Source organism: Poecile atricapillus, chromosome 17, assembly GCF_030490865.1.
Source record: "Poecile atricapillus isolate bPoeAtr1 chromosome 17, bPoeAtr1.hap1, whole genome shotgun sequence".
NCBI lineage: Eukaryota > Metazoa > Chordata > Aves > Passeriformes > Paridae > Poecile > Poecile atricapillus.
This window is the reverse complement of record NC_081265.1, coordinates 7,479,532-7,545,000: the sequence shown is the minus strand read 5'-3', so window position 1 is coordinate 7,545,000 and position 65,469 is coordinate 7,479,532. Positions and strand designations below refer to the sequence as shown.

Below are 65,469 nucleotides of genomic sequence, written 5' to 3'. Positions count from 1 at the left end.
GCCAGAGTGGTGGTGCCACAGAGGAGTTAATGCTTGTCCTTGACTTTGTTAAGTTAGATAGATCTGTTGATAGTTAAGATTTGAGTTTTAAATATGTTTAAATATGTAAAAATTTACCTTCGGACTTGGTAAGTTGTCCAGAATTGAGCGTGTGGATTCTTCTCCAGCAAGAAGTAAATTGTAGTTAAAATATCTTCAAAGTCTGTGTAGTTTGGGGAGATAAAGCAGTCTGGGTTAGTCTTTGGATTCCAGGTGTGCGGTAAATCTGCCTGGTTCTAGAAAATGGCAATTACAAATCAGTGCAAGCACAGTGTATCTGTAGGAGAGACCCAAGCATGGCATGAAGGGCCTTAGTTATTTACTCCATCTTCTATTTCCACGCTCTCAGCTGCATTTATGACAGCTCTAAACTGGAATTACCCCAGAGTAACAAGGTCAGTAGCGCAATGCTGTCAGTAGCACCTGCTCTATTGACACTGTTCCCAGCACTACTTGGACATGAACTCAAAGATAGCTACGAGCACTAACGTACCTTTGGGGTCAAAAAAGACATCTGAGCCTAAGATGATGTCTATGGGAGCAAGAGAGAGCAGCTCAGATGACACGCGGCCCCAGGTGAGGCCGAGGACGGGTACGTGGGGCAGGCGGTTCATGAGGCAGCTGCTGCGGCACCGCTGCAGGCAGTGGGGCAGCTCCTCGCTGTCCGACAGGATCACCTGGGCGCCGCACCTGGCGGCCACCACGCCGGGGAGACTCACACCGGCACCGATCTGAAACCACAGCGTGTTCATGGAGACCGCGGGTGGAGCTTTACCCGCGGGTCACGAGAGGTACCGGGCGGGGAGCGGGCGGTACCTCCAGCACTCGTTTGCCGGGCAGGCTCCGCCTGTGCGCCCACAGGTATTGGGCCAGGACCACGGCGCAGGGCCACACGTACATGCCGTACTGCGAGTCCAGCACCTGCAAGACACGGGGCGAGGCGCTGTGCCGGGGTCCCGGGATCTCGCTGTTCCCCGTGGCCCGGCTGCCCCCGGTACCTCGGGCACGCGCACAACCAGCGCCTCCGGACCCTCCTCGAAACGGTACCGCCGCGCGCGCTGCCGCCGCGGCTCCGCCATGGGCCAATCGCGGCCGGACACGTATTGGCGCCAGGCCACGCCGGCCAATCGGCGCCTCCTCCCGGCGTGACGTCACGCGGAGTGCCGCCGCGGGCGCTGATGGCGATGAGCTGCTCGCCCAGCCGCGGCCTCCCCCGGGGGTCGCGGTCAAACCGGGCCGCTCCCGCCCGCGCCGCTGCCCCGGCCGGGAGGGTCGGGCGCCTCCGCAGGTCGCTTCCCGGAGAAGGGAGAAAACCGGGTGACACGCGGTCGGCCCGCCTCTGTCAGGGGAGCAGCAAGCACGCAGCGCGGGCCCGCCGCGGGAAGGGCAGCGGCGGCGGTGGCGGCGGTGGGTTCCCGGGGCGGCCGCGGGGCTGCGCGCCCAAGGGCGCCCGGTGCCCGCGCCGCCTCCGTGCTGCCCTTCCTCAACATGGCGGAGCGGGGGCGCCCCTTCCCCAGGCTCGGCCAATCAGCGCCGAGGCGTGGCGGAAGCCGGGGCGCAGCGGACCAATGGGGGCGCGGCGGGGGCGGGGCCGCGGCGACCGCGGCGGCACGGGGTGAAATTTCTGGAAGGTGCGGCCGGAGCGGGGCCGGGATCTGGATCGGGCCGGGGGCGGCGGGCGGTGACGGCCCCCAGCGCCGCTGCCATGAATCACAAGAGCAAGAAGAGGATCCGTGAGGCGAAGCGCAGCGCCCGGCCCGAGCTGAAGGACTCGCTGGACTGGACCCGTCACAATTACTGCGAGACCTTCCCCCTCAGCCCCACCGCCTGCAAGGTGCGTCGGGCGGAGGGGAAAGAGGGGGATGAGGGATGATTGAAAGGGTGGGAATGGGGAATGGAGAGGGGGGAAAATTGGGAATGGAGGGGGGCGCGACTGAACGAGTCCTGCGGGGAACGGGGAAGGGACCTGAGGGGAGCATGGGGGGGGCTGAGGGCAGTGGGGTGGGGACACGACTGGGGCTTGGGGAGCCCTGAGGGGACCGGGGTGGAGGGGAACACCGGGGGGATTGGGAATGCCTGAGGTGAAGGAGGAGCTGCGGGATGTCTGATGGGAAGCTGGAAGGGGCCTTTTCCTGAGGCTGGGATTGCCTCAGAGCTGGCGGGGAGAGGTTTGGTGAAGGAGAGGACTTTCTTCCCTCCACGTGGCGAGGCGTGTGGGAAGGTCAGGGCCCGCCGGGATGGAACGGGCACCCGCATAATTCCCAGGAGCGCTTCCCTGTGTCCCGAGGGAGTGAAACGTAGGAGGGGATGTGTCAGCCGAAAGGACAGGGTGGCCTCTCCGCCCGGGGAGCTGCCTCGGTGCGGAGCAGTGCCAAAGGCTTCAGGCGACGCGTGTCACTGATGTGTACAGGGAGCGGGCCAGGAGAAATGGGGCTGCAGCCTCGGGGAGCTTAAAATAACACAGAGGCAGCTCCATACCCTCGTGGTGTGCAGAGCAAAGGATATGTGTGAAGCTCCCCCCTCCACAGGCAAGCGTAGCCCTAGGACATCAGTCTGTCCTAAAATCTGTCCTGCTTTCCGCCTTGTTTTCACAGGATAACGTGGAGAGGGCAGATGCACTCCATTTAACAGTGGAGGAGTTTGTTGAGCGTTATGAAAAGCCTTACAAGCCCGTGGTGTTGCTGAACGCTCAGGTGGGCTGGTCTGCCCAGGAGAAGTGGACGCTGGAGCGGCTGAAACGCAAGTACAGGAACCAGAAGTTCAAATGTGGGGAGGACAATGACGGTTACTCCGTGAAGATGAAGATGAAATATTACATAGAGTACATGGAAACCACGCGTGATGACAGCCCCCTCTACATCTTTGACAGCAGCTATGGAGAGCATCCCAAGCGAAGGAAACTCCTGGAGGACTACAAGGTCCCCAAATTCTTCACTGATGATCTCTTTCAGTATGCAGGGGAGAAACGAAGGCCACCCTACAGGTAGAGTGACAGCAAGACAAAACTGGGTATTTTCCAGCTCATTGGTTGTTCCTAAATATGTATGATTGTCTCAGATAAAAAGGGGATATCATCTCTGAAATGAGTGTACATCCTGCAGGAGAGAAGGGTAGAGTTATAATTTCTCCTTCTCCTACCAGTCTTGCTACAGGTTTGTGGTGTAGGACTGTTTGGGTTTTTTTTTTCATTCTGTTAAGTCAGTTTACATCACTTATTTGATTTTTCAAAAATTACATAGCTACTGAGAGCTATAAAGATCAGTTTCTTGCTGTGTGTGCCTTCTGGTGTTCAGATTTTAAATACCTCAGGAGCAGCTTCTGGGTTTTGCACCAGTAGCTTATGTACAATGTGGAATTTTGTTTAATTATGAGTCACTCCTTTTAAGGTAAAGATCTTAAGCTAGATTAGGATCTAATGTGGGCACTAGTTCTTATCTCCCTTTCAGACGGTTCTGAGAGAGAACAATATTTCACATCTATTTATGCTTTTCAACTCTTTATTTATGCTTCAGCTTGGAAGAGGATGAAATGACATTTCATTTATAAATTCAAATGCAGCAACCTTGTATTTGGGCTTCTAGATAAAAAAAAAACATTATCTATGTTACTATGACACTTTATAGCAGTATGAGCTTAAGTTGAACCCTCCCAAGTAATTAAAGTCTTTACAGTGACATTATAATTGTCAGACAATGCCTGTTGCCCTTTGAGTGATGTGAAGCTGTGATGTGGTTTATTTAAATAAAATTGAGCAAGCATTCACCTGTAATGACATTTTTCTCTGCACTCTCTCGTGTCTGTAGTCCAGTTGTGCTTTTGCAGGAGTGAGGCAAGAGCCTGATTCCATTTGAGATCACTGAAGGAGGTGTTTTTACAGTGATTTTCATAATTCTCTTCTAGGAGCATACAACACTGTGGTTGAACACAAAACCACACCAGGTGTAGTAGAAACTGAATACACTTAATGAGCTAGAGATGATTTACCCAAGTTAGAGGTAAATGAGAGAATCTGGTTGTGACTCATTTATTTTGCTGTCTGTGTCCCCCACACCCTCCCCACCTACAGGCACATGCTGAGCTCCTTGCTCGTGATCTTGGTATCCAACTTCATGTATTTTGTTCTGGAAAATGTGGGTGTTTTTCAGGCTGTTGAGGTTTTTTGAGAGCTGAGTGATGCTTGAGAGCACTGTAATGTCTCCTGGAGTTAGAGGGTTCATCTAGGTACAGAAATGAGTGTGCAGTACTTTTAGAGCATAATTGAAAATCTGACAGGAAGTGGTACTAATCGTATGAGAAGGTTACAACCTGTACAGGCTGATCTCTGGATTGAGAGGTGTGTGACAGTGTGTAGACCTCAAAGGAAGAATTGGTGCTGTTTAAGACATTTTTATTGGCATTGTTCCTCTTTAAAATAAAGACAGTAATTTTTGGGAACCATTTACTGAAGCAGCTATTTTAATTTGGGGAAGGGGGCCGGGGTTTGCTTTCAGATTGAATTTAGGAGTTGTAAAGTTCTTAATGGTAAATTTGGTGTCTTGGGGCAAACTCTGTTTTTTGTTCATTGTAAGTTAAATATTTGGAGGAAGGTGCTGATAAATGACAGTGTTGCTAAAAAAGGGGTTTAAAACCTCTCTGTGTAGATTGAGGTTATTGTCAGAAAAAAGGTATTGGAAGTGCATCTATCTGTGCCAGACAAACCTTCGTGTGTATAATTTTTTCTGATTTCTTAATGAAAGCCTTGACTGTTCTACCTGGAGTTGAATCAGCTTCCTAAGGTTAATATGAATCTAAAGAGTGAATTGGCACTAGAAATGAAGAACACCTGCTTATTTACAGTTCCTTTGTGAAGCAGGAAGAAAGCAGCTTGATAATCAAACTTTACTGGCCTACAATTGATGGTGGCAAATGATCCTTCAAAATTAGCTTGATTTGCACCTGCACTGGAAAGGGGAGATGGACAACTTGCTGTATTTTCTGAACTTTTGCATTCCTCCTGCTGGGCATCACCTGCCTGTCACAACACCATGGAGGGACTGTGTTGGTGCTTTATCTTCTGCATTCTCTGCTGCCAGTTAAACAATTACTGTCATTTTCTTCTCTTGGTGCCTGGTATGAAGTCACCTCACACTGCTTTTTCTGGTGTGGTTGGTCTTACTGCTCTGTTCCAGGGAAAATGAGCAGTTGAAGGTGCTGCTGCAGTTAAACACGTACAGTAGATAAAGTTCTCCACTGGGAGAAATAAACCTTGTAAATGGGCAGTGGGAATATAAACCTCAAATCCTGAATGGTCACTGGAGAATAAGCTCCATGTAGTTAAGTGTTGGAATGAAAAGCCTCTTGTGACTGAACAGAAGGCGCAGGGGTTGCGTAACTTGCTCTGTTCCTTGTTGCCTTTTGTTCCTCATTGTTCTGCAGTTCTGATCTGTTTGAGCAGCAAATTCTGGAAAACCATAGGAGAATCCCCCTGCCTCGGAACAGGCTGTTGGGACTTAATCATGCTCATAAACTTTGAAATCACCATTTTATTGAAGAATTGTTTAAAACAAAATAGAGTTATGACATATAAAAAGTCATTTTCATTTGCTTATCCCACTTATTCCTGTCCCAGTTCATACTGGTTTTTAGGTTAAACTCCTGTAATACCCTTTTGCTGCAGTGTGAACTTAACAAAATCAAGAATGTAAAGGAAGGAACTGTAGTTTAATTTCTAAGTGAATGTGCAATGAACTGCTGTAATTCTCTGTCTGACATGAAGAAAGGGAGCTACCTGCCTGCTCTATGACTAAAGCACTTCTCTTCCCCTCCCCATGCAGATGGTTTGTGATGGGCCCACCTCGTTCTGGAACAGGAATTCACATTGATCCCTTGGGAACTAGTGCTTGGAATGCCTTAGTCCAGGGACATAAGCGTTGGTGCCTGTTCCCAACCAGCACTCCCAGAGAGCTGATCAAAGTGACACGGGAAGAGGGAGGGAACCAGCAGGATGAGGCCATCACCTGGTTCAATGTCATCTATCCTCGGACACAGCTTCCCACCTGGCCCCCTGAGTTCAAACCCCTGGAAGTCTTACAGAAACCAGGAGAGACAGTCTTTGTGCCAGGTATGTGCAGATCTCTTCAGGAAGGAAATCTGAGAGAAAAAAAGCATATTTGTAACATTCCTGTGTAATAGAGACGAAGAGAACATTTCAGCTTTCTTATATGGCTCATTTTGAGACTATTCAGTTACTTCCTGAATGTCACAAAATGTGTATGACCTGTGGCATAGGATTGTTCTGTGATACAGATGGCAAAACAAGTGGGATTTAAATTGCAGCATCACAGAAGTGTAATCTGAACTAAATTGCAGTAATACAAAGCTGTCAGGACATAAAATAATAGAGGTGTTTGAGCCCCAGTAACTCCTAGACAAAAATGTTTGAGTTTATACATGCTGGAGCAAATTCATGGCTGAATTTTGCATATGAATTTTTCTTAGCTGTGGGAAATGAACTACTTGAAGGCACTGACAACTTCCACCCACCTCTCTGTGGTTATGCTTCATCTTGCATTTGAAATCAAAAGCTAAATAAAGCTCTGCTAAAGATGCCTGTCCCTCTGAGTGCTTGCACACTGTGTGCCCATTGTAAGTGAGGGGTGAGGTGAGTTCAGTACCAGATTCTAACCTCTGAATCTTGCATCATTTATGTGCAGCACAGCCCAGAGTTTCTGTCCACACTGCTTGTCTCTAACATGCAGCTGACTTGGTGTGTGAAGGGTGCCTTGTGATTGTCTTGGCACTTATTAGTGACTCCTGAGTGTACCTTCTGTTAAGAGTTTGTAGCTGTCGGGTTTCATTAAACTGTTCCTCAGTCTTTTCTGAGGCTCTAAGTAGGTTTGAAGAACTCCACTACTTTTATCCTGCGTGGAGAAACAATTTTGCATCTATTTTTAAATGAAAGGTTAGTCTGTAGTCATAAGAACCTTGCAAAATCAGCGTGGAAAGTGCTCTCCAGCTGAACAGCAAGGGCTCTGTGCAGTCTGGGTCACAATGGCTGTTGCTGTTAAATAAACCGTCAGCAGCCAGCGTGGTGCTGTCAGGTCACATCTTCAGTCCTGTGTGTGAGCTGGGTAATTTGGTCAGAGCGTGGAGCTGCCTTCTGTAACAAGAACCTGTCAGGCACTGTGATGAAAGCTGAAATAAGACAAGAAAGATGGTGTGTTGGAAAACTCACCTGGGTTTTAGAGATAAGGTCCAGTTCTACCTGCGCTGTGGGAAAGGTGTTCTTGGCAGTTCTTGAGCTTGCTGTCTGCCATGCAGCCACCAATGGTCACTGGTGTTGTGTTTTAGGTGGCTGGTGGCACGTAGTCCTCAATCTTGACACAACTATTGCCATCACTCAAAACTTTGCCAGCTGTACCAACTTCCCAGTAGTGTGGCACAAGACAGTAAGAGGGAGACCTAAACTGTCACGGAAATGGTACAGGTAAGAGATTTAGTGGCTTTCTTTGTATATTCTCCATTGAAAACAAAACTTCAAAATATTCATTAACATGCAGTGTTACAATTCGAAGGCTAACCCTGAAATTTCAACTGCATTTAGGATCCTAAAGCAGGAACATCCTGAACTGGCAGCCTTGGCTGATTCAGTTGACCTGCAGGAATCTACTGGTATTGCTTCTGACAGTTCTAGTGATTCTTCCAGTTCATCAAGTTCCAGCTCCTCAGACTCTGATTCAGAGGTAATGCTTTTTATTGCAATAGGTGGTCCATGTTCTACACTTACATTGTTTATTCATACCTGATTGGGTGCCTTCATCCTTATATTCATGCCATATGGAATAAATTGATATAAAGCACCTAAACCAATCTATGTGGTGGAGGAGCCTGTGATCTTAGCAGGTTGTGTTTGCTGAAGCCTCTCTTTGCATTGCTAAATGGATTCATTCTGTTTGATCCATGTCTGTATTATATATAAATCTGTCACTCATTTAGCTTGTGGAAAATGGCTGCAAAATGAATGTTCTAAAATTTGGGAGAGGGTAAAAAAATCTAAAACAGGTCAATTATGACACTGGACTCTTCTCAACACCTAAATCCTTCAGCAGCCCGAGTTTTGGAAGATGAGATCCTTCTAGGGACCAAAAGGAATACATTCATTTTCCTGCCTCAAGTCAACTTTAGCCAGTGATGAAATCCAAGAAGGTTTCTGTTCCCGATTTTTAAATGCTTAATTTAAAATTTCCTTGACATGCCTAAAACAGCACGTTCTTTGAGCTCAGGGTTGATGAGTAGCTCTTGTGGTGAATTGCACAGCACAGGCAGCTCATGAGGTTCCTCTGAATTGTGATTTCATCTTTCCATCCTTCAGTGTGACTCTGGCTCCGAGACAGAGGGGATGATGCACCGCAGGAAAAAGCGGAGGACGTGCGGAATGATGGGAAACGGGGACACAACTTCCCAGGACGACTGCGTGAGCAAAGAGCGCAGCTCCTCCAGGTGACCCCAGGGCAGCTGCTGGTTTTAAACAAGCACAGGACAGTACAAGGGAAAACTGGCACACTTCAGATAGGGGATTCCTCAGGAGACAGGGATGGAGAGCAAGAGATTCCTTACAGGACATAAAGCAGTTGAACAGTGGGATCTTCCCTCCTTTAATTATTTTAATTGTTCCAAACAGAAAATTTAAGATTACTGATGTTTTTAAAAAAAATCAGGAGTTTTATTTAATAAACAGTCATCTTACTTTTCCTAGTTGTCTCTTTTAATAGATGAAAAGATTTGATTTTAACTTTGTTTAATGGGAGAGGTGGGAAGTTTTAACTGCTCTTCAGAGAGCACAAATGAATAGTGAACAATTAAAAATGAAGAATGATCAGGCAGCACTCAGGTTTCCATGTCTTGTTCAAACAGAAAACCTTCAAGTAGTGATATGGTTTCTCTTACTGCTGCCTGGACTATTTAAATTTGTTCCACTGCTTTATCTGTTAAAGGCAAAATTCATACTAAATTCCAAATGTCTGTGTTTACATTTTAAATAAATAAATACATAAATATCGAGCAAGTTTCAGTGTGTAAGGAGGTAACATTAATATTGCAAGATCAAGGACGGATATGCTTAGGGTAAAGTTGCTGAGGAAAGCAGCTCTCTGGGCAGGCCAGGTTAAAAACAGTGGAACACTGGGAAGCTGGGAGTATACTGCAGGGAAGAACTTAAACATTCTTTGCTAAATGAAGCATTTTTCTCATATAGCAGAGGCTTGCCAAAATTCTTCAGCAAATTCCTTGCAGCTTGGTTAACCAGTGCTGCTGGATTGGCTGCCTGCCTGCATTAGAGTACTGGCCAGCTCTTGAGCTCTTGGATGCTCCAGGTTTGGCACGGATGCAAGTGCTGTGGTGGCTTAGTGTGTGGCTTGCTGAAGAAGGTGTGCAGCAGTAATTTACCTGTGGAAGTCCATATTCCAGCATGATTCCAGCCTGACTTCCCAGTGTGGGGACTGCCTGAAGACCTGTGTGCTCCTGTAGGTTGCTCTCTTGTTTCCAGCAGTTGCTCGTAACTGAATACAATTGAATTACAAGTACAGAGCATCATTAAAGGTTGGGAGAACTGTACTGACTGCTTATTTTGCCCTGGAGGTTTCCCCAATTTGCTTGTTATGACATTGTCAAATCCCATTTTGGCAGCCAGTGTGACTTCAGGCAGGGAATGAGCAGCAGGAAAGAACAAACCTTAATTCAGACCCTGGTTTAAAAAGAAAGCTGTAAAAATGCAGATCACAATGCAGATCTGTTCTTCTGAAAAACCTGGGCATTTTAAAATTATTTGCCATTCAAATTTTGAAATGAATACCTTAAATATTAAAAATTAGCACCTTGCCTAGAACATCTGCTTTCTAGACTTCACTGTTCTTCCTCCTGTATGTTGATGGCTCCACTCTGTGAGGGTGGGTGGGCGTTCTGTTGCAGCTGTGTGATGGCTTAATTGCTAGAAATGCTTCCAAACATGAAATCTTAACCCTGCTTATACAATGCTGGAGGAAGAATAAACCTGGGATTAATCTGCATGCTGGGATCTTGTGCCCTGATACAAGGGGAATGCTCAAAGGCAGTTGTACCTTTTTTTGACAGGATTAGGGAATCTTGTGGAGGCCGCAGCTACCCCTGAGGGATAACACCACCTGCCCAGAGGCAGCTGCCGATCGAAGCTCCGTTAGCAGCCAGCCAGCTCTGTTCTACCCCCTCCTGCTTCTATTTCTCACACTCCTTAAGTTTTTGTCACTCTTCCTCGATCCAGACATCTTTGTTACGTGCTGTCCAAGGTTGGCTCCTGAATAACCTGTAGGGCAATGCCCCGACTGCGTCCTTTGTGCAATGCTTTGTCCCCTCTGCTCCCCTGGTGAGTGCACTACAACCCAGCTGTGGGTAAGGACATGCTGAGTATTTAATGGGTCATGGAACTGGCAAGGAAGACAATGGTCAGTTTTTAAAGAACTCCTTTTAAAACCAGCAGGTAAATGTAAAAACCTGCCTTGCTTTGACACTGTCATATGTTTACATGTTGTCCTGTACACTTGAGGAAAGGAACACCAGCCCTTTTGGCCTATTGGAACGTCGGGTGGATCTCACACCAGAATTTCAGGAAGAACAAGGAAGAAATGAACTTCTGCAAGAACTGAGCTGTGGAAAATGAGTCCTTGGATCTTACCCTGCTGCAGGAGAACATTGCTGTCAGGGCTGGCGCTTCCAAGTGTGTGTCTCATAAAATCCTGGAAATACGGGCACTTGGAAAGAGCCCGTCAGGATCATCGAGTTCAATTCCTGCCCCGCACAGGAACCAAGAGCCCCACCTTGTGCCCAAGAGCATTGTCCAAACACTTGATGAACTCAGACAGGCACAGTGCTGGGACCATTGCCCTGGGAAGCCTGTTCCAGTGCCCAACCACCTTCTGGGTGAAAAACGTTTCCATGGTATCTAAACCTGCCCTCACTCAGCTCCAGACACTTCCTTGAGCCCTGTCACTGGTCACAAGAGTGAAGAGATTGGTACCTGCCCCTCTGCCGTCCCTTATGAGGATGCTGAAGAGCCAAATGAGGTCTGACCTCAGTCTCCTCCAGGCTGAACAGACCAAGTGACCTCAGCCACTCCTCATACAGCTTCCCCTCCAGAGCCTTCACCATCCTCATGGCCTCCTTTGGACTCTCTCCAATGGCTTAATGTCTGTTAGATGTTGTGCTTCCCAAAACTGCCCCCAGCACTGAAGGAGAGGCTGCCCCAGAGCAGAGCAGGACAGATGCTGGGCCTGATGCCCCAGGACACGGTTTGCCCTCTGGGCTCCAGGGCACAGCTGAGATCCAGCTTGCCACTGACCAGTACTCCAGGTCCCTTTCCACAGCTCTGCTCTCCGGCCTCTCGTTCCCCAGTCTGTCCACACAACCAGGAGTGCCTGGACCCCAGTGCAGAATCCAGCTCTTGTTAAACTCCACACGGTTGGTGATTGCCCATCTCTCTCGTTTGTTGGAGCCTCTCTGCCCCCAAGGGAGTTGACAGCTCCTTCCAATTTAGTGTTGTTGGCAAACTTAATATTCCTTCCAGTCCTGCATCCGAGTCATTAATGGGGATGTTGAAGAGCACAGGGATGAGGATGGAGCCCTGCAGAACCCTGCTAGTGGCCAGTGCCAGCCTGGTGTCACCCCAGTCACTGTCACCCTTTGTGTCCAACCTATGAGCCAGTTGCTCACCCATCATGTAACATGGTTAGCCAGCTGTGGGCTGGACAGTTTGTCCAGAAGGTCACTGGGAGAGACAATACCCAAAGCTTTGCTGAAGTCCAAAAGGTGACATCTACTGGCTTTCCTAGATCAACCAGGTGGGTCACCCTGTCACAGAAGAAGATCAGATTCAACAAGCAGGACTTTCCCTCCATGAAGCTGTGCTGGCTGTGACTGATGCCTGCATTGTCCTCCACATGTTTTTCAGTATTTCCCAGAGTCATCTCTTCCGTGATTTGGCCAGGCACTGAAGTGAGACTGACAGGCCTGTGGTTTCCAGGGTCCTCCTTGTTCTTGAAAATCGGGATATTTGCCAGCTTCCAGTCGGCTGGAACCCCTCCGGATTCCCAAGACTGCTCAAAAATCATTGAGAGGTGTTGCAATGACATCAGCAGCGTCTTGAGGATTCTCAGATTAATTCCATGAGGTCCCATGGATTTGCAGGCATCCATCTGGAGCAGCAGATCCTGCTGCTTTGGGGTCAACTGGGAGTTGAACATTCTCATAGTCACAGTCCTCCAGCTCAGGGCACTGAGACCCCTTGGTCCACCATCTGTGCTGAAGACAGAAGCAAAGAAATATTAAACACCTCTGCCAGGTCCCTGTTTGTGTGGTGACCATCCTCATCCTGGAATGGGCCAGTGTTATTTCTAATTCGCCTTTTGCCATTAATATATTTGAAAAAACTTTTTTATTTCCCCCATGGTTCTGGTCAGTCTTGTCTCAAGTTGAGCTTTGGCCATGTGAATTTTCTCCCTACAGTGGCAGCAGCATTTCTGTATTCTTCCCATGTCACCTGACCTTGCTTCCACTGGGCAAACACCTTCCTTTTTTGTCTTGTGTCCAAGATCCCTGTTCATCCAGGGAAGGGAAGGTGGTGTGAATGCCCCAAGCACTGAAACAACTTCAGCAGAGGTGACCACCAACATGAAGCACCTTTTGTGGTCTGAATCTGTGTGCTCCATGCACACACCTGAGGTGCAACACCTGAAGCAGCAACAGTCCATCTACTGCCACTCTGTCACGGTGACAGGTAACAAAGCTGCACTAGCACCCTGTGATGGGAAGCTCGATGGAGCAGGAGAATCCTGGAGTTTCTTGCACAGCAAAAACTGTGACAGGAAAAAGTCAGCATTTGCCAGTAATTGCAGCCTTTCCAGTGCAGGTGTGATGTTTAGCACAAGGCAACTGCTGACAAAGTCTGACTGGCAGAATCACATTTGCTGGGCTTGAAACACCAAACAGTTCTGGGGCTGTGGGCTTGCTCAGTGCAGGTCACATCCCTAATGGCTTTTCTTTGAGGTTATGCATTCAGACCTTTCTTAAAGTTGCAGTGCCAATTTTAAAGGACTGAGGAGGGGGCACGTTGTTGTTTTATGCTTTTTAAATATGCAGTGTGTTGCTTAAGTCTGTGTAGATGCATTTGTATTATGCCACGTAAAGCTCTCGTCCCCAAGGGACCTTTTGGAGCTGCTGGTTTGTTACATTAGCAGGGGCTTGTGCTTGTGCTGGTGGTGTCTCTGTGTGGCTGAAGGTGCTGCCAGGAAATCTGAACTTCCCATGGGCTGCTTCAGTGGGTGCTCTGAGCCTAGGAATGGGGTACAGAACTCACCTCTGCCCTTCTTTGGGAGAGGAAACTTGACAGCAGAAGTGCTGTGCATGTAGTAAACACACAGCAATGCCCAGGCACTGATGAAAGAGCAAATTGAAGAGAGATTAAAGCCTCAACTGTGACTTTCTTAAAGGTGTTTGGTTTGGTGGAACCTGGAGTGTTGCTTTTCTGGATTCTCTGATCCATTTTTACCCTTTTCCTTATTTAAACACTCCTGGGCCATATCCTTTTGTACAAAGGAATCCTAAATATGTTTGTCAGGGTCTCTGTTTTTAACTCTTTTGTGCCAGTTTGTGTAAGAGCAGTGTGGTGGTGGGGAAATTGAGAGGGAAGGCTTATTGATACATTTTTTAGCTGTCTAGACTCTCAGATTTCCTGTGATAGATAAACAATAAACAAGCACATTTGCTCTGTAGCCACTGCAGATTCTTCCACAAGATTATTTAAAAAAAACCTCCAACTTTTCCAACTCCTGTCACTTCTTGCCAAGGCTGAACAGCCTGGAAGCCTGCACAGTCTATGTGTGTGCTCTCAGAGCAGGCTGCAGCTGCTGCCTTTTGGAAGAATGTGAGGCTTGTGGAGGCAAAGGCTCACAAGACAGCTCTGTCACGGTGAGGGGAGTCCTTGGAGAGCTGTCCTTACCCTCTCTGGTGGCTGGGCAGCACCTCAGTGAGATGCAGCTGCATTTGGCACATGTGCTTCAGTTTGCACAGTCTTAAAATCTAATGTGAAAGCCTGATTGCTGTGCTGGGAAAGCCACACCTCTGCCTCTAGAAGCACAGGGGGAAGATCCAGTGTGCAGAGCATTGTTCCACGCCTGTGAACTCTTCCATGGTGTGGAATAAAGCGATTCCAGGTAAAGCTTGCGTTGGTGTGACACCCCTCACAGAAAAGCAGCGTGTTTACAATGGACTGCAGACATCATGATACCAGCAACCCTCCCCTGACTGCTCCACAGGGCACTTCCTGCTGTGAAACTGTGTCTGTGCAGGCTGCCTGGGAATCAGGACTCTGGGATCTCCAGTTCTTCCACTTCTGGCTTTTGCCTCAGCCACTTTGAGCAGTGGGGAAATCCCTACCTCACAGGGCTCTTGTGAGGCTGAACTGTAATTGCTGTGTGGGATGCTTTCAGTCCATCCATCCACAGAAAGTGTTCCATTCATCCTGAGCAACCTGAGACTTCTGAGCCTCGTGGGAGCTTTTTGTAGCAGAAAACATGGGGGATGTTATTCAACACTCTTGGCCAGGTGGTGTTCTTTGATGGGCCTTCCAGAATTGCTGTGTGGTACAAAAACTGTAGCAGAACAAGACTTCCTGTTTTCACCAGGGTTGAACTGTTGCTGTTCCACAGCCTGCTCTATACAGGGGGTCCTGCTAGAGCAGGATCTGTTTTTAAATAGGACTGGATACAATTCTCTCATCAGGGAGTCAGCTTCACTGGCCTTGCAGCAATGGGGGGAGCTGGTGCTTCCCAGGCCCTCATTTCAGGCTGGGTGAGGAACAGTTAAAAACTCTGCTTCCTTTGTGCCTCACCCCATGCTTGTGGGAAGCTGGCTGGGGAGAGTGGGCTCTGTGCTCTCATTTCTCCAGGCTTAAGCTTCTTGGAACATCCTTGTCTCTTGTTCCAACCCTGCAGCTTTTGTACTCTGGAGGCCCTGGATGCAGCTGGTCCAGCACCCTGTGGGCCCCTCATTTCCTTGAGCCCCAGAGCAGCAGCACAGCTTTGCCTCACCTCTCTGGGCTTTGGGGGCTGCCCTGTTCCCCAGGGATGGGCAGAGAGGCTCAGGCTGGGTGTCATTGTCACAGTCCTGCCTGCTCCAGAGACATGATGGGATTTGGGAGCTCTGGCTGTGCTTTAGAGCCTGGTAGCAGGCACAGGCTGTGAGAATTCAGGAGGAAACGACCCAACACTCCATCAGAACCACAAATGTGAACAAGAGGCACCAGTCCCAGCACCTGTTCCCTGCACAAGTGCTGTGGGAGCAGGTGACACGGATGAGCCTCTGGCAGACCTTCCTCCCCTTTCCAGCTCGTGTGTGCTGGCTCCAGTTTGTCTTCTCAGTTACATCAAACCTCTGCAAATGCTCCAAGGAAAGACAGCAACCTCTTTCATAGTTAACCTCTACTCTCCTCCCTGAGTCCCCAGCCATTGTGGGTTGGGAAATGAGACTGTTGGCTGAATCCAGTCTGAAATGCCTGTGTGGGCACATTGTAACAGGAGGTTTTTGTCATTCCCCCTCACAAAGAGGGGAAGGAAAGTGTCACCCATTCATGTGGCAGTCCCACTGTCAGCTCCAAGCCCTTAGCTGCTTTTATCACCCATCCAGCAGAGCTGGGATACTTGTCTTGTTCGGATGATTGTGGTTTTGCTTTTTATTTTAAATAAAATCAATTATTTTGCATTATCCTGTCACTTTCTTTCATACTGTGATCTGAAAAAACCTTACAGGTGTGCACCTCCATGTCCCAAAGAGAAAATGTGTCAGGAACAGCTCTGGGGTGCTTGAGGGTTTGTCCATCTGTGCTGGGGTGTGGTTTGGAAGCTGCTGGGGTTGCACAGGCTTTGGGAGGTGAATTTTATTGGTAGGTTTGTTACCAGACTGCCCCACCTGCTCTTTGGCCCAGTCCTGGCCTCCCCAGACTGTCACAAGAGGTTTCTGTGTTGTGTTTCTGGTGCCACCTCGCACTGGCAAGAAGGGATTTCATCTTCCAGGTGTCGTGTGCTGCTTTGGGAGGGCCACTGGTAATCAGAGGGATGGAGCACTTGTCCCATGAGGAAAGGCTGAGAGAAATAGGATTGTTCAGCCTGGAGAGGAGAAGCCTCCAGGGTGATCTAATTGTAGCCTTCTGCTCCCTGGAGGGATCCTGCAAGAAAGATGGAAACATTTTACAAAGGCCTGGAGTGACAGGACAAGGGGAATATCCTCAAACTGACAGTGAGTAGGTTTAGCTTGGATATTAGGATGAAATTCCCTGTGAGGATGGTGTGGTCCTAGCACAGGTACCCCAGAGAAGCTGTGGCTGCCCCTGGATCCCTGGAACTGTTCAAAGTCAGGCTGGACAGGGTTTGGAGCAGCCTGGGATCATGGCAGGGGCAGAACAAGGTGAGCTTTAAGGTCCTTTCCAACCCAAGCCATTCTGGTCTGAGTGGCTCCCACCTGTGTGTGATGCCTGGGACTGTGTGTCCTGTCCTTCAGCAGAGGGGCCTGCAACTGGGCTGCCACTGGAACAAATCCGTGCAGCCTGCCCTGGAGCAGCAGCCCTGTCCTGCCTGTCCCAGCCCTGGGCTGCAGGGGAATTCCTGAATTGCTTTTCTGCTGCAGCACTGCTTGTTTAGACCCAAGGCTGTGTCATTTCTCAGCTGTTCCACTGCAGCTGGGGCTGGGGCTGCCAGTGTCCAGGAGCTTTTGGAATATCTGCTTGTATCAGTGTGCTGTCAAGGGCAAGGCCAGTTGTACTGGTTTAAGACTTTGAAGACCCTCAACAGCAACTCAGAGCCTGCCCTGGGTCAGGGATTAGATTGTAAAATGAATTAAGTTGTTGGAAGAGCTGAGCTGTAGGGGTGAGAACAGAGGCCTCCCAAGCAGAGGGGGTAGTGACAGGAGCTTAGGGAAAAGGTCTAGAAACAAATACTTCCAGGAGAGCTCTTGGGTTGGATCATTTATTTTGGTGGAAGAAAGGTACAGCCATCCCCACCCCTGGGCTGAGCTCTGCCATTTGTGGATTGGACCCAAATATCCCTGAGCCAGCACAGCCAGATGTCAAAAGGCAAATGAGAAGCCAGCCAGGTAAGGGAATGACCTCCAAGGCTGAAGAACAGTGAGTACAGGGGCGTTTCTTGGGATAGCTTCTCATTTCTGGCATCAAGACAGAGGGCTGTTTTCTTGGCAAAGAAAAAGTGGTATCCATGACTGGGAGCGTGACTGGCGCTTGCAGAAATAATCTGAGTTTGGACCAGTTATAAGACTGGTCTGTGCTCAAACTTTATGTGAGGGAAAATGGGTTCTGGGAGGATCCGGGAACATAAAATCCCATCTTTACCCCTTGGAAACCAGCATGTATCTGCACACCTCACTGCACACGGGCTCGTGGAGCCACACTTGGGTTCTGGCTGGGATGCAGAGTCGGTGTTGGAGCTCAGTGACCTCCTTGCTTTGGGTGGGAGGGAAGCAGAGGACCCTGGAACAGCACCTGCCTGTACAGCTCAAGGGCAGCCGGACACAGAACGCGTGGTGTGCTAGATCAGATCTTTTTTGTGCCTGTTGAAGGCTCTCCCGACGGTCCCACACCCCATTCCTGCATCCCGGGAGCGCTGCCACCCGCAGTGACTCGGGCAGCAGGAGCCAGCCCGGCTCAGTCCTTCCCACAGATCTGCAGCGCAGCATTTTCCGTGCCGGGGCTGTTTCCCGGGGCTGTTTCCCGGGGCTGTTTCCCGGGGCTGTTTCCCGGGGCAGTTGTCACCGCGGCTCTCCTCAATCCCCCTTTGTTGCCAAAGCTCTTCAGCTGCTGCCGCTCTCGGAGCTGGCGGCCGTGTGAGAGCGGCTTCTGTGGGGGCCGGGGCTCTGGGACCGGACCCAGCCCGGGGCTCTGGGACCGGACCCAGCCCGGGGCTCTGAGACCGGACCCAGCCCGGGGCTCTGGGACCGGACCCAGCTCGGGGCTCTGGGACCGGACCCAGCCCGGGGCTCTGGGACCGGACCCAGCTCGGGGCTCTGGGACCGGACCCAGCTCGGGGCTCTGGGACCGGACCCAGCTCGGGGCTCTGGGACCGGACCCAGCCCGGGGCTCTGGGACCGGACCCAGCCATCCCCTGCTCAGACTGGACTCTGAGGAATCTCTTCCCAGCCATTCCCTGCCTGTCCCGGGACTCCTGGGGACCGTTCCCTGCCCGCCCGCCGCTCTCGGGGGCCGTTCCCGGCCATCCCCTTCCCGTCCCGGGCTCTTGGGGCCTCAACCCTGCTCTGCCGGGGCTCTCGGGGTCTGTCCCCAGCCATCCCCCGCTCTCCCGGGCGCTGCAGGGCGGTTCTCCTCCCGAGAGAGGGCAGCGCACGGCAGCTGCTGCTGCTGCCCCGCTCCGGGCTCTGCCCGAACCCGAGCCTGGGCCGGGGCTGGGGCTGGGGCTGGGGCGCCGTGCCCAGGGGAACCCCTCCCCAGCCCCCCCTGCCAGCAGACTCCGAGCTCCTCTCCCCTGGAGCTGGCGGGCAGCCCCAGGGCGGAGATCCCTGGCTGGGAGCCTGCCTGGCTGAGCCGGTGTGTGAATCCATCCCCTCCCGTCCCGCAGAGTGCAGGATGAAGCCGGAGGCATCGATCGTGCCTTGTAAATTGATATGGGAACCCCAGAGATACCTCTGTGCCTCCCAGCAGGAGCTCTGGCCAGGGACCAGGCCGAGTTTACTCCATCAGTTCCCTCTGGAGAGCCATGGAGGGGACAAGTTGGCATCACATGGGACCTGCTGGGCCCAAATTCTGCTTGGGGGATCATCCCCCTCAGATGACATCCTGCAGGAGCTCTCACCCCAAGTCTGGACATGGGGAGCTGAGCTCTGTTGCTGCTCCTGTCACCTCGTTACTGCAGGAGCTTGGCTCAGTTAGAGAAGCCCTTTTGGCAGACGTGTCCTTGCTGCTCCTGGCTGTTCTCTCAAGACCAGGAGTGTTATTTTTCACAGACATCCAAGCACTGCAGCTCTCACAACTCCTGTGAGTGCCACAGCAACCTGAGAGGGAATCGCTGCAGGTCCAGAGCCAGGAGCTGCTGCTGCTGCTGAGCACCTCTGAAGCTCCTGTCGATTCCCTTGTCAGGGATTCCAGCCTCAGGAGAAGCTGTCAGGACTGGCTTCTCTTATTTGAAGGCAGTGATAAATCCTGCTCTGGAGGGTGCTGGCTGAAGTGCTCTGTCTCCGTGCTGGGTTAATGCAAGCCACATGCTGCTGCATTCCTGAGCGGGCAAACACCCTCCAACACACTTCTAATCAAGAGCCATGGAAAATTTATACTGCCAGGGAGAAAGAGCAGGAGGTGTCCTGGGTGTTGGCAGAAATCGAGGGCACTGTGACAGCTGGAGATGTGTGTAACACCAAAACACCCCGTGTCACCCCATTAGCAGCTCCCAGTGGCCAATTTCTCCCAGTGTCACCCTGAATTCCTCTTTGTGCCTAAAACTGAGTCCACATGAGCACAGGAGCAAGCACCCAGACCCTGGGACTTCCCCACCCTGTTCTGTCTCTGGCCATGAGCGATTTCCAGGGCTCAGAGGAAGCCTCTGAAGGCAAGTGATGCACTGGGCTCGGGATGATGCCTTCATGGCTACCGGGATTAGGGCAAGTAGGGGGAAGAAGGGACCAAATACACATGGAAAAAGCTGCTGAACCAGAGAGTGCTGTGACGCTGCCAATCTCTGGGTGGTTTGGCTGAGCTCTAGAGCAGCTCTGAGATCGGGACCCAGGAAATGCAAAGCTCTGCGGGAGAAGGGAAGATAAGTACCGTGCTTGGTTGTTGCTAAGAATACAATTATCCACACGCTAACGATTGCCTGCCTGATAGGATTACCAATAAAGACAAACGCAGTGAGGATCATGGCTTCACTTCCTTCCTCCCACCCGGGGATTTAATTCCACTTTTGTTTGAGTTTTGCCTTTCATCTGTCAATAAAAAAAACTCTGATCCTGGTGGTATCTCCGGAGCCTTTTCCCTGGAAGAAACTTTCCGGCGTGAATGCCCATGTCTGCTCCCCTCACATGCGTCCTGCTCCGTGCTGGTTTCACCCTGGCAGGAATAGTTTAGACCTTCTAATTTCAGCCTGCTTTCTGAAAGGTTGGCTAATCCTCCCAGCAGTCTTGAGAGGCAGGAAATCCCCAGTGGCAGAGTCTGGAGGGACCTGACAATTCCTTGGCCACTGCTTGCCAGTTTGTGATGGCTTTTGGGCACATCCTGGTTTTTGAGTCTCCTGTTTTTCAGACCTCCCTGCAGCAAAACGTTCGGGAGGAGGCTCTGGCAGCCCAGCTGCTCTCGGCACCAACTTCACCCGGTGGCTGTAGCAGCAGTTTCTGGCACTGATATCCCCTGCAGCTCCCGGGAAAGGTGGAGCGATGCTCTGGAGCTTGGCGTGGATGTGCTGCCAGATGCTGCACACCCAGGGGAGTCAGGACAGCCTTCCTGGCCCTGCCAGCCCCTCCGCTACCCAGCCAAGGGCTAACAAGGTGCAAATGCTGATTAAACACTGTCCGGAGGCCAGCCGACACCCCAGTGTGTGCGAGCTCACCGAGCCCTGGCTGTCTGCACCGGGAGCACCCCGGGAGGCTGACACTTCCCTTGGCTCGAATGGGATCCCTTAACGAGTGACAGGACAAGAGGAAACGTCCTCAAGTTGCGCCAGGGGAGGTTTAGATTGGGTATTAGGAACAATTTCTTCACTGAAAGGGGTAATGGTCTTAAAAGTTTTTTCCAGTGTAGATGATTCTAGGATTTGACGGTGCAAGTCACCGCGAGCAGTTTGGGAATGACTTTGTGGATATAAGGCAGTGCCTAATGAAAGATCCCCTTGTCCCGAGCTGGACTCTCGCATGAAGCAGAGCCGGGCTGCTCGCAGTTCAAGCCTTCCTCTCCCGATCGCCCCCTCCCAGATCCCACCCCTGGGTGCGGGTGGATGCGGGAGCGCATCCCCGGCGGGCGGGGAGTGGGGCCTGGCTCTGGCCCCGGCTCGGAGGGGGAGGTGGGTGCCGGGGCCGGGGGGGCCGTGGCGGTGGGCAGGGCCGGCGGATGACGCCGGGTAAAGCCGGCCGAGAGCCGGCCCAGCCCCGCCGCCGGCCGAGCGCTGCCCGCGCACCCCCCGCGGCCGCGCAGTCGGGTCGGGCGGGCTCCGGCGGCAGGGCAGCATGGACCTGGCCGTGGACTTGTACCTGGCCGTCCCGCTGCTCTTCACCGTCCTGGCCCTCGTCCTCGCCTCCGTCTTCCTGAGGCTGCGGGGAGGCGGCGGCGAGCGGGCGGCGGAGCGGCCCCGGGAACCCGCGGCGGAGCCGGCTCGGGAGGGCGGCCCCGGGGGCGAAGCGGCGGCCGAGGGGCCGGAGGACGAGGGGAGCCGGGTGCCGGTGGAGGAGGTCGGGGTGGGAGACGAGGGGAAGGAGGCGGTCGCCGAGCAGCGGGACGCGGCGGCGGAGCCGGGCCCCGGGGCCGAGCCCAGCCCCGCGGCGGCCGAGAGCATCCCCCGGCAGCCGCCCGTGGAGCCCCGGCAGCCGCCCGCGGAGCCCCGGCAGCCGCCAGAGGAGCCCCGGCAGCCGCCAGAAGAGCCCCGGCAGCCGCCAGAAGAGCCCCGGCAGCCTCCAGAAGAGCCCCGGCAGCCCGGGCACCGGGAGGATGCGGAGAGCAAGGTAAGGCCGGCTGGCCGAGGAGCCTCACCCGGGACCGCCGGGGTCCCTCCAGTCCCCTCGTGGTGTCCCCTCTCCACGCCTCCGTCCCCGCGGATGGCGGGGAAGGAGCAGCGCTCGGGGTTTTCCCCTAAAATAAGAAAGGTCCTGGCAAACTCCGTGTTTTGTCTTCGGGTGGGAACAAGCCCGTTGTCCCCCGGTTTGGGGGGGGGTATTTCTGGCTCCCTCCCTCCCCCGTCCCCTAAGGAATGCTCCTAAAAATAATCAAGAAAGTAAAGATTTAAGGGAAGAGAAGCGTGTGTCAGTGTGAGCCTCTCCTGTGCGCACATCTAACCCCTGGGAGTCTTTTCCTTTCCCCAAGAGCTTATCCAGGTGCTGGGGTATGAACTTGTGTTTATTCTTCCCGTGCTCATCCCTTTTCTGTGCGCTACAGAAACTGTCCCCGTGCCAGCGCGGGTTCCTTGCGCTGTCCCTGCCTGCCCCAGGGAAGGGACCGCCCCGCTCCTTCCCAGCCCCAGCAGGATGCTGGCCCCAAGCTCTGACCCCTGGCTGAACTGGGGGCGGCAGCGATGCCTATAAATGCTCGATAAATCCTCCCTCCTCCCCCGGATCTTCTTTAAAAATAAAGGGGCGACCCACTGTCCATGAGAAGATCTTGTTCTGCTCTTGCCCAGCCTGGGTGGGACTCGGTGACAACCTGAGGCACCTGAACTCCCTGCCTTGGTGGCTTTCTCCCATGTGGCCGCTGTCCAAAAGCCGGGAAGGGAGTACTGGGGTGGCTCGGGGATGCGGGAGCGTCACCGTGTGCCGGCAGAGTGTTTGGGCCGGGGCACGCAGGGCTGGGGCCCAGTCGCCTCCTGGCTATTATTAGCAGCATTTGTAATCCTCAGCAACTGTCTCCAGGCTGTCGGGCAGTGCGTAGACAGCCCTCGCCTTGGAGAGCACCTCCAGTGACTCACCGGCCAGCCCTGGGCAGGTCCCGGGGGCTTGCACACCCTGCTCTGTGCTGTGATGCTCTGCAACACCCAGGGGTGAACTGCTCTCGGCCTGGGACGTGGCTCTGCCTCCCTGTGCTCCTCAGCATCTCCCTTGGTGATTTGTGAGCCTCGGAGCTCTCTCTCTTCCCTTCCTGGTGCCCCTTGCCCATGGATACAGCTCTTGAGCAGCCCCATCCCTTGTCCCAGCGTCCTGGAAACCACATTTGTTTCCCTGTCGTGTGATTTATCGGTGCCTGTGAGTACCAGGATCTCTGGAGAGCTCCTGGGCCACTGTTAGCCAGCTGGGTTCTGGCTGGGCCAGCTCAGCACTGAAGTTGGCCGCTCAGATGGAGTTGCTCTCTGGTCAGGGACAGCACCATCAGGATAGAGGGCAGGATCCAGGGCTGCCAGAGCCCACAGGTTCCTCTGCTGCTAGCTCACATCTTGGGAATGTTTTCCTCCCCTCTGGCTGCTCTTCAGCCCTGATTTCTTTGGACAGGCACTGCTGCAATGCTTGTTGCCTTCAGAGAAGGGCTGAGCTCCTTTACCCCCACCTGGCACAGGTGCAGTAACAGGGTTTTGTGTGCCTGGAATGAGTTCTTACTCAAGAAACGGGGTGTTCTCTGTCCCCCAGAAGTCTGGCCAGGCTTTATGGGCCTGGGGCTCCTCGCTGCCCTCAGCCCCTCTTACAGCAAAGGGAACACTGGAGCAGCAAAGGGTCCTGGCCAGCTTTTCCTCCAGGGAAATTGTTCCCTCAAGGCAGAACAAGAAACCCTGGGCCTGAGCAGCATCCCTTTGGGAAGGACAGGGACCAGGCACGAGTGATCTGGTGGTGGTGGGGAGCAGTGGGAGGGGGAGTGATGTTTCTCGCTGCTGAGTAAGTGTTTGGGAGCTGTGGCCCACACATGGTCCCGTGGCTGGCAGCGCTGCCCGGCCGGCCCCGGGGCGGGGTGGCACGGCCGAGGGACTACGTGCACTTGCAGCAGGCACCAGCCACGTGTGGCAGTGCCCAGTCTGCTGATCCAAGGGCTGGTCCTGTGGGCAGAGTGGGAGAGACCATCCTCTGCAGAATCTCCCTGGATTCCCTGGTTTTGCTCCCTATGAACATCCTCAAAGTTGCTTCATCCTTCCCCTCCTCCAGCACCACTCAGACCCGAGCCCAGCTACAGGCAGGGATGGGACAGGTCCTGGGCAGAGCAGTGAGTGCTTTGCAGGCGGCTGCTGATGGAATCGTTCCCTTTCCAGCCTGTCTTGGCTCGGCCGAGGGCTGCGGTCCCTGATGTGACTCAGCAGACGAGTCCCAGACCCTGTCCGGCTCCTGCAGGCTCAGGGATTCTCAGCACATCAGCAGGCAGAGGGCTGTGCTCCCCACTCGGAGAGCTTTCTTTCCTCATTTATTTTCTTTCGTTATTTTTTTTTCCTTATTTTCTCTCCCTCCTGTTTGCTTAGCACGCAATGTGCCAGCCTGGCTCGGATTGCCCGCAGCCATTAACTCGACCGAAATGCTGATGGATGAAGCCGCCCAGGGAGAGCAGGCTCGGTGTGCTAATGATGGGCTGGAGCCACACATCCCGCTGCCTCCTCCTTCCCTGCTCTCTGCCTGTGCAGACTGGGATCTGCTGGGGCAGCTGCGTGTCTCAGCCTCCCTCCTGCTTCCACCTCCTGCACGGCTGAAGCCTCCCTGGCCCTGTCTGCAGTGACCAGGTCATTGCAGCATTGTGCTCAGGGCTACAAAATGAACCGGTGGCAGAGCAAGGAAAAGAGCCCAGGAGTCCTTGTTTCCCTTAACTGCTGGTAGTGGTTCCCCTTGTCTCTGCTTGCTCCCATCACTGAAAAAAAATTTAATTAGTCTGTCATTGTCTGCTCTCATCCCCATCCCCAGCTCGTTAATGGATGAGGCAGTGCTGTCAAAGCAATCCCCTAATGAAAAGCTGCTGGGTGGGAACGGCAGCGTCGCTGGGGCTGTGGAGCGTGGTTCTTGTGAGAAACAGTCAGAAACTTCAACTCTCTAATGAGCCATTCTGTCCTGGAGTGGCAGGTGGCAGGGACCGGGCAGGGGTTTCAGTGTTGGAGCAGAGCCACTGCTGGGATGCCATCCTGCCCAAAATGTTCTGGAGATGGAGAGTGGGCAGTGCCAGGGCACAGCAGCCTGGCTGCTTTGCCAAGGGTTAATTGCAGCTGAGGGCTTCAAAGGGAGCAGGGGGAAATGGGTGACAGTGGGGAGAGGGGGCACACAAACCCTGTGTGAGCAGGACAGCCTGCAGGGCTGACACCTGGATAGCACAAAGGCTTCATCTGTCTCTTCTGCCAAGCTCCTGGTGCATTTTCCCTGTGCCCCCCACCCCAATCTCTTCCTCCATGGGGGCTCCTGGTGCCTCTGGACACAGCAGGCAGCACAAACCACCCAGCTCCCACCAGGAGCCCTCTTTAAAAAGTCTTAATTTCTCCCTCTAATATCTCCTGCCTGCCCTCCCTGTGCTGGAGGGAAGAGGGTGTCTAATTAAGTCTGGCTGTAATTGGCAGCTGTTCAGGCTGTGTCTGCACTGCCAGCAGGCTGGGACAGGAGCTCCAGTGTCCCACAGTGCACTGGGGAGGGATGTGGTGATGAGCTACCCCCGTCACAGCCTTGGCAGCAGCACTGCCAGGGAATGCAGGGCTCCCCACCCAGATCCCTGACTGCTCAGATGTGCCCAGCTCTCACGCAGAGCAGCCTGTGCCAGGGACAAATGCATCATCTCTTGCAGTGGCTGCAAACTGGGAAGTGAGACAGGCTGTGTGTCACCCCCAGGGAACCTGTGCACGTGTCCAGCCTGCCCGGCCACGGGGCTGGTGCTGGGATGTGGTGTGGGGCACTGGGGTTTGCTCTGTGCTCCCTGCCCAGGCTCCTGTGGGCTGGGAAAAGCCCTGGGAGCTGTGCCAGAGCCAGGGCACTGCTGCAGCAGAGGCCATGGGGGCTCTTTGCCTCCTGAGGTGCCCACTCGTGTGAAGGGCTGCCAGGTGAGGGCCAGCTCTGCCTGCCACTGCTCCCAAGGATGCCATCCAGCTCGCCTGGGCAGTGAGGGACATCCTGATGTTTGGTGTTTGCTTTCCAGAGGCTGTAGCAAAAAGGAAATGTGATCCTGGGGGAGGCACGCTGGAATGTGGTGGTGCCTGCAGGGATGGGTGCTGCTGAGCTGGGCTCCTCACCCTGCTGTGGGACACACCAGTGTTTTCCTCACCAACCCTGGCACTGCCTCATCCTCATTAAGGGCTGGATGGTCCCAGAGCTTCAGAAATGCTCTGGCCACTCTGTGACTTGTCCTTGCCCATAGCAGTGACAGGGGAAGTGGCAGGAGCAGATGCTCCCACAATTTGGTGGGCTCAGACCTGCAAAATGCCATCTCCACATGAGGGACATCCTCTCCAGGCACCCCAGAGCTGGCAGGATCATCACCAGGGCTGGAAAACTGCTCTTGTTCTGCAGCTGCTTCTCTGGCCAGAGGAGAGCCCCAGTGGTGGCTGAAGGGGAGCTGCTGACAGAGCAGCTGCTCTGCTCTGCTAAACTCTGCCCCACGTTATTATTATTATTGAGTATTTTTTTTAAGGCTTCTTCCTTCCCCTTTTCTCCTGGCTTTTCTCTTTCTGGCTGGCTCTCTCCTGTCTGCTTTCTTTCCCTCTTGCAGTGTCTTGCATCAGGCTTGGAGCAAAAAGTGCAGCCATAAATGGCAACACACAGGGCCCAGGAGTTTAATCCAAGATAATTTTCTCCTCTTGTTTTGCAGCCTGGGATCTTCCCTTTTCCTGAAGCTGGAGCAGGGCACTTATTTGTCCCCAACCTGCCCATAAGTGCCAGGGCTGCCCCTGAGGAAAGGGTGAGGGACACACCACCCCCAAAGTTTCCTCTAGTCCTTTCTGAGAAAGAAGCCCATTGCTCAGAGAGGTTTGCACTGAGGGTGGAGGAAGTGGGGAGGAAATGGCCAGAAATGAGCTGAAAACCAGATGATGCTGCAGTGGGAAGCCTGGCTCCCATCTCCCATAGGCTGGGAGAGGGCTCAGTGCTGGCAGAGCCTTCAGGAGGCATTTTGGGGTCACAATGCCAAGCTCCTCTATCTGAGCCATCCTCCCCTGGGACATTCAGGGTTGTCCACGATCAGTGTCCCAAAATGTCCCTGAAGCCTTGTCCTCGCTCTGCTTTGGTCCAAAGCCCGCTGCCAGGGTCAGCTTCACGCGTGGGCATCGCGGCCGCGGAGCTGAAGGGCAGCAGCAGCAGGTTTGTGATGATCCAACAAACGCTTCGGCTCTGCAGCCAGGAGGCAGATGGATCTCTGCCTTGTTATTTAAGGTGGATGACTCGCTGGATTTTAACCCCAGCCTTTCCGGAGCCCCGGGCGAGCTGTGCCCAGGTATGATTCGGATGGATGAATGGATGTGCCGGGGGGCAGCAGGAGCGGGCTGTGCCCAGGTATGATTCGGATGGATGAATGGATGTGCCGGGGGGCAGCAGGAGCGGGCTGTGCCCAGGTATGATTCGGATGGATGAATGGATGTGCCGGGGGGCAGCAGGAGCGGCCAGGGAGCGCTCCCAGCCCCGCGTGGCCCCGGGGCCCGGCAGCTGCCGCCCAGCGCGTCCCCTCGGCTCGGCAATGAGAGCTTTGTTTGCCGCAGCAGCTGGTCGGAGCGGCCCGTGTCAAGTCTCCTCCAGATGCTCCCGGATAATGACGTGCACAGCTCCCCGCAGTGCTGCTTCTCGCCCTGTTTTTATTCCTGCGGGGAGGTTTTCCTGCCCGGTGTGCACCGGAGAGATGCTGATTTGTGGGCTGTTGGTCGGAGCACCCAGGTCCTTTCTTCTCCAGTTGTTCCCTCCTCACTCCCAGCTGCTCGAAACTCTCCCTGTATTCTCCCCGGGCTGCGCTTCCTACAGAAGTGCCTGGGGTGCCACCGTGTCCTCTTTGCTGTCCAAGCCTGTCAGTGTTGTCCCAACGCCTTCCCCCTCCCAGATGCCGGGACAGCAGCACCCACTGGCCATGGCAGGGCTGAGAGCTCTGAAATTCGGGGCTCTCCTCCTCTCTGGCTCACAGGGGCTGTAGGCACAGCCAGGCTCGAGGTGAGGCTTTGTCCCTGCTGGCATTTCCAGCCAGCCCAGAGGCTGCTCCCAGCCCGACGCTGGTATTTCCCTGCAAGGCCAAGGGACACGGTGTCCCTGCTCCCTGCCCACGCACATCCTCCTCCACAGCCCTCCAGGCACCGCAGGAAAACCTTGATCTGTGAAGGTTTTGGACAGGGAAAGCTGGCTGTGCACGGGGCTTGAGGCCATCCACAGCTGCAGTGGGGGTGAGAGGGCTGGGAAGCCCCAGGATTGCAGGATGGGATGGGGAGGTTTCCAGGGGGTGTTTTCCTGTGATGGAGAAGGCAGAGCATTAACAAACCGAGCATGTCCTCTCCCTTCCTCCTCCTGCATGTTCATCAGCACCCCGGGAATCTGCCTGAGCCCCACCAGGACACCCGGCAGCCCGGCCTGGCCCTGGCAGAGCCAGTCCCCCTCGCTGGTGGCTCCTTGCACCGCTCCCATCCCATGGGCTGGGGCTGCCACAGGGAGCTCCAAAGCCTGGCTGCAGGGCTGGGCACTGCAGCTCTCTGTTCCTCGCTCCAGCAGCCGTGTCACAGCTGGGCACACGGGTCAGGGCAGCACAGGCTTGGGCACGGGACAAGGTGGGCTACTGGCCACACTCAGGATTTGTCCATGTGTGCTGAAGCTGCCAGGGCTGGTTGGTGGAGCACAGGGGTGTTTGTGCTCAGAGATTTTGCCCTTTTCCAGATACCACCGTTGGGTGCCTCTCCTGGATCCGGCCTCGGGCACACAGGACAAGCAGAGGACACGAGGGGTCACGCAGCACTTTCCAGCCATGCAGAGGTGTGTGGGAAGGAGAGCCAGCCTGGGGAGGGTGGCACGGCACGCAGTGTGCCAGTGTCCCTGTGTGGGTGGGACATTGTCCCAGGTGGCAGTGACCATGGGAAGGAGGGCAAAGCTTGCCTGCTGTTCTCCCCTGGTGGGGTTGAGTGGCCCCTTAATAACTCAGCCCATGTAAAACAGAAAGAAATGGTGTTCCAGGTGCAGGTTTGCTTCTTGGAGGTGGAGGGAGTGATGCCCTGGGGATGAGGGTCAGTGAGGCCCTCTGAGGTTCCTGGCTGCGGGAGGGAGCAGCCCCAGGAAGGCAGAGGGACAGGGATGTGGAGTCTGGGGCCACAGCCTGGGGGAAGGGAGGTGCTGGCATCTGCCTCCAAGCCATCCAAGCAGAAAAGTGTTGTGCTGTAGGGAGCTCGTGGCTGCCACGAGCAGGGGTCCCAGACAGCCCCAGCACGCTGCTCTTGCCTGCCAGCCTGGCATCCCTGCCTGTTCCCCCTCGGCTCCTGTCAAGTGTCTCTTCCTCTGTGTTGGAGCAGATCTATTTTCCCTCCTTGGATGTTTGCCACCCAAATTTCTTGCTTGATGTCGTTGTTAAATGCTCAGTTCTTAATGCCCAGGCAAGGAAGAGGTTAAAATCTCCCTCCTTGTGTCTTCTCCGGGAGGGTTGGGTCTCCCAGGGGATGTCTCAGCTCCCAGGGAGAGATGGATGTGATGGGGAACTGCTGCCCTGGGCTTGGGGCTGAGTCACCAGAGCTGAGTGTCCCCTCCCTGAGGCCACTCCTTTGGGTGCCTCCCCAGCCACCCTCAGGGGAAGTCTGGGTGTCCAGTGGGAAGTGCCCATGTTTGGAAGCGTGGCCCAAAATAGCTGTGGCTGCAGCGGGCAGGGGTCCCAGTGGCATCTCCTTCTGGGGAACAGAGTGGCCAGAGGAAGCCAAGGGGCTGTGAATAATGCACATTCCTCCCCGATGACAAACTCACCCAGTTCTGGGCAGGGGCTGTGCTCCCGCAGCTCCTCCAAAGCTCTGCACTGCAAAGCCAGCACTCTGTGCATGATCCTTCTTGGGTCAGCGCCATTCCCCTTGGGTCTGCTTCACCCCAGCTTTTCCCACATGTCCCCTGATAATGAGGGGCTTGGCAGCCTCCCTCCATGCTCCTCCCCTCCCTGCCCATGTGCTTTGCCCCTTTTGCCAGCCCATGGGGTGCACGAGGCCAGGAGGCTGCAGGAGAACACCCCAGGTGCTGGTGACCCTTGGGCTCAGTGCTCCCCACTCTCCCTGCTTGGAATTTCTTCACAGGACAAGGAATCTGGGCTTTATGAAGTTTGTTGTATCTTGTAGAAGGGAACCCCAAAACTTCTAAAATTGCTTTGCCTTTAAAAAACCCCAAAATGTGCAGTTGATGCTCCTGCCTGTGCTCCAGACACCAGCTGTGGATGGCTCCTGGAGGGGTCCCAGCACAACCCCCCCAGTGCTGCCTTTGACCCCTGGGCCTGACTGGTGCTTCAGAGCAGCTGCTTGGCCTGTGGCTGCAAGCTGGCTTTGGCTGGGGATCCACCTTTTCCTACTGCCAGGACAGTCTGGGGGCACACAGAAGTCCCCATGGCTCTTGGCTCAGTGCCCTGCCTGTCCCTGGGCAGGAGGGGTGGCAGGGCTGCAGCTGGGTGGAAGGTGCTCAGGCACAAGCTCTTCTTCAAAACCTGAATATCTCTTTGATTATGGGGAGGCACCTGCATTTCACAGCCTTTGGGTGGGCCAGATCACTGTGACTGACTAGTGAGAGGAAAGCAGACTAATAAAAAGGATGTTCATTAGTGACCATCCTTTTGTCCTGTTCCTTGGGGGAAGCAGGGCAGGGTGCCCAGCCCTCTCACTGGAGCTCCAGGCTGGGTTATTCAGCACAGCACCTTCCCCTCATGGCTGTTCTGTTTTTAACTCCTCCAGGAGGAAGAGGTGGACTCAGAAAACGAGAAGCTGGTGGTGAGAGAGCCAGAGGATGAGGATGGTGAGTGCCAAGCAAGCCAGAACTTTGCAGGGAGATTATGGACAGGTCTGGAGCCCAGAGTGCTTGGGGATGGTCTCCTTCCTCCAGGAAATTCCTATCTCTTCCCCAGATGCCCTTGGGCTGTTTGCCATGGGGTAGCTTTGTGATGCAGCTGCTCCAAAAGCTCCTTGCTCGAATCCAGGACAATCTCCAGGGGCTTTAGTCAGAGCCATGTTTAACTGTTTAGCCAATTAGTTGATTGGAAAATGATTCATTGACTAATTGTGGTGACAACTGCTGCACTCCTAAGAAAATGAAACAGATGGTGCCGAGCAGGAATGTGTCTGAAGGGGACCCTGCTCTCCTGGGCAGCCCTGGAGATGCTGGGATGTCCCCAAGAGTCCTGGCTTGGGGTGGCTGGGGACAGCTGTGGCAGCAGGAGGCCTTGGGGTGTTCTCCCTTCCCTGCCCCACTTTCTGCCTGGCTGTTTGAAGGTGCTGTGTGGCAATCCCCCAGCTCAGGAGGATTATGCCTAATGCCACAGAGAATCAAATTTTAATCCTGGTGCCATTCCTGCAAGGCGGGGGAAGCACTGCTGGAGATGGGCTTCCCAAAGTCCACTCGTTCCACCCCGCTAGGCTTCCTCACAGCACTGGTGGCCAGGGATGTCACCATGGGGGGCTGTGGGAGGCCTGGTTTGAGGACTGATGGGTATATCCTGCCAAATGGATGCTCAGCAGCGCTGCTCTGTGTCTGCTGCTGAGGGTTCAGCTCTGTTTCAGGGCACCGCAGGGCATTGTTCCAAAGTGGCTGCAGTTTGGGATCGGGAGAAGGTGATGGCCCGTGGCTGTGCCCTGGCCAGCACTGTGTCCTCCCTAAGCACCTCCTGCAGGCAGCTCCTGCCTCCTGTCCCGAATTGTTCACACCATTTCAGAAGTACTACTTTCTGAAAGTAGTATTCACATGTATCCTGAAGTATTCAGTATTTTATAATGGGGCTGGGCAAGGTGATGGCCCAGGCTGAGGAGGAGACAGTGGGATGCAGCTGGGGATACCAGCAGTGCCCTGGGATCAGCCCTGCTCTTTCCTTCACCATCTCCTGCGCGTCCTGGCCCCACTCAACCCACCAGCAGAGATTCCCCTGGGGTGTGTGGGGATCCTGCAGGCATCTGTCACCAGCCTGGGATGCTGCCCTGAGCCAAACCCACCAGAGCAGCCTTCCCTCCACTTTGGGCAGGGAGCTGGCAGGGATAACGTGGATCACACCAGAGCAAGCATGTTCAGGGGAGAGGTGCTGTCTTGGGGCTGCTCTCACCCTGCCAACTCAGGGTCACAGCACTGGCAATGCGAGGGCAGAGAGATGAAAGACAAATGTTTTGTTTAATATGAACTCATGGAGGCTCTCGGTAAGTAGGTCACCTCCTGTTCCTGTAGTGTTTTCCCTGTCTACGTGAAAACCCAGCCTCCCCTCTTCTGTGTGCTTCCTGAAGTTTGTTTTCAATCTGCAAAGAAAGTTCCTGAGCTCAAAAATCAGCCAGAGGTTTCCAAAGCCACATGCTGTCTCCTTTTTTTAATAACACCACGTGGGCAGAGAGATGGGGACCTTGTCTCCCTCCTCCCTTATTATTTTCTGGTGAAGTGGCAACTAAACTGCTCTTTTTTGGCCAATGTAAATCCCAAATCTCACTTCATTTGGCAGAAAACCACGTGAGGGAAACAATTGTCCTTGAAATCAGTCGAGCTTTACAAAGGTAATGAACAGCTCCTGCTTTGCACCAGCATAAGTAACAGGATGTTACACCCTCTTTTAATTTTTTTTCTTTCTCCTAATATCTCCCAAAGCAGCAGCCAGCTGAATTTTCTTTCCATGCACTTTATGGTCACCCAAAGTGCTGATAAGGTGCAGCATTGCTGCATGTTTCCAGCTGGCCAGGTTTGTTTGTTTGTTTGTTTGCCCATGGGGAGGGCTTCCCACCGAGGGAAGTGGAATATGGCCAAGCTGAATGTTTGGGGCTGCAGACCAGAGCTTTGGGCTGCTTGTCTTCAGACATTTGTGACAAAGCTGGATAAAGAGTTTTCATCCCCTGGGAGTCCTGATGGCATTCAGGGATTAGAGAAACACTCCAGATCAGTAATTGAGTAGTAACCCACCAGGACTTCCCAGAGAAGCTTCCCAAGATCAGGAACCTGGAGATGTAAAGAAGTGAGGATTGAGTGGGCATTAGCAGGGAGGAGGTCTCTGTGAAATTCCCATCCCACTCCCATTGCTCCAGGCACAGTCACTGCAGTGAAGCCTTGCATTGCTGGTTTCTGAGATCTCTGGCTTCCCCACCTACAAAATCAGGCTCTGACTTACCTTTCATAAGGAGGTCCCTGAGATCTGGCAGCAGCTGAATGTGGGCACGAGCTTGGGGTTGGAGAAATCCCAAAATCAAGGCATTAAACACAAGGAGAAAAATCCTTAAGGGCAGTATTGACTGGAAGATAGAGGGAAGCTGATGCTGGTTCCTATGTGTGAGGAAGGGAGGGGAGGGGCTGTGAGGGGTTTTTCATTTGGGCAGGTGGAGGAGGAGAGACAATCATGAATATGACCCCAATACCAGTGGAGAGTATGGGAAGGGCCTTCCTGTGGTGCTGGGGACAGGGTATGCATCCATGTGTTATGTCCAACTTGGGGCTTTCTCTCACCTCTCTAGGGGTGCTGCTGGTGCTGCTTGGTGTCATCCTGGATATTGGTTTGTAGATTATACGAAATTTTTCAGGGCCATGCAGATAACGAAGTAACATCTTCCTTTTGCACCCCTTGGAAGCATCCCCAGGGCTCTGAGGGTCGGGGGAAGCAGCAGATGTTTCTGGGAATGTGGAAACCGCGGTGCTGGATGGTTGGATGTGAAGCAGCCGAGTCCTGCAGTCCTTGGGAGATAAAGGCTCTCAGATAAGCAGCCCACAGATAACCCACAAAGGCGACTCCTGGGCTGCCTTTTGGATTGACCTCCCCTCCTGTTGTTTTCTCCCATCTGTAGGAAGATAAAGCACGGGAGAGGTTTTTAAAAGCAAATAGTGCTCGAACAAAATCCGATTGGAAAAGGATTGGCTTTGGCTCAGAGTCTGAGCTTTGGTGCTCTAATTAGCACAGGGCTGAGGCTGGTGAGCTGGGTGGGAGAGTACCCAGGAGAAGGGGACCTCGGCTCCCTCCTCAGGGCTGGTGACAGAGGGTAGGGCTGGTGACAGAGGGTCTTGGACCCAGCTGTGTTGGTGCTCCTGGAGCTGCCTTGGCTCAGAGCTGTTTGCAGCCTTGGGATTTGCCATGTGGCATCTTCTTTTCACAAGCTTTCTCAAGGGCTGCAGGAGATCTGCAGGCCTGTGTGGCCTGGGACAGCTCTGCTTGTGGCACCATCCATGAGCCCCAAGCTTGGGAAAGGGCCCCTGGATGAGGGGAGGGAGGGAGAGAGGGAGAAGGAATGCAAGTCTGGAGAGGAGAAGCGGAAAATGCTGCGAGTTAATCATGGCAGGATTAGCATGTCTTGATAAGCCAAGATGGGCCTGGAAGGCTTTGAATCCAGGGAGAACAATGGCATATGGTTCCTGTGCTGTAGGATTTACTTGGATCTGCTTCCAGCAGGCTGCTCACTCACAGCAGTCCTCGCTGTTTGCAGTGCTGCTGGGCTCCTGTCATCCTCTGGCCAGCAGCACCTCGGCTCTGCTCTGGGATCCACACTGCCTCCCTGACTGCCCAGGCTTTCTGGAGACTGGAGCTGACTCAGGGGATGTGCCAGAGCATTTGGGGTGCAGGAGCAGAGGACACAGAGTACCCAAAGGGAGCAATCCTGCTGCTGTCGGTTGTGGCCCTCAGGAGGTCTCTGGTTCACAGATCTCTTGCTCTCTTTTTGTCTCCCCTCTCCAGCTGCAGATGAGACATTTTCTTTTAAATACAGTCCTGGAAAGCTAAGAGGAAACCAGTACAAGTCAATGATGTCCAAAGAAGAACTAGAGGAAGAACAAAGGTAAGTTTAGCTTCCTTTTTCTTCTTGCCCAAGCCCACCTGGCTGACATGCCCTTGGAGCAAGCTGGGTATGCTCAGACCTCTCTCTCTCCCACTGCCCTCAGCGTCTCATTGCTCTGGAGTTCCAGGCCTCTCCCACCCAGGAAGATATGAGAACAAATAAAGTCACACTGCTTTAGGAGATGGAGGCACTGCAGCCCTAAATACCTTTGGAGCTCTTCTGGATGCTTAGACCAAATTTTCCAGCTGATGCAGCTGGTGTATTTGCCCAGATCCCATTAGTTCTGTGCTGATAGGTATCTATTGAGGACCTGATCTTTGGTTACTTCCCCTCCCTGGGCCCTGTGGATGGTGTCCCAACCAAGGACATGGGCATAGCTCAGAACCACTGGGGCAAAGTGAGGGAGCACGAGGTTCTAGAGCTCACTGAATGGGGCTGACACTGGAACTGTCCATCCCCAGGGCTGTCTCCTCAGCTGGATGTGGTGGGGATTTACCAAGTAGTGGCCTGGTAGAGAGGGAGAATTGTCCATGTTGCACTTTTTGCTGAAGTATCCCCCTGAGCCCTGCCTGAAGAAAGGTCGAACCTGTCCTGTCACTTAAAACAAGCTTTCTGGCTCGAGATTCCCCAGCCCATACAAGGAATAACCCCACAGCTGAGGGCTCTGCAGCAGGCTGCTCCCTTACAGGTGTCTGCAGCTCAAAGCCTTTCCCTGAGGGTGAGCTCCAAGGAACTGATTTCCCAGTGGTGGTTCAACAAGCCCTGGGAGATGGTGTTCTCTCCACCGCTGTTCCAAGGGACCCAATTCTCCATGCAGAGGTTTGCAGAGTGATGTAGGGGTATTTGTCACCCTTTGCCTGTCAAATTGTGTTCTAAGTACCACCACAGCTGGCCTGGTGTAAAGAACCAAGCAGAAACTTGAGTGCAGCAAGGAAGGCAGGGATGGGGGATCACACCTCGCCCCTGGCTCAGGCATCTCCTGCTGGCAAACCTTGCCTTGAGGCTCTTGGGCAGCATCTTTGTGATGCCACCAGCTGGGCTGCCTGAGGTTTATCTGTGTGAGGTGAGCAGGGCACTGTGGTAGGCAGAGTAAATCCAGAGACCTGCCCTGTGCTGGGTCAGCAACAGAAATGAGCTCTGGCTTCCTCTGGCATGGGGTTGATTCTGCATTGGTGGCATCAGGAAAAAATGTTTGCTTTCTTCTTTTCCATGTATCTTTGTTGTGCCTGAAGCCCCCACCCTGTAAACTGCTGAGCAGGGCTGTGAGTGTCACTGTACTTTTCACTTGGGGAGGGTGGTGGGGGGATGAACTGAGTGAATGTCAGGGACACCCATGGGGCTAGTTGGGATTTGCCTTTCAGGATCCTGCTAAACACAAATGCAAAAATCCACCTGCAGCTGGCAAATTCAAATCCTTTGACCAGCAGCTCCATCCAAACCAGCTGAGCAATCACTGCTCAGGTTTTCAGGGCCAGGAGTCCTGCAGGGCCTTGGACTGGTTCTTGTGGGGCAGAAAATGCTCTTGTTGTCACCTGGGGACACTGAGGGGACATTGGCTAAGGACAGCAGGGGGATGGGGGTTTTGTACTCAGGACTATAGAACAGACTCTGGGGGGTGATGGACCTGTCCTGGGCACATGGCACTGCTCAGCCACCACTGCTCTTGTCTGTCTGGAGCAGTCCCAGGGCAGGACAGTGCACCTAGAACTGATGCACAGTGCCTGGGCTTTGTGTTCCTTGGAGGCTCTCAACAGCCTCCCCCACTGAGGGCCACTGGCAGATGTGTTTTTCCTACTGCTCCTTTATTTTCTTCTCTTCCGTATTTGTGTTGTTCATTTCTTTAAGGCAGCTTTGTGAATTTTTTTTTGTCTTGCTTTGTTGCTGGCTTACTTTTCCCCCCCTCAAATCTTCACTGCGGCATCAGCAGCTTTTCATTGCAGGCCTCGCAGGTGGTGCAAGGGGGCAGGGCTGCTGCCAGGTAAGCTGGGAGAGCTGAGCACAGCGGCTCAGCCTTGTCCTGCATCCTTCTCCTTGCCCTTTCACCCCTCTTCCCCTCTCCATGCGCCCTGACCGTGCTGCTGACCTGCTGTGACCCGGGTTTGCCACCTTTATGTTGCAGGATTGAGCTGACCTCTGATCTCACATCTCTGTAGCAAGTACCTTAGGTCCTCGGCCACAAACATTCTTACAAATCTTTTTGGTAAGGACACGCTGCTGCTTAGAGGTAGTGGTACCACTGACAACATCTGCTCATGTCTTGGGTTATTTTGCTTTTTGGGTTATTTTCCAGGGGAGGGGTTGTTCTGAGCTGCAGTTGGTTGCCTGTGCCACCTCCCTCTCCACCTCCCTTCCCTTCCCTCCTCATAACAGATTAATGAGTCCACTCCCCTCTGCCTCCATCTCACTTTCCATGAGCACTCCAGGGCTCTCATGTTTGGATGCTCACATTTTTCATCTTGGATGCCTGGAGCTGGACATCCCACAGACACTTCTTTGTACAGATTTGGGAAATTGCTGCAGAGTGGGTGATTGGTCTAAGGTGTGCTATCAAAACTGAGACAGGTTTAGTGTTTGCTTTTAGCCCTGTCACTCCTCCAGCTTTCTCATGGACCAGCAGGCTCCCATGTGAAGCAGCTGGTAAGCAACATCCCAAAAATGAAAGTTTTCCTCAGAGGCTACTTGTGTAGTTCACAAGTTTGAATTTTGGGACTCCTTGTTTTTGGAGATGCCATTGAAAATATTCTTTGCCTGTTCCAGAAGGAGCTGTAGAACTTCAGGCAGGAGAGTACAGGCATGCAATAGATTAGGTTATTTTAGCAAAATACCCACTTCTGTTCTAACCTGCATCCCTGCAGAGGCTGTGGTTGTCCTGCTTACAATTCACTTGAGCCTTGTGGCTTCCAGCTGGTGCTAAATCTGGACTAAAAGGGGAAGGAATGTGACCTGCACTGAGTGATGCAACTTCCTGCTTCTGGTGACTTCAGCCTTAAAAATTAGAGTGCTCACCGAGGGAGGAGGACAGTAAATCCTGTTGACAAATACATCTGCTGGGGTGGTGGCTGTGCTTGATCACACCTGGTGGGTCACCAGTCCTTCTGGAACAGAAGCACGGAGCCTTTGCCCCGCTGTGGGAGAAAAACAGTCTGGGCAGGAAGGGGAAGAGTGCAGGGGAAGGATGCAGCTCTTGGTCCAGCCAGCACAGCTTATTCCCAAATCCTTTTCTTCTGCACCTGAGGCTTTTGGCCATCTGTTGCCAGTTGTAGCTGCTATGGTGCAAAGCTGGAGCTCAGGAAATGTGAGTTGTGGTGGTGCAGCTGCCCCTGCTCAGTCAGGGCTGAGGTGTGTGGATGTGAGACACAGCCAGGCTGCCTGAGAGGGGTTGCTGGTCTGGCTGGGCATCTCCTGTGGAGGAGGGAGGAAGAGTTCCCCAGTGTGCCTGCACTCATGGATGGCTTGGAGTTGTCTCTGCCAGATGTTCTTTAAACATCCTTTAAGGTTGAAAGAGGTTAGTGGGGATTTTTTCTGTTAGAAATGAGTATGGTTGGGACTCTGCTGAGTGTTGACAGCTGCAGCAAGGCTCCACTCCTAAAACAATAGGAGAAATGGCCCCCTTGGGTCTCTGCTTTCAGTTCTCTCTTTCCATGAGGCAAAACAGGTCCCAGCCAAGCCTTGTTTGGCCTCAGTGTTGTCAAGGGATTGAGCTGTCTGTGCTCTCTCCTTGTCACTTGGCTAGGAGTGTTGGTGGGAGAAAGGAGAGCAGATCCCATCTGACAGGCTCGAGAAAGGTCTCTGCTCTCTGTCCTCTGTCTGGGATTGAGGAAGAGGTGGGGGTGAAGAGCCAGAAGCTGCCCCATGGCAGACCCATTGATGAATGGCACCAAACTGCTCTTGGCAGGGGCACTCCTGGATGGGGTGGCAGGAGATCTCCCAGAGCACTGTCAGCCTCTGGAAGAGTGCAGGGAAGACAGGGATAGCTGCCCAGTTTCCCTGGCTAATGGGCTCAGTTCCCACAGCCAGGTTACCCATGCAAGGAGAAAACTCTTCTCCTGCCTCTCAACCCTCTCCTCTCACCTCCTGGCCAGCCACGGATGGGTTGAGGTGACACTGTTTGAATGCAGACTGGGTTTAGGCCTAGGGCTCAACTGCAAATTGGAATTCACACAAGGGGAATTGGGTGGCTGTAAATACCAAGCTCAGCCCTTCTCTTAGTGGTAATTTAGCAATAGAAACCTGCCTCCTCCCCAGCTGGGTTCAGAGTGCCTCTTGGTTATGGGGCACTGCAAAAAACTGGGCTTGGACCCTGGAATTTCAGCAAGGCAGGGCAGACCCTGGTTATAAGGAATGTCAGAGAGGAGAGATTTTTTCCCTGCTCTACAAGGCATCCTGAATGAAAGTAGGATGCAGCTATGGCTTGAGGGACAACTGTGCTGAAGTTTGAATTTTGAATGAGACAATGCTGGTGATGACAGCTCTGGAGCACATAATGGCAGGAAGCAGCTGCAGAGGTTTAATGACTGTGTTGACAGACCTATTTCAAACATCTCCACTAGCAGCCCTCCAAAAATAGGTGGGTGGACAGGGCTAGGGGAGGTTGCATTTTGGGAGAGCTGTCCATTGGCATCTGTCCCTGTCCACCCCCTGCATTGCCATCACATAACCCTGGCTTGCCTGCTCACTCCCCTCTCCGTACAGCATGGAACTGGGCCTCTGCCTCCTCCTCTCTTCTGCTAACCCTCCCCCCACCCAATGGCTTTGCTGTCCTGTCCAGTCCTGTCCTGTCCTGTCCTAGCATGGTGCTTCTTTTGGATGAGGGAAGCTGGTAAGTTTGGACTTTTGGGGGGCAGGGGTTATTATTTGTTTGCTTCTCATCTTCTGCAGCACGATAGTCGTCCTGGGCTGAGGGAGGAGGAGTAGCAGCGAGGGGTGCAGAGCTCAGGGCCATGGCTCTCTGCAGGGCAGGGTGGCCACTGCTTTACTGCAGCCACCAGCCACAGGGATGGCACCAGCCATGGGCAAGGTTGCTTTCAGCTGCCAAACATCCAGGGCATGAGATGTGTTTACTTCCCACCTGCCTCTTGTAGTAAAGGACACTGTATGTTGGGGGATCCTTGCTGAGCTCCCCCTCGTGCTCACTCTGTAGGTGCCCAACTCCACCTGGATGAGAAGGAAGTCTGCTGCTGGCCTGGTGCTGTTCCCTGCCTCCACATCCCCAGGGAAAATGTCCTCTGACCTATAAGATGTCAGTGGACTGGAGCCCTGGCCCTATTTATAGTCATGATTGAGTCATCAATCCCCAAAAGCTTTAAAAACAGAGTTACTCAGGATACCTCCCTCAGAAAGCCAGGGAAGGGGAGGCCAGGAAGCCCCTTCCCATCTCCTCTCCCACTCCAGAGGGGAAACCTTTGCAAACTCCCCTGCAGCCTTTGCAGGGTGTGAGTCACTGACCTTGCCTTGGCTTCAGATTTTAGTTCAGACAGAAACTCTGCTTGAGCTCCTGGGTTGTTTTTTTTTGGCTCAGGTCCTGAATTGTCCTGGCTTGTGGCTGCTTCTCCGTGTCTCCCTCACCCAGCACTCATGATTTGTCTTCATCTGCTTCTGCTTAACCTTGTGCAGCATGGGCAGCTGGCTGTTCTCTGCCTGCTAACTCCCTGGGAGCCCTGCTCTGCCTGTCCTGGGCTCCCCTGCAGCTGGGCGAGACCCAGAGATGCAGGGAACTGGGGCATCTCGCCAGGCTGGGAGCAAACTGGTGTTCAGCAAGCTGGGAAACAAACACTGAGTGATGGAGGAAAGCACAGCCCGGCCCGTCCGTGGCTTTTCCCACTGCTGTGGTGTTGGCTGGGGTGGTCAGGAGTGTTGCAAGGGAATGGGCACACGACTGATGGATGGCCAGAAGCCCAAGCCATCTTCCTGGCTGTGCTCTGGCCTTTTCAGCTGTTGCTGCTCTGGCTGGGAAATGTGGGAAGCTTCTGCCTCAAAACAGTTGTGGGCAAGGTCTGATGGGGGTGATACAGCCCCTGACCCCACTGACTCCTCACCATCCCCTGTGCTAAAGCCAATGAGATTTGTCCTCCCTGGTCACACTGGTTCTGGCAGCCTCGAGGCACATTAGGTATTTCCCAAAGCCCAGTCCATCTTTCAGATTCTCTATCCCAGTGGGGGAAATTCAGATTTGTGTTGATGAAGCTCCTTTTCATACCTCTCACTCAATTCCTTTTCTCTTTTCTAAGCACTGTCTCCCTGTTCTGTATTTAAGTCCTCTCTGTGTTTTGCTGATTGGCTGGAGCAATTGGCTCACACTTTTGGGACCACCAGGAAAGCTTGGATTTAGTGTGTCCTTCCTCATATTCTTCCTGCAATACCTCAAGACTGCATTATAGTCACCACCAGAAATGAGATGGTAGCTGCCCCCATGGTAAAAAAACAGGGACATTGGTGATGGGACCATCCCCAGCAGTGAGATGGGAGATGGGAGGGAACTTCCTGGGGAGATTTCGACCACCCATTGCCAGGTCTGCCCAGCACTAAGGGCTTTTATTCCCTGCTCTTCATCCTCAAGGGTCAATCCTAGTTTGGAGTGAGAAGAGTCTGGAGCCAGGTTGCTGTCCACCTTCCTTGCCAGGATTTCAGAGCAGAGGACTGATGGTCCTGACAAGGTCCTGAGCCAGGGAAAGGAGCTGGGAATGCTCTGTGCTTCTGAAAATAATCTTTTGGAGTGAAACTATTCCTGAAAAGGGCAGTTAGCAGACATGGTTACAGTAGAATGCTCTGGGCTCTCCTTAGAGTGAGTCAGGACTCCTTTGGAAAGCTGAAGTCTATGAATGGGCTACAGATTTCCTGACCTGCTGTGGATTTTTGCACACAGGAGAGACAGATGCACATGGGAATGCCACCAGTAACCTCTCTTTTTCAGAGCTGAGGTGCTGTCTTCTTGGCTGCCTTGTGTCAGTGTTGTGGGTGGGCTGGAGTGAAGGGAATGCTCCTGAGGCCACCAGAAGGACATGCAGTTTCCAATGCTTCTTTGAGACCTTCTGTCTCTGAGCTGCCCTCATATTCCAGGACCTGCTTTTGTCTGGGCTCTTTGTTCTCCAGCTTTTCCTTGCACAGAACCATGTCCAGCTGACAAATCACGTGTCTTGGCTGTTGGCTTGGGCAAGAACAGTTACCTGGATAATCTTTATCTGAAGAAAGGATACAGCTTCTGGCAAAAGATGGCCCTAACCCGGTTTGATTGATGAGCTGCTGGGGGCAAGCATGCTGATCCAAGGAGAATGGAATGGAGGGAAGAGCCAAGGATAAGCAGTGGCTCAAATCTCTGGGCCTCCATCCCAAGATAATTAAGACTTTCAGGTTCTATGGCTGAAATGCCAGAGCTTCTCAGCCTGGGGCAGTTATATTGGCCCAATGTTCCAGAGAGGGACTGCCTCATGCTCTTTAGTCCAATTTCTCTCACAGCTTGCTCCAGGACCAGAAAGAGGTATCCCTGATGTGCAGATGGCAATTTCTGGCTCTGAGGTACATCCTCCATTAGGGTCATGCTGGTTTCGAGATCTTCTCACCCCCGCTGTCAGCCTGGCCCTGTGGAGATGAGTATCCCTGGAGGGACTCACCCACCCTCTCTGATGTCCCCCATCCCTCCCCACTCCAACTGTGGCACGCTGGAGGGGAGCTCCCCTCCTTGGCCCCCATGGCAACGAGCTTATGCCCTCACACATGAAATCTGATTATGCTTGTGTGACTTGAGCGGGATGATCCTCTCCTCAGCACCGTGAATCCCGCAGAGCGATTATCCACTCCGGAAAATTTCCTTTCTTTGTCCTAATGGGACAGCCACTGAGCCTTGGAATGTCGCTCCAGTAACCCCGGTCCCACGTGATGCTTCCCTCGGCATCTCCCATCCGGGATCCGGGTCACCAGCTGTGCTCAGAAGACTGCTGGAGAAGGCAAGACTTTGCAGAAGAGTGAGGAAGAAATGACGCTGTTGCTCACCCTCATGCTGTGGCTGGCAGGAGTAGGGGACTTCCAAATGTGGCTCAGGTGTTATGGACCGTGAACCTTATTGAATCCAGGAGGAATGAGGCTGGGGTGTGTCTGTATGTGTTTGTAGAGTAGGTGATGGGTGTGTAGCTTCCCTGTACCCCAGTGCAGGTCTCTGTGTCCATGGGCAGCTGCCCAGCCTTCTGTCAGGTGTTTCCTGATGTGGATGGCTCACCCACAAGATGCTGAGGCATTAAGGGCAGGGTGTCTGAAAGATTCCAGTTGAGAACAAGGGACCACATTTTTTAGACCCTGGCTCTACCAATAACATGTGGAGGGAATGCCTGGATGTGCCCACACATTAAACACATCTCACCCTCCTTCCCTGGGAAGAGCTTCCCATCAAAAGGAAGTGACCTGCAGGGAGTCTGGGGATTTTACCTCCTTGTCTTCAACAGACTTATCTGTAGAAAGATTGAGAAAGGTCGAGCAGTTCAGGCACACCACTCTGTGAAGTCAGCACTTGTTCCTGGCTACAGGAATCGGATATGGTCAAGGGTGCCAGCAGCCCCAGGAGGCTCTGCACAGGACAGAGAGGCAGTAACCCCTGGAGTTAATTAGCTTGGCTTCTCCAGTTCTTATTAGTAGCTCAGAAGGGTTGTAACTTAGCTTGATGCTAGACAAGAGGATTTGCACTTCCGATTGGGTTTCGACTATCCTGCTGCAGTTGGTGAAGCAAAGTCCTTCTTAGAGGCATGAGGTTTGCAAACAGCAGCTTGTCCTGCCCTGAGGGGGAAGCTGCCTTGCCTTCCCCCAACACACACACCGAGGGCTCTCCCTGCTCATTTATGGGAATAATAATGAACCAACCTGAGGGGTGAAATGACTGAAATGATTTCTCTCCCTGTTTCTCTTTGCAGACCTGAAGACTATATGAAGTTGTCCCTAGCCTCCTCCTAAAGACATCCCTTGGCATCATTAAAGGCTTGAGAGAAATACCAAAACCAACCAAACACACCCATAAGAGAAATCCATAAACCCTCAAAACTTGGGATCCCCTCTTGGTCTGAAGTTGAGTTCTTCAAAAACTCCTGTCAAGTTTGAGGATATCCTGTTGTGTGGCTCGGACAGGGGCTGGGCCCAAGCAGTGACTTGAGTTGTGTTCGGGGGACTGGGAAGAACCTTCCTCCCTCTCCCCCCAACAAAACCCAAAGTGAACACTAAATATGCAACAAGTCTATCAGTTGTGTTTGCTATATATATTAGGCCATGAAATCCATGTTGTTCCTTTCCTTGGGTGGGCAAACCATAGCTCTGCTCTCAGACCAGCTGGGACCTTGTACCAGGATCTCAAGTTGTTTTGTCCTGGGGCCAAACTCCTCTTTATTGCTGGGGGATGGTAACTGTCCATGATTTCCAATGTTGTACAAAGCTGCTTTACTCTGAGGGGTGGAGGGACAAAGTGGGGTCCATGTGAGGGATGGCTGGGCTGACTCAAATCTTGCTTCTGTAGTTATTTTAGCAGAGAACTGATTCTGTAGGTAGACAGGAGACTCAAGAAGAGATGAAGTTTGATAGTTTAGCTGTTCTGCTTGTGGTGGAGAGACCACACTTTGGCTGCTGTTATTATCTGCATCCTCACTTTTCCCTACTCCAATTCCCAAAAGGAGAGACCCAATGAGGCAGCTATTGTATCAGGGGTTCCCTCTGGCTCAGGATGAGATAGTGGAGGTCCTGGGAGAGGCACACTCCCCATTCCTCTGCCTGCTTGCTGTTCCAGTGCTCTCTTCTCTTGCTGGTCCGTGGGAGCCAGAGCTCAGTGTTGCCCCTCAGCTCTGTCACACAGAGCAGATGAATTTGGCTGGGCACAAACTCGGTTTTAAATCAAACCCAGCTGGTCTTTGAGAGAGAGAAGAGGGTTTAAGTCGTTTAGTGATGTAGAAACACCAGGCTGGGTGGGGATGTGTCCTCCAAAGTTTCTCTGTCACTGCCTCTTGGCTAAAACTGCAAACATATCAGGAACCCAACAGGCTGCTTTTTTTCCCCCCTTTTTAATTCCTATGCAGACAATACTTGAAACCTTGTACACAGTTGTCCTTTCCAGCGCCTCGAGTTGGCAAACTCTCATAAATGGGCTCATTTAAAGAACAGCAGGAGGCTTCAGCTTTAGAAGAGGCTGGGCTGCCCCTTCCCAGCCGACAACTGCAAGCGTGTTCAGTAGTTTGCATATGAATTTAGGCACATCTGGACCCTCTGCTTCAACATCCCGCTGGTACAGCCGCTGTGTCCCCTCGGTGCTGGCTGGCTGACTGTGTCCCAAGCACCCAACTATGCAAAGAATGCCTTATATCCGTTGTGTTTAAGTTACATGGCAATATGTACATCCAGCAAAGTCGGTAGTTAAGTCCAGATTTTTGCTAGTGGCAGCAAGTCAAACTCTTTCTTCAACTCAAATGGCTGTCTGGGTATTTTTTACTTTTGTTTGTTTTCGTTTGTTTTGTATCTGATGGTGGCTCTTATACAAAGGACTGTAATTCTAGTGGCTTGAATCTGTAAAAATTGCCTTTGTTTGGTCCAATAAACCTTTGAATAGTTTATTTGGTTTGTGCTTGTTCTCCCTACCTCCAGCAGCTTGTAACTTCTTCCTCAACAGATTTGTGTTGAAAATCTGGATCTTAGGTTAGAGGTACATTCTACCCTCCTATGACTTTTATCCCATAAATGATTACATTCCCACAAATGATCAGAGGGCAAATCAGGGATATTCCCCTTTTTCTGCTGAAGCAATGCAGTGTTGCTGCAGGATCCTGCTCTTGTTTGGCTGCAGAGCAATTAACAACATTCCCAATGCAGAGCTCTGCCCAGGATTTCAACTGCTGTGGACACGCTTAGCAGTGTGCTTAGCAGTTCCTAAACCCCAGATCTCTAACATACCTATGGCTCACAGCCCAAACTTCCAACTAACTGTAAAAGTCTTGGACTGAAATGTCTTAAAAGAGTCTAAGTAAGGGAGCTAAGTATGCAAATGTAATTACCTATGAATAAGAATTAGGCTGCTTCAAAAATCCTTAATTAATCTATTTTGTTAGCAATGAGTAAAATCCTGTTTGACATCCTGAAGCCTAGTAGTTTTGAGGACAGCATTTATGAGAAGAGAGAATGATTTGATTTGTGAATGGGGTGTGTTTGAGCTGAACTCATCCAAAAAAATACCCAAAACCAAACCAAGCTGGAGCACTACAAGGTTGTTTTGCAAGGTCGCATCTGATAGGAAAAGCTCCTCTTCAAAGACAGTTTCATGTTTGTGGTGCCTTACTCTTCCTTCCCAGGCTTTTTTCTCTCTTTATCTTTATTTTGCTGTCCCTTTGTAGTAGATTATGTCGTGCAGAGAAGGAACAGCAGTAACAGCTCTTTTTTCTATTTTCCAAATGCACAGTCATGATATTTAAAGTTGAGGGGAGAGCCAAAATGCATTGATGTTGTGCTTCAAAAAAAGAAAGTGAATTTTTTCTGTGATCCTGACTTTGGAGACAAGAAAATAGGCCTTTGGAGAGGTTTCAGCAGCGCTGATGTCTGTGAAACAAGAAGTGAAGGATACAGACCTGTGTGAGCACTCCCAGCTGGGTTGCACTGCAGACACGGGAGGCCAAGTGTATTGAATTTCTCCACACCAGACTGGCAACGTGCCCTCTGGTGCCCAGCGGTGATCTAAAATAAAATATTGATCACTCATGACCCTGCTTCCCTTCCTCTTGTCTGGAAAGGGCAGCTGGATGCTCTTCCTGTGAGCACAAAACACTACAGAGGACACAGACAAATCCAGGCTTCCATAAGCAAAAGATCCCACATCATTATCAGGATATGTTTGGCCATAGGAACCATTGTATTTTAATTGCAAAAGAAAAGAACTGGCACATGAGCTTGCTTTAGTCAGAATCTGCTTTTTTCCTGCCCTGTTTGCTGAGAGGACAGGCTGCTGTTCCTGCTTCTGCTGGGGCTTAGCCCAGGAGAGGGGAAAATGCAGAGCAGGAGCTCAGGAGCACAGGAAGAAGGTCCCTCTGCTCATTCCTGACTGTTTTCCTCTGATCTTGTTCGTGGTGTGGTGGCTGCTGGTGTGTTGATGCTGTCCTTTCTTTCAAGTAAAGATTGTGCCCTGGTTTTGCCTGTCAGTACTTATTACTGCCCCTCCTGTTACTGGAACAGCTGATAGCTCATCCACACAGGCCTTGCAGGAAGGCTACCCCAGGTTATCCAGTGGCGTGCATTTAAATGGATTAATTAAATGGTTTAAAGTCCTGTGTGGGAAGCTGGTTGTGGCAGAAAAGAGGACTCTTGACAAGGTGACCACGTGGGAGTAAAAGCCAGATTCTGTGTTTTTAGCCCACGGGAGGTCTAAGGGTGCTGAACAAGCAGGAAGAGCTGGGATTGTGGCAGGTCTGTGCTCTGAGCTGTCACTGAGTTCTGGCCTCACACTCATGCAGGGACAAAATGAGCCTTGAAGTAACAGGAACTATATCTGCCTTGTTACAGCCATAAAGCAGCACATCCCCATTAGTTCTTTCCATCTCCCACAGGAGAGTCAGGAATGAGATGTGCTAGGCAATAGAGCAGCCTGATCCCAATCAGGTAGGAGTCTGGCAGTGGGAACATTCCATCCCTCAGCCAGCCTTGCCTGGAGCCATGTGCACATTCATCTTGCCCCAAAAGGGAATTTTGTAGAGTTACATCAGTTCATGCAAACAATGAACAATGGGTTTGCTGCCCACCCTCCTGTATCCCTCAGTGATGAGCAGTATAAATCCTCCTATTAATAAAGCCCTGTCACAGATACCAATCTTCATGGGATGTACAATGGTTAACTGGCTCAGGGTAGGGAAAAATCCAGATATCTTCTGTTAGGGGGAGAAGGGTGTTAATCATCTACTATGAGACTGCCTGGGGATTAAAAATCTGAGCTAGGTGGTCCACTGGTCAGCCTCTGCCTACACAGGGACCACCTCACTGCTAGACTGACCACCTGTGTCCATCTCACCATTGGACATGGCAGACACAATCAAATAAAAAAAAATTCCTAGCCATGATCTTGTCTTCCAGTGGCTGATTAAAGTCATGTCCACACTGGGAGGTAGTCTGCTCTCTAGTTTTAAGTTAGGATATGCATTTAAAATTTAATAGCTATTCCTGAATTGCTCTGTATCTACATTCTCTCATTGCAGAAGAAAAGCACACTGGGCTGTTGAATCTTAATCCAGGTTTGTTACAGAATCTGCTAAATTGGGATATGTTGGTGTTATAAAACTCTACATGTCAAGTTATCTTGAAAGTTTGAGCATAGATAAGCCCTAAGGAAGTCCAAAGCCAGGATTAAAGCAGGCTGGTTTATCTCCACGTTTAGAGAGCTGCAGAGGGATGTGCAGGATGATGGGATAGATGGGAAGGGGGAGGAAGGAGAACCAGAGGCTATCTCTGCCTTATCTCACATGGACAGACTTCCTGCAGCCAGTAAGGTTTGTACAGAGGCTGGCCTTTGGCTCCATGTTTCATTTGACAGTGGTGTTCTTACTCCTGGACTGGCTATTCCTACTTCTCCTTTTCTTCTTGACAGGGTTCAGAGAGAGCAGCTGGCTGCCATCTTCAGACTGATGAAGGAAAAAAGTGACACGTTTGGAGAGATGTCTGAAGGAGACATGAAGGAGCAGCTCAGACTGTATGATATATAACCCTGCAGCCAGGGGAGGCTGTGCCCAAAAGCCATCTTGGCCCTTGTTCTGCAGGACACTGGAGGCTGTAGTGCTTTAAAAGTGTCTCAGTAGTTATTTTGCAGTTCCAGTTTGTTTTACAAACACATATAGGCCTGTGATATATATTTCAAAAGACTTGTAATTCCTCAGCCTTTTAATCAGTTTTCTTTGCAGAGCTACCATCTCATACAGCGATTTTTTACCTCTTTCTGGCCGGGTCAAATGTCTCAGTCCTACAAAGCAGTTAAACTCCTAACTTTTTTCCTGGCTGTGCTTTATGCAAATGAACTTTCAAGCCTAGTCTTTTTCAGTTTGACATCTGAAGAAAGCCAAAGATGATAGGTGTAAAATGGATGAAAATAATAGAATAACTCAGGTTGAAGGGTCCTGTAGTCCACCCTCCTGCTAAAAGCAGCATCAGTTGTGAGACCAAGGTGGGTTACTCAGGGTTTTATCCTGTTGGGTCTTGAAAAGCTCCAGAGATGGAGACTGCACAACCTCTCTTGGCAGGGAGGCTTCCAACCCTACAGCTAGAAAACAGCCAAAAGTAAGGCATCAGTGCTCTGATCAGGGGCATGCTGCCCCTCATCTCCCTGGAAGGAACACTTCATCCTCCTTCATGCTGGCTTTTGAAAACAATCCAAGCTGGTTCCAGCTGACCTCATTGAGATCATTCTCGTGCCTGAGGAAGCAGCAACAAACTCCAACCTGGAAACACAAACATCTCACCTCCTGACACTGGTGAAAGAACCACAGAAAGGCTGCTGGGTTTGTCACAAGGATGGTTGAGTCCACCTCAGATCCCACTCATACAAAACTATGTGGGAAACTACATACTTAGGAAATCTCTGTGATTTTATCAAGTATTTTGAACAGGCTTGACCATCCCTTGGTGGTTTGAATACAGTAAATCAATGAGCATTCCTAATTATAACTAAATGTCTTCTGGTGTGCTTATCTCTCCTATGAAATCCTGTTAAATGCTTTCTTATCCGGAAGGATTTTCTTGGTTTTAGTAACTGCTCACAAAGGGAGGCAACATTTTCTGATCCATTTTAGGGAATGATCACTTAAAAAATTAGTTTTGCTTTATTTTGTGTAGTCCTCTTCAGTCTGAGAAACCTAATATCTTGTTATCTGGTCACTGTCTCCCAGTACAGGGTGTTCTATAACATCAGACACTTAGACTTTTAAGAATGATTTTATCTTCTAATTGTTTTCACTTAGGTCAAAGCATATTTATAATGAGATCAAGCTGGTTTTACTACCAATCGTGACTTAATTTAAATTTAATATCTGAAAATTAACTCTTCTTCAACACAAATTAATTAAGTGGGAAAAGTAGTCCCATGATGTGAAATACCGTGCTAGCTTGCTATGTCCCTAGGACACATCTTCCTTTGTCAAGATGTTCAGAGGGAGAAATGTAGAAAATTTGTATATGCAGTTTATCCCTAGCTCAAAACTGAAAGCAGGATCTTTTCCAAAACTCTTCATGAAAGCAAGCATATGAGAGATAAGGTGTAGTTGATTTTTAGCCCTTGTCTTGCAGACTTCACAGTTTATTTCCAAAATATTTTTGTATTTCCTATGTTATGGTTGGGTCTTCTCTGAATAGGAACATTTCTGGGGCAGAAAAAAAAAATCCTCCAACCCTTCAGCTTCAGAGTATGCCAACAATGGTAACACTGTACAAGGGACAGCAGCTGAAATTAAACCTGTCCTGTCCACACCAGCTCTGAGCATCGTCACCAAAATGTTCAGATGCTGCTGATAACAGGACAGTGGTGAAAAAACCTGTTATTTACTAGGCTCAAATTTAAAAAAGGAAAGAAGATAAATAAAAAAGCCTCTGCCCAAGACATGAAATGAAGGGGTGTCAAGATGTAAAACTCATGGATTTTGAGCGGTGCATTCCTCCATGTGCATTGGCAAGGCTGTAATGAAGAGCATCCCACTGGACACATCCCTGTGGCACCGTGGAGGTGGTGAGGAACAACCTGCAACCATGGGGTATGTCTGATTTGGCTGGGCAGCTTCTGAGGCGCTTCTCCCGCTGGACTCATCAATATTTATACAGGAAATTTCACCAGCTGCTGCAGCAGTATCTCCCCTGGGTATTGTCCTCTAAATAATTGCAGAATCACAGAATCCATCACAGACTTATTTGTGTTACAGTGACCTTAGAGGTCATCTAGTTCCACCCCCACCCCAAAAGGGGATGGTGGCTGTTGCAGTGAGGGTGGCTGCAACAAACCTTTTGGTCCCCTGACTGCAGGGCAGAGGGTGGCAAAAATAAATGGGAGTGGGAGCAATGGTTGGCACCAGGAAAGTAACACTTTAATAAGGAATAAAAGAAAATAGGGATGATACCCAAAAGCCAACCACAGTAACCCAGGGAACTCCATGGGAGGGGCAACCAACCAAAGATAGGAACAAAGGAGGGTACAACAATATATAACCTTAGGGGAGGAACATTCTGGAAACAGAACCATATAAGGAACACAACGAACCAATAGAATAGAACTTTGACCACTTAACATAACAACCTCAAAAGCTCCTGGGAGGAGAACTCAGGCTGTCCCGAGTTAAACAAATGTTTCCCAGGGGTTAAAACTGAGGCTCAGCTTATCAGGGGTGAAATCCACCTGACCCCGTGTTTTAGTTGGGCCAACTCCCACATGTGGCACTGGGGGATCCTGATCAGAGGCAAAGGCACCGGGGGTCCCCAGGAGAGCATGGCAGCACTGGGGGTCCCTCATGAGGGGATGGTGGCACTGGGGGTCCCCATGATGGGATAATGGCAGTGAGGGTCCCTCATGAGGGGATGGTGGTACTGGGGGTCCCCATAACAGGATAATGACAGTGAGGGTCCCTCATGAGGGGATGGTGGCACTGGGGGTCCCCATAACAGGATAATGATAGTGAGGGGCCTCATGAGGGGATGGTGGCACTGGGGGTCCCCATGATGGGATAATGGCAGTGAGGGTCCCTCATGAGGGGATGGTGGCACTGGGGGTCCCCATGATGGGATAACGGCAGTGAGGGTCCCTCATGAGGGGATGGTGGTACTGTTTGTTGATGGCAGTACTGTTACCAAAACTGCAGGAAAAACAAAAACTCTCTAACATTTTTAAAGTTAGAGAGTCAAGGCATTACTTTATTATCCAGCCAGGATGTTGTTGTGGCCAGGATGTACCACAGAAATCATCTCGTTCACACATAGCCCGGGTGTGCAGAGAGAATTATTCCATGACACAGGGCTTTAACTAGATTTTTCAGATCTTTTATACAGTCAAAACTCAGAAACTAATTGGGTCAGTGTTCATTGATCCCAAGTTGCATAGTTCCTAGTATTTGATCTGCTATTGGAACTGGATGTTTTCACTTCAGATGTGAATTAGATCTTCATTCCTTGATTTTCTTACCAGTGTTTCCCGTTGGAGATGTCTCCACCCGTGCCGGAGGCAGAGGCTGGGGAAGGCGTTCATAGCTGGCTGCTGATGGTCCCTGGTCTCTCGGGCTACTCCCAGTCCGTTGTTATGCTGAGTTCATCAGGACTTACCTACAGAAACAATGGCCTGGAAAGAAACTTAAAACTCTTTTTCCCGGGGGAAAGGCAAACAAAACCCCTTGATAAAGTTGCACAAAAATTTTCAAACTGGTATGTTTTCCAACAGTACAGGGGGGGTTCCCATGGCAGGATAATGGCACTGAGGGGTCCCTGTGAGGGGACAGCGGTACTCCCCACAGCCGCGGGCCCCCGCTGCCATGGCAACAAGTGACGATCGCCATTGGACTGACATGTGCCCACTGGGCTCCCGTACGGCAACGCGGAACGGGCTCGGATTGTCCCTGTGCGACCCCCGTACCCCGCCGCGGCGGGGGCGGGGCTGGCTGGAGACGCGCCGGGACGGCGGTTATCGACAGTGCGCATGCGCGACGTGTGACGTCACGCGTTATGGTGACGTAACGCGGTTGCTGCCTGAGGCGAGGTTGGTTCCGCCCTCACAGCGATGGCGGCGCTGAGGGGTGTGAGGGCTCCGTGAGGGCTCCGTGAGGGCTCCCTGAGGGCTCCGTGAGGGCTCCCTGAGGGCTCCCTGAGGGCTCCCTGAGGGCTCCGTGAGGGCTCTCTGAGGGCTCTCTGAGGGCTCCGATCTTCTGAGTTCTCCAGTCACGGACACAGAGTCTGGCTGAGAAGGGACACGTTGTTTATTCTGCGCAGAGCGCAGCGGGGAGGTTTCCACAATCAAACCGCCCCACGGGTGGAAAGTCACCTCTTTTATATAGTAAAATTCACATGAGTTCACCTGTCTTAATACATATTTATCTGGGCGGTTGATCGTGGAACACAAAACTTACTTTGTTCATCGAGAAGTGAGAAAATTCAGCCCAGGGACAGGTAATTCAACTTGAAGATATCAAGGAGACGCTTTTTATTGTGCACAGGGTGTGAGGTGGGAGTCTCCACAAATCGAGTACACCAAGGGGTGAAAAGTTACCTTTCTATGCAGTAAAATAAATGTGAACCCACCTGTCTAATTCATATTCACCGCCTACCTAATGCATGTTTACTTGGGTGATGTAATTTTACTCAATGCTTGCTTGCTTTGGGTGAATCTTAGAGGATAAGAAACAAAAGTTTGCCTTTCCTTCATGGAGAATCTTCTGTTGCAGAAATTAGAAGCTACATGATGACATCAGTTATGTTTACAAAAGGTGAGAGAGTTCAGCCTGGAGACAGATAATTCAAGTTGAAGACATCATCCACGTCCATCAGAGATCCAGGTTTTAAAAAATAATCTGGAATGATTCGCTAAAGGAATTTGATAGGTGGGGGAGGCAAAGGCAGGGGAAGATAAAAATGAACAGAATTCCCTTCTGGCTGTGCAGGTAGCTTTTATAGGGATCTTGGATTTCTTTACAGATTGTTTAAAGGAGCTTTTTGGATGGGTTGCTTTTGGAACTGGTGAACCTTGTGCTCCATGATGTGACTGCAGGTGTTTCCCCCTCTTGACCTGGTATCAGTTCAGGGAGTTGGGCTTGTCCCAGCACTCACACCTTGCTGATAAAGTCTCTGCAAGAGAAGAGGTGGGTTTGCACTGTCCTTTTCTTGGAAAAAAAATGTAGAATAGTTATAGATTGGAAAGAGTGGGGCCCCACACACACCATGAACCCTCTGCTGTTTGCACCTTATGTTCCACCTTGTGTTGCCTCCTGTGCTGTTCAGGGACATTCTGGGATTTTTTGCAAACTATGTCAAATATTTTGAATAAATTCCTCAGGGGTATTTCTCAGAATGAGCCAAAGGCAAAATTCTTCACTAATACCTGCCAGAGGAGAGCAAGCTGGAGTTTCCAGAACAGCTTTGGAGTTAGAACACTAAAAAACACCCCACTACTTCCTTCCTGCCTCACCCTTCCAACTCCCTCGTGTCTCTTAATCATTGTTGCCAGGCTGGGAATTAATTTAAAATAGTCAGGATTTATCCCCATAAGAACAAAGGAACAAAGTTCAAAAATCATGTGGGTAACAGTCCATTTGAGATGATATAATTTCCCCTGGAAGGTGAAATAACTCGTTCTGAAAGTTTTTGTACATGGTGCCTGTGGGGAATTTGGGCAGTAATCAAGCAGGGAGTGTGGGGCACAAGCAGCTCTTGTTTTAAGAAAGAAGCTTCACTTTTACTGCCTTTGTTTTGTGAATCACAAAATTCACCTTTGTTGGTGAATCACATTTTGATATGAGGACTGTATAAAAAGTAACCCCCTCAGCACTGAAGCCTTTTCTGCCTGCATTTCTCTGGAAGTTTTCTGACCAACATGACCTCAGAGGTGGTGAAAAATGTACAGTGGTGTCTTCTACCTTCTACAACTCAGTGGTATTTTGTGTTTTTAATTCTTTCTCCATAATATGACTAAAGTTGTTTTCACAAAAGTGAGTGTTCTTAGGGATTTTGATGTGCCCTAGGAATTGTCTTGTGAATTGTCTCTCTAAATATCAAATGAAGCAGCTGAGGTTACAAGTTCTGGAAGCAGCAGTAGATGATAAGAATTCCTAAAGATAGGCTCAGGAGATGGGGATAGAGTGCCAGTGCCATGGATTTGAATCTGATTTTGTGCTAGGACAGGGACAGAGCAAAACATGGAAGACCCTGTGATTTGCTTTGTTGTTTCTCTTTTTTAAACTTCAAATAGATATTATTCAACTCCTCCACTCACTGGATCCCAGCCAACACTTCTGGAATAGTGTAGCTGTAAGACACTTTTTTTTTTTTTTTACCTAAAGGGGAAATTCTCCTGTCTGAAATACTTTCTTAATTCCCAAAGTAGGTCAGGAATGCAGCCACTGAGGTTTGTGATGGTGTGCTCAGCTGTTGGGAATGCTCCCATTTGTCAACTGCTAAATTGCACTGGGAACAATAAACACAAAGTGGAAGTATTTCATATTTTGTTTCATCTTCATTTGTCTCAAAGGAAGGAGATAACTGATTTTGTTTTCCATGAGAAGCTGGTGCCAAACTTGCTGTGGGGATTGTGACTTTTCAGGCATTGAAGCAAGTCGTTAGGGCTGCTGCTCCAGGGAGAGATGAGCCAACCAGCTGACATCACCCTGGGGAAGCACAAACAGCCTCAGCACATCTCCAAAATCGGCAGTGGGACTGGGCCAAGCGTGGCAGGGAGGCTGTGAGCCTGCTCCCCGTGTGCCTGGGGACTCACCCCACCACCACTGCCTGTGTCTGTGGTAAATCAAGGTGAGGGATGATGAGTCCTTACAGCGCAGTTTTTCCTCCTCTACCTCTGGTGCAGAGATTGCAGCCCTGCAGGAAGGAACACTTGGAGAGAGACGGTGCTGCCTGGCAGTGCAACGTGGGGTTCTTTCTGGAGATCTTTATTACTGCCCTCCTGCAATGGCTCACATTTGCTTACCCAAGGATAACTTGAACGCAGCCCTGCAGTGCTCCCAGTTGGAATAAAGCTCCTATCCTGCAAGTGTAGGGAAAGATAATGTGGTGGGAGAGGCAGAGCCAGCAGTGTTTATCCTCTGGATGGTGCTGTTGTGTTGTACAAACAGCAGAGAGGGCCCACAGAGCTCCGACTGAACATTTCAGGTGCTGTTTGCTCCGGGGAGGGTTAAGGATGTGCTCAGTTCTTTTCTACTTGCAAATCTCTCACAAATCCCATATGTTGTGATCCACCTGTTCTCCTGCATTCCTGAGACTGGCTAAACTTAGCTAATGACTACTGATGAGAAAGATCACATTTTCTGAGCAATTCCTCCTGCTCAGGACCAGGAGGTTTATTTAAAACCCTTCCCTTGATCCCCCCCAGCCACCAAGAGTTATGCTCCATTTCACGTGTGGGATGAGGGAGTGCACTGAGCTGGCCTGGACTCACAGGGCAAAAAAAAACCCCTTGTTTTCAGTCTTGATTAACCTTCACTGTGGGGGAAGAGAAGGCACATGCCTTTGAGGAAGCTGACGTTCCAGAGGCCAAGACTCTGAATGTTGTTTGTCTTCATCGCTTCAGATAAGATCTGAAATAGGTATTTCCTACTGTAATGTGCGTGACCTTTCCCTAATGGTCTTGGAACTTTATTGTTTTGTTTTATAACTCTGTCATAAAGATATAACTGTAATCCTTAAGGAGGAGAGGACGTTGTGGATCATTGCCTCTGTCATTTGTCTTCCTTGTCAACATTGTTATAACCCTTTTATCAGAGAGAAAACTAGCAGCCCGTGTGGTGTAAAATATTGTTTTGCAACTGCCTGTGACTCAGTTCTACTCCTGATAATTGATGGAGGTAGAAATTAACTCAAAATGCTTTTTTTATGGAAATGGGGGGGTGGTAAAGGAGTAGTATAAGTGTTTAGTTTGTATTAAGTAAGAAAGGTCTCATTGGCTCAGTAACTCTCCTGAAAGATGGTGCTTTGACTTCGTAGTGCTTTCCAGCATCAGAGAACTGGCTGTCAGCTTCCTTCTCTGCAGATACCCCAAACTGTGGGAGCAGAGCAGAGCATTGCAGAGAAAGCTGCAGTCTGCTGGCAGGAGCTGTTTCTGACAACCACTTGCAAGTCCATGGAGTACAGGTAGAACCCCCTGTGTGGCAGCTCAGGGCTGTGTCTGCTGTCCCTGGGCAGGCTTGCGTCAGTGCCGGGTCCCTGCAGCAGCTGTGGGGAGCTAAGCAAGCACTGGTGGCCGGGATGTGTGCAGGGTGTGCGTAACCAGAGTCGGGGAAAGCAGAGGTCAGCAGAGGGAGTGTCTGACGCCGAGATGCCAGGGGTTCATACGTGAAGTCCTGACTTCAGATGAATAACAGCATCAGATTCATGCTTTAAATGCTCATCCTACTGTAACCTGTTTGAACACAGTAGTGGTTCCCCACTGATCTTTTTAATCCCTCCTGTCACCCTGAACTCCCTTTAGCTGCCACTCTGTTTATGTGGAGCATGTCTGTTCATGTCAGCAAGGACCACTGAAAAATCCAGCTGTTTAATTTTGGAGGAGAAACGGCCCAGCAGCTAATGGAGATGACTGTGACCTCTGGTGGGAAGAGGCACTTAGTGAAGATGGGACTGGAGGGATAAACCAGACTGCCTGGGGAAACAGATTTGCAAGGAGGTGGAATGACTGACTGCTCAGGCTTGTCCCAGCATCTGACTCTTTACTAAAAGTTAGAGCTAAAATGGGAAGTGTTATTGTTTCTGGATATTTCCAAGATGTGGTCAAAATGGCTTGGGAGACTCACACGTGCCGATTTCTGAACTTTCTGTTTGTTTTGGCTTTTTGTCAGAAGCTCTCCTCTCTCTGTGCTTACCTACTTCAGTTTTGAAGAGTTTGATCAGATATTGTCCATGCCTCTTCCCTGTTCTTTTCTTTGTTTGTTTTTCCACTGTGATGTGAAGCCTGTGGATAACACAGGCTATTATCTGCATGGCATCAGTAGAAACACCAGCAGAAACCAAATGGAGAAAATAGAAACCCCAGCTTTCCTCTGTACAGACCACACTGAAATTTTCACACCCACACACTTAAATCAACTTTGTAGTGGTGAAGTTTGACTTTTGGCATGAGCAAGAAAACTTCTATTTCAGGCAGCACAACATGAACATTTTAGTTTGGGTTTGCCAATTCTTTCTTCTCTTGTGGGGTGTGTTTTTGTCCAGCAGTAAAGGATTCCTGTGCCTCATCTGCTGTCCTTGTGGCAGGAAAGAGCTGTGTGACCTTAGTGAAGGAGTGCCACTGTGTCTGAACCCAGTGGCCTTGAGATAGGAGCAGAGGCATTCTGAAAACTTGTTTTCAGGGGGAAGGTTATCTTCTACCTGTTTTCAAGCTGCCCATGAACAGCCAAGATTGTTGGGCCTCATTTTGTGTGTAGACCATGACAGTTTCAATAGCCCTACACAGTGGCACTGTTAAATTTGCAGTGCTGTGAGTGGGTTGATGGGATGGTTCCTAAATTTCCTGAGGAAATTGCACTGTCCTACACATCTCCTTTGCTTTTTAAAAACTGCTGGCAACACAGCTGAGGTGGGAAATTGCTCCTCAGGGAAGTGGTCACAGCCCGAAAGCTGCCAGAGCTGAAGCAGTGTTTGGACAGTGATTTCAGGCACAGGGTGGGATTTCTGGAACTGTCCTGTGCAGGGCCAGGAGTTGCACTTGATGATCCTTGTGGATTGTATTGGGTTTGCATGGCCAGGTTTTGGTAGCAGGGTGGCTACAGGGGTGGCTTCTGTGAGAAGCTGCCAGAAATTTCTTCCATGTCCAGTACAGCCAACACCAGCTGGCTCCAGGGTGGACCTGCCACTGTCCAGTGCCAACTAATTAATGACACCTCTGTGATAACATAGTTAAGAAGGAATAAAAAGTTAATGCACAGAGGTAATTGCACTTAGAGAGGAGAGGGATCAGAATATGTGAGAGAAACATGTCTGCAGACAGGAAGGTCAGTGGAGAAGGAGGGGGAGGATGTGCTCCAGGCACTGAGGTTCCTCTGCAGCCTGTGGTGCAGAGCATGGTGAAGCAGCTGTGCAGGTTCATGTGAGTGCAGAGATCCACTGCAGCTCCTGCAGGAGCCCACGCTGGAGCAGGGGGATGCCTGAAAGAAGGCAGTGAACTCCTGGGAAGCCTGAGCTGGAGCAGGGTCCTGGCAGGGACTTGTGACCTGTGGTGAGAGATCCCATGCTGGAGCATGTGACCTTGTGGGGGATCCACACTAGAGCAGCCCATTTGTAAAATGTCTGAGTGCCCAGGCAGAGGTGTAGGACTTGCATCCAGTACATGTATTCTTCATGTAGGTGTCCAGCAGCAGTGCTGTCTTGGATGGCCCCTCCATACCCAGGCTGCTTCATAACACAAGTCTGTCTTTGCCAGCCAGCTCCTCCTGTGGCCTTTTGTGGCAAATGGTTTCTTCCTAAAGGCTGGATTATCCTTGTTTGTACATGGATATATTGCACCTAGGAGTGATCTCCATCGTGCGTGGCACTTTGGTGATATTTGTACTGACAAGCCCATGATGGTGGGGCTGATGTCCCTGCTCACCTTTCTTCAGCAAGAAATGAGTGCAGAGAGCCTCAAAGTGGTGTGAGCTTTATCCTGCTCTCTGCACTCATAGCGGCTGACTCAGCTGAGGAAAAGTGATTGTTGCAATGTCTTTGGGGGCACAGACACACAGACCCTTGGGGCTGGCATCTGGGAGCCCAGGACTCAGCCACCGTGTTGTTGTGAGGTAGGAGTGAATGTGGTGATGGTAATGGCAGGGTTCTGTCCCAGCAACCTTGGGGTCATCAGCAGGTGTCGTTATCCGAGACCCCCTTGTACAAACCTTCTTTCTTTTCTTTAAACAAACCTTCCAGAGCACAGGAGATCTTTTTCTTCCTTTGTGAGCACAAAATAGGACAAAATTATATGTGCCTACTTTTGGAGAAGAAGTTGGCTGGGGTACTGAATGTCAACATTCACCATGGTTATTTCCAGTCATGTTTAGGTGCACGTAGGAAGGGATGGTGTAAGGGTGATCTGCTCATCCCTTCCCCAGGTATGAAATCCACTTGCCAGTTGCAGTGTTGAAACAAAATTTGATCACCTAGGCTCTGCTCTGAGTCAAGCCAGGTAAATAAAAGTGTCTGCAGGCATGAATATGTCTCAGTTTGGCCTGCAGGAAGCCCTGGCAGTGTTGGTGGCCACCAAGTCCTTTTTAATGAAGCATGCACTGATACATGGAACTGCTTCTGGTTTACTTGAAGCTGTAAGGCCAGACCTTGTCAAATGTTGGTACCAATAGAAGCACAAAGCTGGCTTGAATGCAGTATTGTACAGGGAACAGTAAACAACTAAAGGAAGTGGCATTCTAGGAAAACTGACCTTCAATTCAGCTGAAATCCCTAGACAAGAAATTGTTTCACAGGATAACACAAAACCCAAAGACTAACCACATGGAAAGACAGGAAGTTTTTATTCCTGGTTAGATTAGATAGCAAACCACGTGAAATTCCACAAGTGAGATGCCACCTATTTATCTTCAAAGAGGAGGAGACAAATGTGCATTTTGTAGATGAGAGGTAAAGCTAATTCTCAAATCAAATTGTATATGAACTTCCATGCATCGAACAGTGCAGTTTTTTTAATGTGTTTGTAGGGTACTTGACATATCAACATATTTTTAATAGATTGGTCTCCTGAACAGTGGTGAAATATTTTGGCAGTGGCAAAATAACCCAGCTTTGACTTGTGGGCTGCTGGATCTTGGGGACTTCAGCCATCAGGGCTCCGAGGATGTTGTGGTGGAGCCATGAAAGATAAAAGCTGACAGATAAAGCTGAAAGCAAAAAGATACCTATGTCATTTTGGGCAAAAGCAGAGCTGTTGGCACCATCCTGGTTAAATTCTTGACGTGATTAACTGCTTTTACTGCTCTGTCTCCTTTCTGTTTATTTCAGAGATCTGTCTGGGAAAGTGTGGTGCTTTAGGATGGCTCTTCATCCTCCTGGCAGCCAGGACTGCCTTTCAACATCAACTGAAGGACCCACAGTGAGGTAATTTACAAGTACTTCAGGGTAAATTACACGAAGTTTGTCAACCCAAGGGCTTGTTATTTCTCGGTGATTCTCAGAGCACTTCACCATATGGTTTCACAGATAACACACACAGTTAAACAATCAACATAATAACTTTTCATAGTTCTCATTTTAATACAGAACAATTTGTCTTCTTGCTCTTGCGTGTTTTATGCATTTAAGATGTTACTTTAGTTAACTGAACATGTGTTTACTTATGGTTACAATATCAGGGGGTAAATAGGAGCTTAGATACTGAGCAAGCTGCCATGTGGGGTGGAGCAAAGGGGATAAAACGAATGTGATGCAGTGGTGGAGTTTGCTTAGGGAGAGAGAGGGGAAGCTCAAACACTGAAAGATAGACAGGACCCAGCTGACATCTGCTTGGAATCCTAGATCTGGTAATGGCAGGTTAACAGAAATGAACACAAGGGCTGGACAGCACCCACATTTGTGGTGTGTAAACAATACTGTTCCTGTTTGTAGGCCTGATCATTCTCAGATGATAACTGCAAATGGGGACCCAAGGCTTGAGGTGCAAGCTGCAGAGCTGGGAAGAAGCACACTCAGTGTATGTCCTGCCTGACTTCTCTGTGGCACATGGTTTGGAAGTACAGCTCATGGAGGAGATGATGAATGTCATTGCACATAATTAGTAGAAACAGGCTGGCTCATCCTCTTGGCTCTGGCTGAGACTGCAATAGAGGTGTCCTTCCTGAAATCTTTGAGACAAACCCAGACTGAACAGATACTAAAGATCTCCCAGGGAATCAGGAGAGAATGTGGCCCTTCCTGAGCACCAGGATCTCACATTTCCACTACAACAGCACAGTGCTGCTCTCCTGCCCAGCAATTACTTTGCCTGGGGATTTCCAAGTATGAGGTTGATAGATGGTGTGTATCTGCTGTGGCAAAGGTTTCCCTTTTCTGCATAGCTGAGAGAAGGCTCTGTCAAGTTAACAGGAGAAGGATGGAGATAAGTTGCACTAGGTATGTATCTAAATAAAGCAGAACTGTTACAGAGAAGGCAATACACAAAAGGGAGAGAAGGGAAGAGAAGCATCTGATTTTCAGCAGCTCCTCACAAGACCCTGTGGCTGTCCCAGTCTTGCAGCTAAAAATGTGACTGCACTTCTGTGGTGCACCTGTCAGTCAGGAACAGAGAGGAAAGCACTATGTGGCCACATTTTCCCAAGTGTAAGACAGGAACAGGATGATTTATACCACTCAAGAAGCAGGCTTACGTCTTGCATTCCCTGCAGCACTTTTCACCCCAAAGGATGCCAAATAGCACATTTGTCCTGCCAGAGATGTCAAGAGCAATGGTTTCTGATGTTAAGGTAGTGGGAAGAGTCTGAGAAAGACCTTTACCAAGAAATATTTCCCTTCTGGCTCTAAAATTAATGGATCCCCACAGAGATGTGATTCTGTAATTCATATCTGTGCAGGGCCTGAGTTTTGCTGCCAGATATGACATGTGGAGATAATATGCCTGCTTTTTTTTTTTCTTTTTGCCAGGGATATGGAGAGGAATTTGGGCTTTGTGATTCTTGTGTTTCTTTCTCTGGAGCAGTGGAGTTCTTGAATGCTCTTAATCCTGGCAGCTGTCAGGGACAGGAGGTGGATAAGCTGCTTTTCTGATGGGAGGCCAACTAGCCATGAGTTTAATAAATTACCTCTTCACCTGTCTGCAGTGCTGCCCTGCTCCTTGGAGGATCAGCTCTCTGAGAGATTCCCAGTCAAGGAACAGATTTTTTTCTTCCTTTCCAGCAACAGATTTTAAAAGAGGGGAAAAAACTCCACAACCATCTTAGCCCTGAAGTGGTGTCAGTTTGTCTCTCTGTCTGTCAGCTCTGGGGTGATGTGCTAGACTTCCTGCTGGGATGGCACAGACAAAAAGCTGCTGAGGGAGGCATTTGGATAAAGGATCCCTGGTTCTTTCCAGCCTGTGTAACTCCAGATGATGTTTCCAGTCATTGTTGCTGGGAGTGTATTTTCCTGTGTTTTTTTAAAATTCTCACAAATGAAGATGCTCATCAGTCTTCTCAGCATTGTGTGTCTGAGGAAGGAATGCTGGGAGCAGAGAATTTCAGTGAGATGGGGTTAATGTGAAGAGCTCGAGGAGCAGAAAGGCTGTGTGATGGCAGACTTGGTCTGTTCCACTCTGTTCAGGGAGGTTAATTATCAGCCAGAGCTGTGGCCACAGGGAACTGCTCAAAAGCTGAGTCCTCACTATGCTTCCAGAAAGAACTAAAACAAATTCCAGCAACCAGAGCCTGTAATAGGGCCAGATTCAGAGCACTTACCCCCCATCTCCCAGTGATTGCTCCAGGCAAGGACATTCCCTGGTGTGTGGGCACTGGCTGGAGGAACCTGCCCATGGTCCCATTACCAAGTGGGAGAGGGGGAAATATTCTATGTTGGACCCATGGAATCTGCTGTCCCTACACAGATCCAAGGCAGTTTCTTTATGGGGCATCAAATGGCTGGGGTGGGACACCAAGCACACAAATCAGCACTAATGAAAACCTGAAAGGGTTTGCAATCTCTGCAGCTCTGCTCTGTGGACACTGAGCAGTCATTTGCTCTTTCCACCATCAAAACCACTGTGTTTTTTCCTCCTGGAGCATTTCAGCCCATGGAGAACACAGACCAGTTGACTAATTAAGCTGTTCCTTCACTCCTGGCACAGTTTACTGGGGCTTTACTCTGTCACAGAACTCTGGGTAACCTTAAAAGTGCCACTGTATAAGATGTGTGGGCTTTACTTCAACAAATACTGTTGTCTCTGAGTGCTTGTTTAGTTTTTGAGAGAAGGTTTGGTGCAGAGGGGAAGGAACTAGCTGGAAAATGGCCAGTGAGTGTGGAATTATAGCAAGCTTTGGAGTTTCTGGGCTATCAGTTTCATTTGGTGAAAGCAAGACAAACAGCTGAGCAAAGTTTGCTCTCTTAATTTCTTCCCCTCCAGATTCCCAGCCTGAAAGCATTTGCTTCTGAAGATGACTGCTGAACAAGGAGGGAAAAACAAGAACCTAAGATTGCCAAGCCAAGCCTTTGCTAGCCCCAAGGCATGACCACTGAGCAGCTGCATGCTGCAGACAATGTCATTCTTTTTCTCCCCTACTTATAACTCAGTTCTTATATCATCAAATAATACTGTGAACATATTCAAACACTCCCAACTTCTTAATCAGTTTTATTCCACTGGCTACCAGTCAAACACTGGTTTGGTAGGTTGTAGACATCACTTAAAGACAACTTTATCCTGCAGCAATGATGGATCAATCTGTTGAAGAGTTCTGTTCTTTGAGCACATCTTGTGATGTTCTGTTCTGTAGACCAGAGACACGGGAGAGTGGAAAGCACACATGGCACAGGCAAGTAAACAAGATTTGATACACAGCCCCATGAAGAACGTGTACACAGATAAGTTTATGGCACAGTTCAAATGCCAGCTCAGTTGGCAAATCCACAATTTAAGATCTAATGACAATCAAGTTTGTTTGTGAATTAAAAAAAAAAACAGAACAAAACCAACAACTAGGTGAATCTGCCTTTCATATGTCCAGGATGTAATTAAGGATGTAGTGAAGTGGACATGGAATTAAATGGACTATTGGAGATCAAAAAGACAAAAAAACATCTTCACTTGATGATCCCAGGTGCAGTTTGCTTAAATAAAAAAGTCATCTTATTTTTACAGTACTGAAGAATAGAAGAACTTCTGCAATGGGCATTGATACTGAGACTGAGCACACCAGCAGTGCTGGGCTTGAAATCTCTACACCACAAAAGAAGCAGCATCTCCTGGGATTGGCAGGTGGGATTGCAGGTAGGACTGCAGAGAAACATGCATTTGGAAAAGGATGCTGTGGCCCTTGAGGGGCCATGCCCTGTGCATTGTGCAGTCTTCACTTTGTACCTTCCTGACCTTGGGCTGGGAGCCCTGTGTATCCCAAAAATTTTCTTACGGAGCTGTTTAAGAGACCAGCTCTGCTCTTGGCCTCAGTTTTCACCAGGTCATCCCTGGAGAGTTCCATACATCCCCATTTCCCAATCTGACCTCATGTTTGAGTGAAGCAGCCTGGTGCCTCAGTTCTGACAGGCTGATCTCAGCAGTGGGGGTGGATAGTGAGGAAATGATGCTCCTAGGAAGTGAAAGTCTGTACTCTGATGGGGGGGTTAGGTTTTCTTTTCTTACACCAAGAAAGTGAAAAGCCCTGCTTTGCATATAGCAAGCCTGCTTTTGGCTAATGCATTTGCCAGAGATTTGGATATTCCCCCAAGTACAATCCCTGCTGAACAGAGAGTGCTACAGACAAGTTCTCCACAATCACCGGTGCAGATCCTTAAAAGCAACAAAATCCATATTTTTCTGCTTGTAGGAATTTTTCTGTCCCTTATGGCTTTTGGTTTCACCGTAATGTTACATGGAGGAGATTAAAGGAAAATGTTTCCTAGCTCCAGAATTTCCCTTTGGGACCCCTATTAACAAAAAAAGTCTTGTAGTTGTGAAACCTGTTGGCTGGCTTTGCTGTGACATAAAACAGGCACCTCCAGTTCTCTGAGTATTCAGTAACAGTGTGAGTGCTTCTGAGATTTGAGATACTGTCAGCAAAAGCTTTTTTCATATCTGAGCTTCATTTTTTTTATAAGAGCTGTGCCAAAGCAGCCTATGCATAAGAAGTAATATGGCCATCTCCCCTTGAACTTTCAGGGTTTATGTTTAACAACTTAAAAAGTTAAAATAGCCCTTTGTTGTAAAACTCCATCCCTGGTAGAAATAAACATTTCTCTGGCTGTGGTGTCCATTTTTGCAAATCCTAAACTCTGCTGGTGGGGTGATGTACTCTCGACTGCCAAAGATTGATTTCACACTGACTGGGGATTTTCCTAACACAAACTCCTCTTTTCTGTGGTGTGTTTGCACCAAGTCTTACTTTGATTTGTTTCAAACCAACCACAGAATAAAGTGGATGTGTATCTAGCCATCAGCATTTGGGGGGCAGGGTTTTCTTCTGGATCAGAGCTGCAAGAAATTACTGCATGAAGAATATCTGGTTATGGTTATGTCCAAAACTTTGGGCAGGTGCTG

At 50.6% G+C, this 65,469-nt stretch overlaps 3 protein-coding genes across 14 annotated transcripts in view; 2 read left to right on the top strand and 1 right to left on the bottom strand.

Moving 5' to 3' along the window:
• METTL23 (methyltransferase 23, arginine) overlaps positions 1 to 1,554 on the bottom strand; it is a 2,405-nt gene extending 851 nt beyond the window's left edge. The window contains exons 1-4 of one of the 2 annotated variants that reach the window (XM_058852201.1): positions 1,038 to 1,554; positions 938 to 960; positions 533 to 770; positions 118 to 202 (exon numbers count right to left, since the gene is read on the bottom strand). In XM_058852201.1, coding sequence (XP_058708184.1) covers positions 118 to 202; positions 533 to 653 — 206 coding nt within the window. In that variant the 5' untranslated portion in view covers positions 654 to 770; positions 938 to 960; positions 1,038 to 1,554. Of the gene's footprint in view, positions 1 to 117; positions 203 to 532; positions 771 to 855; positions 961 to 1,037 lie in introns of both variants that reach the window. The other variant, XM_058852200.1, reaches the window with a different exon arrangement.
• On the top strand, positions 1,472 to 15,804 carry JMJD6 (jumonji domain containing 6, arginine demethylase and lysine hydroxylase). Of its 3 annotated transcripts, XR_009279036.1 has the most exons (8): positions 1,472 to 1,873; positions 2,634 to 3,022; positions 5,853 to 6,139; positions 7,369 to 7,504; positions 7,622 to 7,760; positions 8,390 to 8,517; positions 9,272 to 9,539; positions 10,147 to 15,804. XR_009279036.1 is itself a non-coding variant. In XM_058852189.1 (7 exons), the coding sequence occupies exons 1-7, from the start codon at positions 1,745 to 1,747 to the stop codon at positions 9,351 to 9,353; spliced, it is 1,290 nt and encodes a 429-aa protein (XP_058708172.1). In that variant the 5' UTR covers positions 1,472 to 1,744; the 3' UTR covers positions 9,354 to 10,140. The 3 variants fall into 3 exon arrangements, 2 of the variants coding, with proteins under 2 accessions (XP_058708172.1, XP_058708173.1); XM_058852189.1 differs by lacking the exon at positions 10,147 to 15,804 and having other exon boundaries at positions 9,272 to 10,140; XM_058852190.1 differs by lacking the exon at positions 9,272 to 9,539 and having other exon boundaries at positions 1,476 to 1,873.
• A 5,325-nt stretch (positions 15,805 to 21,129) lies between these two features.
• On the top strand, positions 21,130 to 50,700 carry MXRA7 (matrix remodeling associated 7). 9 transcript variants are annotated; one of them, XM_058852193.1, is made up of 7 exons: positions 21,139 to 21,762; positions 28,531 to 28,626; positions 30,561 to 30,621; positions 34,505 to 34,604; positions 36,532 to 36,582; positions 36,724 to 36,804; positions 43,499 to 45,175. In XM_058852193.1, exons 1-6 carry the CDS (start codon positions 21,271 to 21,273, stop codon positions 36,755 to 36,757), a joined length of 834 nt encoding a protein of 277 aa, XP_058708176.1. In that variant the 5' UTR covers positions 21,139 to 21,270; the 3' UTR covers positions 36,758 to 36,804; positions 43,499 to 45,175. The 9 variants fall into 9 exon arrangements, 8 of the variants coding, with proteins under 8 accessions (XP_058708182.1, XP_058708177.1, XP_058708181.1 ...); XM_058852192.1 differs by having other exon boundaries at positions 36,529 to 36,582; XR_009279037.1 differs by having other exon boundaries at positions 21,140 to 21,762; positions 36,545 to 36,582.
• The last annotated feature ends 14,769 nt before the right edge of the window (positions 50,701 to 65,469 follow it).

Excerpts from the sequence above, each read along its gene's own strand:
- JMJD6 (XM_058852189.1), top strand. The coding sequence starts at position 1,745 with ATGAATCACAAGAGCAAGAAGAGGATCCGTGAGGCGAAGCGCAGCGCC. Across the intron at positions 6,140-7,368 it reads AGAGACAGTCTTTGTGCCAG|GTGGCTGGTGGCACGTAGTC; the intron begins GTATGTGCAGAT and ends GTTGTGTTTTAG. Across the intron at positions 8,518-9,271 it reads AAAGAGCGCAGCTCCTCCAG|CAGAGGCTTGCCAAAATTCT; the intron begins GTGACCCCAGGG and ends TTTCTCATATAG.
- MXRA7 (XM_058852191.1), top strand. The coding sequence starts at position 21,271 with ATGGACCTGGCCGTGGACTTGTACCTGGCCGTCCCGCTGCTCTTCACC. Across the intron at positions 21,763-28,530 it reads GGGAGGATGCGGAGAGCAAG|ATACCACCGTTGGGTGCCTC; the intron begins GTAAGGCCGGCT and ends GCCCTTTTCCAG. Across the intron at positions 34,605-48,183 it reads GAACTAGAGGAAGAACAAAG|GGTTCAGAGAGAGCAGCTGG; the intron begins GTAAGTTTAGCT and ends TCTTCTTGACAG.